We start from the raw sequence: 72,089 nt of genomic DNA on the forward strand, positions 1-72,089 counted from the left end.
AAAAATAAATAAAATCGACAGACCCTTAGCCATGCTAATGAAGAGAAGAAGAGAGAGAACCCAAATTAATAGCATACGGGATGAAAAAGGCAATATCACAACAGACACTTCAGAAATACAGAAGATAATCAGAAATTACTTTGAATCCTTATACTCCAATAAAATAGAAGATAGTGAAGGCATCGATAAATTTCTTAAGTCATATGATCTGCCCAGATTGAGTCAGGAAGATATAGACAGCCTAAACAGACCAATAACAATAGAGGAAATAGAAGAAACCATCAAAAGACTACCAACTAAGAAAAGCCCAGGACCGGACGGGTATACAGCAGAGTTTTACAAAACCTTTAAAGAGGAACTAACACCAATACTTTTCAAGCTATTTCAGGAAATAGAAAAAGAGGGAGAACTTCCAAAAACCTTCTACGAGGCCAACATCACCCTGATACCTAAACCAGACAGAGACACTTCAAAGAAAGAAAACTACAGACCAATATCTCTAATGAACCTAGATGCAAAAATCCTCAATAAAATTCTGGCGAATCGGATTCAAAAACATATCAAAAAAATTATACACCATGATCAAGTAGGATTCATCCCTGCGATGCAAGGCTGGTTCAATATACGGAAATCAATTAAAAAAAGCAGGAAGTGTGAATCAGGTGGTATAGCGATACCAGACTTCAAACTATACTACAGAGCAATAGTAACAAAAACAGCATGGTACTGGTACCAAAACAGGCGAGTGGACCAATGGTACAGAATAGAAGACACAGTAACCAATCCATAAAACTACAACTATCTTATATTTGATAAAGGGGCTAAAAGCATGCAATGGAGGAAGGATAGCATCTTCAACAAATGGTGCTGGGAAAACTGGAAATCCATTTGCATCAAAATGAAACTGAATCCCTTTCTCTCGCCATGCACAAAAGTTAACTCAAAATGGATCAAGGAGCTCGATATTAAATCAGAGACATTAAATCTGATAGAAGAAAAAGTCGGCTATGATCTACATACTGTGGGGTCGGGCTCCAAATTCCTCAAAAGGACACCCATAGCGCAAGAGTTAACAACTAGAATCAACAAATGGGACTTACTCAAACTAAAAAGTTTTCTCTCAACAAAAGAAACAATAAGAGAGATAAACAGGGAGCCTACATCCTGGGAACAAATCTTTACTCCACACACTTCAGATAGAGCCCTAATATCCAGAGTATACAAAGAACTCAAAAAATTAGATAATAAGATAACAAATAACCCAATCAACAAATGGGCCAAGGACCTGAACAGACACTTCTCAGAGGAGGACATACAATCAATCAACAAGTACATGAAAAAATGCTCAACATTGCTAGCAGTCAGAGAAATGCAAATCAAAACCACCCTAAGATACCATCTCACTCCAGTAAGATTGGCAGCCATTAAGAAGTCCAACAACAACAAGTGCTGGCGAGGATGCGGGGAAATGGGTAAACTTGTTCATTGTTGGTGGGACTGCAAAATGGTGCAGCCAATTTGGAAAGCAGTATGGAGATTTCTTGGAAAGCTGGGAATGGAACCACCATTTGACCCAGCTATTCCCCTTCTCGGTCTATTCCCTAAAGACCTAACAAGAGCATGCTACAGGGACACTGCTACATCGATGTTCATAGCAGCACAATTCACGATAGCAAGATTGTGGAACCAACCTAGAAGCCTTTCAATAGATGAATGGATTAAAAAATGTGGCATTTATACACAATGGAGTATTACTCTGCAATAAGAAATGACAAAATCATAGAATTTGGAGGGAAATGGATGGCATTAGAGCAGATTATGCTAAGTAAAGCTAGCCAATCCTTAAAAAACAAATGCCAAGTGTCTCCTTTGATATAAGGGGAGTAACCAAGGACAGGGTAGAGAAGAAGAGCTTGAGAAGAAGATTAACATTAAACAGGGATGATAGGCGGGAGGGAAAGTGAGAGTTAAGGGAAATTGCATGGAATTGGAAGGTGAGCCTCAGGGTTATACACAATTACATATAAGAGGAAAGGAGGGGTAGGAGAAAAATTATATAAGTGGAAGAAACGATTTATAGTAGAGGGGGTGGAGAGAGAGAAAGGGAGGGGAGGGGAGGGGAGGGAAGGGGGGATAGTGAAGAATGGGATAGACAGCAGAATGCATCAGTCACTAGAAAGGCAATTTATAAATCAATGGTAATGTAACTGATGTGACACAGCAATCTGTATACGGGGTAAAAATGGGAGTTCATAACCCACTTGAATCAATCTGTGAAATATGGTATATTAAGAACTATGTAATGTTTTGAACAACCAACAATAAAATAAAATAAAAAAAACATGGTATATTACATTTTATCCTTGATCCTGAGATACAGTGGGTCCATGTGAAATTTAATAATGGTATCTGTCTTAATCTTGATATGCAGAAAACTTGATTTTCCCCCTCTTCCCATTCATTGTTTACTTATACTTACTAGCAAATTATAAAGTGTATCTTTAAATATACAACATTTATGTTATTTATAATAATTTTTTATTGAGGACATATTTGTATATACCTGTTTGTGTACTTATATAATAATACCTTTCTGTATCATTCTAGATATAAAAAAATAAATTCACTATTTTCAATAGCTAGCTTTTATTTAAAAATTTCCACCAGTTTTTAAGAATTTTTGTAAATGTCCTTTGCTCTCAGGGCCATAGAATATATCTATTCTATACTTTGTTTTCTTTAAAAACAATGGGAATGTTCCTCTACATTATTTCTATAATTTTCAATAATAAACATATGATAGAAATAGCATCATATTTCTGAAAGATTGTGGTAAAAGCAAATCTGAGATTTCTAAGTCAACAAAAGTTCAGTAAGCCTAAGTCTTAAAATTCAAGATAAAATTTCATCTGTCATAAAATTTCTTTTGATTCTAAATTTGAATGCATGAGTTCCAAAGCTTTATCTTTTTTTCTCTATTCCAAATTAATGTGGGAGTTCCAAAGGGCTTTGTTATGGTTTGGTTATGAGGTGTCCCTCAAAGTTTCATGTTTGAGATAATGGAGGAATTGTTCAGAGATAAAATGATTCAAAGATGAAAGCGGCATCCTAATCAGAGGATTAATCCATTTGATGGATTAATTATTTGAAAGAACTACTGTACTGGATAGTGTCTGTAAGCAGGTAGGTTGTGGCTGGAGAAAGTAGATCACAGGGAATGTGTCTTTGTGTATTCTTGTCTCTAGTGAGTGGAACACTTTCTCTCTCTTTCTCTCTCCCTGCTTCCTGTCCATCATGAACTGGGCAGATTTCCTCTGCCATGCCCTTCCACCACGATGTTTTTCTTTGCCATCGAGTGACCTTCTCAAATTGTGAGCCCAAATAAATTTTCCTCCTCAGTGTTGTTCTTGTCAGATCTTTTGTAACAGTTGTGACAAATGAATTTCTTAAGAAGATTGGATGCATACTCAGTCTGGCAGTGGTCCTTGGTTCTATTCTAACTACTAATAGACCAATGGTATAAAATAGAGGACACAGAGACTAATCCACAAAGCTACAACTATCTTATATTTGATAAAGGGGCTATAAGCATGCAATGGAGGAAGGATAGCATCTTCAACAAATGGTGTTGGGAAAACTGGAAATCCATATGCAACAAAATGAAACTGAATCCCTTTCTCTCGCCATGCACAAAAGTTAACTCAAAATGGATCAAGGAGCTTGATATCAAATCAGAAACTCTGCGTCTGATAGAAGAAAAAGTTGGCTCCGATCTACAGATTGTGGGGTCGGGCTCCAAATTCCTTAATAGGACACCCATAGCACAAGAGTTAACAACTAGAATCAATAAATGGGACTTAATTAAACTTAAAAGTTTTTTCTCAGCAAAAGAAACAATAAGAGAGGTAAATAGGGAGCCTACATCCTGGGAACAAATTTTTACTCCTCACACCTCAGATAGAGCCCTAATATCCAGAGTATACAAAGAACTCAAAAAATTAGACAATAAGATAACAAATAACCCAATCAACAAATGGGCCAAGGACCTGAACAGACACTTCTCAGAGGAGGATATACAATCAATCAACAAGTACATGAAAAAATGCTCTCCATCTCTAGCAGTCAGAGAAATGCAAATCAAAACCACACTAAGATACCATCTCACCCCAGTAAGATTGGCAGCCACTATGAAGTCAAACAACAAGTGCTGGCGAGGATGTGGAGAAAAGGGTACACTTGTACATTGCTGGTGGGACTGCAAATTGGTGCGGCCAATTTGGAAAGCAGTTTGGAGATTCCTGGGAAAGCTGGGAATGGAACCACCATTTGACCCAGCTATTGCCCTTCTCGGACTATTCCCTGAAGACCTTAAAAAAGCATGCTACAGGGATACTGCCACATCGATGTTCATAGCAGCACAATTCACAATAGCTAGACTGTGGAACCAACCCAGATGCCCTTCAATAGATGAATGGATAAAAAAAAAATGTGGCATCTATACACAATGGAGTACTATGCAGCAATAAAAAATGACAAAATCATAGAATTTTCAGGGAAATGGATGGCACTAGAGCAGATTATGCTTAGTGAAGCTAGCCAATCCCTAAAAAACAAATACCAAATGTCTTCTTTGATATAATGAGAGCAACTATGAACAGAGTAGGGAGGAAGAGCAGGAAGAAAAGAATAACTTTAAACAGAGACATGAGGTGGGAGGGAAAGGGAGAGAAAAGGGAAATTGCATGGAAATGGAGGGAGACCCTCATTGCTATACAAAATTACATATAAGAGGTTGTGAGGGGAATGGGAAAATAAACAAGGAGAGAAATGAACTACAGTAGATGGGGCAGAGAGAGAAGTTGGGAGGGGAGGGGAGGGGGGATAGTAGGGGATAGGAAAGGTAGCAGAATACAACAATTACGAATAGGGCATTATGTAAAATTGTGGATGTGTAACCGACGTGATTCTGCAATCTGCATTTGGGGTAAAATTGGGGGTTCATAACCCACTTCAATCTAATGTATGAAATATGATATGTCAAGAGCTTTGTAATGTTGTGAACAACCAATAAAAAAAAAAATAAAAGTGAACAACTGATATCTGGCAAGTCTGAAATTTGCAGGGAAGACTGGCCAGGTAAAAACTCAGGCAAGGGTTGATATTACATTAAAAATCTCACATTAAAAATTTGTAAATCAGGCCATCAGGCTAAAAACACAGAAAAAAAAAAAAAAAGATCTTGTCTTCTTTTCTGATGGGTGGCAATGGGTTTGAACCCAAAGGTGTTTTACCACTGAACTACATACCAATTTATTTTTAGGTTTTATTTATTTGTTTTATTTTATTTTAATTTTAAGACAGAGTCTCACTAAGTTGCTGAGGTGGACCTGGAATTTGTTATCCCTGCCCCAGCCTCCTAATTTGCTGGCATTATAGGGAATGCCATTCCACCTGGCTTGATGTTGTAGTTTTGTAGCAGAATTTCTTCTCCATTAGGGAATCAACATTTTATTCTCAAGGACTTCAGCAGATTGGATATGACTTATTTGTATTATCAAGAGTAATCTCCTTAAACTTCAGATGTTAATCACATCTAGGAAACATCCTTACAGCAGTACCTATACCAATATTTTATCAAACAATTGGATACCACAGGTTGGCGAAGTAGACATTAAAAAAAATGTAACTGTTACACTGAAAAGCAATTTTGAAATTGATTCTGCACATTTTAGCAGAAACTGAATTTTTCACCGATGATGTACTTTGAGTTTTTGTTTTGTTTTGGTTTGATTTGATTTTTCCGAGGCAGGTACTGGCTATGTCGCACAGCTTGACCATGAACTCTTGGGCTCAAGTCATCCTCCTGACTAAGTCACCCCGGCAGCTGGACTATAAGAACAACAACACACTAATCTATAGTTTGTTTTGTTTTTTTGGTTTGTTTGGGATTGTTGTTTGTTTTTGTGGTACTGAGGATAGAAGAATCCATGGCCTTGCACATACTGGAGAAGTGCTCTACCACTGAACTATACCCCACACCCAATATACCAGCTTCTTAATTCTTGTCAGCTGTATGATTTTGCTGCCTTAGTTTTGCTGACATAGTTGTCCATGATTCCTTTTTCAAAGTAAACTTAGAGTGCTAATGTGGCAGGATCTCTGGGCACTTCTAGTATGTGTTTTTGCTTTTAGGTAAGATGTATTGGGCATCTGACCTCTGTGCCCAGTACCTCCTTTAAATTGTTGAAGAGTGGTTGCTGGACTGGATTTATGCTGTAGAGGGCACCACTCTTATCTTCCTGTGTTAATTTCTCTTAACACAGTTTGCAGAGTCAATGGGATCAAGCACAATGCATTCAGTTCACCATTTTCTTGACCTTTGTACCTGTCAACTTTCCTAGTACCTAGCACACTGGGATTTTCAGCTCAAATGGCAATGAGTTGTCTTCTCCTGAGGACCCCTAGGTACAGATAGAGGTCAGAAATATGGTTTGTTACATTCACATATGTGCAACCAAGAAATGTTGTAGTATGGGACTGAGGAGAGTTTGTATGTAGGTGAAGGGTTGAGAAATTTTGTGTAGGAAGCTAAGAGCTGTGTACTTACTCAATTTGTTCTAGACTACATTCTGGGGTGGAACTCTGAGGAATCACACTATAATTCCAGACTCAAATATGATCATTTCTTTAAAAAAAAAAAGAGAGAGAAAGAGAGAGAGAGAGAGAGAGAGAGAGAGAGAGAGAGAGAGAGTCTGAATTTTAATATTTTTTTTTAGTTATCGCGCTACCGCTTGAGCCACATCCCCAGCCCCTGATCTATTTCTTATTATAAAAATGTACTTGCCAAGCAAAAGGATAGAACATATTTCACTGAACAATGATTTATGATTTCTAAATGTTTGAAACATGGTACTTGGGCCTTATCTATGGTGATTTGCATATTTAACAACAGAATGAAGCCTCTCAACATTGCTTGCTGCATTATCCCTAAACTCTACACATGTTATATAGTACAGATTCATCTAAGTTTTAAAGAAATAAAAAATTAAAAAAAACTATGTTAGAAATTTAGTCCATACTTCTTTTGTTAGGCTGCCTAAACCTTTATATGCCTCTTGGTTTTCAATTGTAAAGGGTAAGAACTTGAATTTGATAATAAGTTATGTTCCTTAAAATTTAATTGTAAGATGTTCTTATTAATATCCACTGAAATATATTTAACAACAAAAAATAAGGTGGGAAAAGAGGTAAAAAAATTATATCTAAACGTTAAAGTGATCAAATTCAACACCAGAGCATCAGTCTGTCTAGTAACAGGTGTTTAATCCTTTAAAAACCCAAGAAAGAAATGTTAATTTCTCTCATTTTGCAGATAAAGATACAAAGTAAGAGAAGACAAATTGACTCACAGAATCCTTACTGGAAGAGTAAAGGTCAGTTTTTCCATCATAACTTGGTTCTTCTGGGGACCCACATTGTGCATGCTTTTTGCAAAATTCTTGGGACTGGAGGTTGTCCTGATTTGGGATTTTTCCAAGGGATGTGAGCAAGTCTAACCATAAAATTAATTTATATCTTATACAAATAATCTAATGGTAATTTTTGCACCTTTTTAATGCATCTGCATTTTGATAGTGATCCCTCATAAGATTAGACATAGATCAATGTATGGATAAAGGAAATTAACAGGCATTTCACAAAAGGAAAAAACATGAATGGTCAAAATATATGAAAAATTATTCAACGTCTCTAGCAATTACAGAAATGCACATTAAAACTATACTGAAATTCCATTTCACTACACTCAGAATGGCAATTATCAAGAATACGAGTAAGCTTGACTGGCATGTATGAGGCACTGGGTTTGATTCTCAGCACCATACAAAAATAAATAAGCAAATAAAAATACAATAAAATTAAAAAAGAATACAAGTAAAAATAAATGTTGGCAAGGATGTAGAGAAAAAGGTTCATTTATACATTGCTAGTGGGACTGCAAATTGGTGAAATCACTATGTAAACCAGTATGGAGATTTCTGAGAAAACTTGGAATGGAACCACCATTTGACCTGGTTATTCCACTCTCCAGTTTATATCCAAAGGACTTTAAATCAACATACTACAGTGACACAGCCAAATCAATGTTTATAGTAGCTCAATTCACAATAGCCAAGCATGGAACCAACCTACGTGCCCTTTAATAGTTGAATGGGTAAAGAAAATGTAGAATATACACACAATGGAATATTACTCAGCTGTAAAGAAGAGTGTAATTGTGGCATTAGCAGGTAAATGGATGGAACTGGAGAATATCATGCTAAGTGAAATAAGCCAGTCTCAAAAAATTAAAAGCTGAATTTTCTCTCTGATATGTGGATGCTAACCTACAAGGGAGGGTAGGGAGAGGAAGAATAGAATTTCATTGGATTAAACAAAAGGGAATGAAGGGAAGTGGGTAGGGATGGGAAATGGGAATAGGAAAGATGGTAAAAATGAATCAGACATAATTATTTCTTATCTTTATATGTGAATTCATGACCAGTGTAACTTCACATCATGTACAATCCCTAGAATTGGATTCTAATTCCAATAAGTTATATTCTATGCACATATGTCAGATACACTCTATACACTTTACTGTCATGTATATCTAAAAAGAACAAATAAATAAATGTGAACCAAAAAACAAATACATGCTTATTGTTTATTTTAAAAAAAGATCAGATATAGAATTTTCTACTTGTACTTTCATGTTCATGTTTAAAATTTCAAATTTTAGAACATTTTAGATTTTTGGGTTTTCAAATTAGGGATGTTCAATCCTTACTAGATATCTATAATCATCAGCTTATATTTTTGTGCAATACAATGTCTATTTTTTTCAAGATAGTTTTTGTATTTAATAGTTTAAGACCAGAAAAGATTTTACAGTCTACAAAGTAACATCTAGTTTTATCAAAGTACCCAGGTTTAATTTTTCTAGGTCTTATCTTTTCTTTATCTTTTTAGATTTTTCATTTTTTTGCTAAAATTATCAAAATATGACTTGAGTTCTAGCAATGCTTAATGTCACTAATTGCATACGTTGTAGTACATAGTAATCATGAACAGTTCTGAATTATTAATTCATTTTAATTTCTCAAAAAACTTTGTATATACATCTAAAATATTGTTATACTGATGAATTTGTAACATAAAGTTTCCAAACCAGGTGTACACTTGATTTTTAGCAGAGTAGAAGAATAGTAGATGTATGTAAATATAAATGAAAATTTCAAGTTCAAAGTACCTCTGCATAAAATGATTAGATATTTCAGTCAAATACTAAGTACAGTCATTTGCTGCATGATGACATTTCAGTCAATGGGGAGCCACATATTTGAAGGTGGTCCCATGAGATTTTTTTGACTCATACTGTCATCACCATCTCAGTGTTAAAAATACTCTCTATAATTCTTGTACTAAGATTCATATCTTTAAGCAACACATTACGGTACTAAATTTTTACTATAAGCCTTGTTCTTAAAATGAAAATATGCACAAAATAACATCAAGTTTATGGAATTTCAGTAGAAAATATTTCAGTTTCTGGAATAGTTTGAATATTCAATAAAAATAAGGCTCTTGCATTGATAACTAAACATGTTTTGATATTTATAGCTGTTGAGATTTTTCAGGTAAATACTGTTGCAAGTTATTTTATACCAGATAACATCCCGTTTTGTTGTCATCTGTTATGGTTTGTATATGAGATATTCCTACAAATCTCCTGTGTTAATGCAGAAATATATAGAGGTGAAATGACTGGATTTTGAGGGCTGTATCCAATCAGTCCATCCTACTCTGAACAGGTGGCCTGGATGGTAACTGAAGGCAGGTAGGGCATGGCAGAAGGAGGTGGGTCACTGGGAGTGTGTCCTGGAAAGGTGCATGTTCCATGTGACACCTTACCTCCTCTCTTTCTGCTTCCTGATACCCCATGAGCTGAGCAGTTATCCTCTTTTGGGCTCTTCTCCCATGATGTTCTACTTCTCCTTGGGCCCAAACCAAAGTAGTTGATCATCTATGGACAGAGATCTCTGATACCATGAGTTCTAAATTAAGTTTCTCCTCTAAGTTGTTCCTTTTAGGAATTTTGGCCACAGCGATGAAACACTGGCTCTCAGAACTCCTCGATTTTCTTCGCAAAGCTTTCTGATTTCATGTATATCTGCTATATATTATAAAACATCCTCCTGTCTCTTTATGATTTAGACCTAATTGAACACTTTGTTACATGTTTCATTAGGAGTGTGTGTGTGTGTGTGTGTGTGTACATGTGTGTATGCAAAATCATATCCCAGATAATGTATTTCAGTTTATAGTCAAAATACTAATGTAAAAAATATAATTCAAAGGAAAGAATATTTGATAGGGAACAGAATCTGCTAAGAAAATTTTCTTTTCTTCAATTTATCAATATCTCTTAGCAGAGCTTTATTTCCATTAGTTAATTGGGTGAATAGATTATCTGAATATTTTTTAAATAAGACATTTTACTTTAAAAAAATGATACTTAGAGGCTTTTCCTCATTCTCTCTTTGAATTTTTTTCAATGTCAAAATCAAACTGTGGGACCAAATTTTATTATCAGTTTTACTCCTTTATGTAATTCCATGATATTCTGGTAGCAATAAAAGGCACTTGATACATACTTCTGATCCTTTCAATCTCTTCTCTTATTCAGTTTACCAGTTTCTCAGTAGGTTGCTTCTGCTGCATTATTTACCTTAAAATAAAATAGATATGGTAGTGATTATGACTGGGATGGACAATGAATGTGGAAATTTGTAAGAAGTTCACAATAATCCTTTCTTGTGTTGGGACTCTAAACTTATTTTTGTGACATATTGACTTCTTTGCCAAATTAAATAGAACAATGATAAATAGAATGACATATTGCTATAGACACATACACTGAAATATTATTACTTTTTTGGTAAAAGTAATTTCACATGAGTGAAAAAGGCATGTTTCTTCAATAAACTTAAAGTAACTTAGTTAGCAACTCATAATAATTTTATTTAAAGTAACCCTTAGGAAACTATGAATAAACTCAGGTAATATTATCAGATTTTTTACTTTTTACCATGGAAATGTTATCTGCTTTGAAACTTGATTCTCTATTTTATATCCTAAAGCAGCATTGCTTCCCCCACCACACAACTTTGCTTCTTGGTGTAGAGAAAAATCTCTCCCAGGACCTCCCAATGGCCTTCCCAAAGTTTTACATTATGTACACCTGTTATACATTTACAAATTTTTTCTTGTCTGTTTAGCACTTAGAATAAATTGAATGCCTAGTCAGATATTGCATAAAGGACTTTTTTCTTTAAAGTTAGGGTTTAGTTTCCTGATCAAAATCTCTATTTACCACATTTAGAAATCAGTGAAGTCTTTAAGATCATTGGCCAAAACAACTATACATATGAATATTACTCTAGTTGGTAAATATTTTTTTCTCCATATGGACTAACAATTTTAAAACCATTATACTCAGATTCTGGAACTGAATGAATTAATATATGGTGGGTGATGAGAACTGGGTTTTATCATTATTGGAGTTAGAGATTATAGATAAGCAAGGAAGGGAAGTCTAGAACCTTCCATATGTTAATGGTTTAACAGTTGGAAACAAGGTGTGGGCTAATGTTTAACTTGATATAGACACAGATGGAAGTATATAACTTGATATAGACACAGATGGAAGTATATTTACCTATTTGCAAATATATGTTTACATACATAAGTATGCTCACATGTATATCTTTTTTCTGTAACTTGAAAGTTCCTACCATACTCTTGCAACATAAACATGTCTATTACCTGATAATTGTTTCTAATATCATTCTTTAATAAAAAAATAACTATGATTCCTGAAGAAATGTCTGATTCTAATATTGAAGTAGGAAGTATATGAGACTAGCACATCTTCTAAATCCTAAAAGAAGAAAGCACATAAATGTTCAACAAAACATATAATAGTGGCTAGGTGGAGTAGTGTATGACTATAATCCCTGTGACTTGGGAGTATGAGACAAAAGGATTGAAAGTTCAAGACCAGCCTCAGAGACTTAGCAAGGTCCTAAGCAATTTAGTGAGAGCCTGTCTCAAAAAACAAAAACAAAAACAAAAAGGCTGGGGATGGAGCCCAGTGGTAAAGCATTCCTGGGTTAAATCTCCAATACCATATATACATTCATGTGTGTGTGTGTGTGTGTGTGTGTGTGTGTGTGTGTAGATAATGTTGGCATGTCAGAGACATAAGAGCCAGCAATAAAGCTAGAATGACTTGAGATTTGTTTTGTAATCCAAAGCATAAAATGAATAACATGAAATAATATTGATCAAAGTACATAATTATAAATTAAAAATAAATTGAAAATAAGTAAATCTAATCTGCAGAGAAACTCCAAGTAATATATGTAAACACTATGTCCTCAAAGAGATGAAGAATAAATCTCCACGCTTTGTGAGTGCTCAAACAGAGATTTCATTTCAGTGTAGTATAAAGAAAGGAGCAAAAACTGAAAATACTACTATGGTGAAATCTGGCCTCTGCGATCTCTACTCAGTGATCAAGTTTGACATCAACAGTGATAAATTGTGTTAATCATTTGTACCCTCTATATGAATTGATAAGAATGGTATTTTATGACCTTCTTCAAAAACGCAACCTCAGTCTCCTCTCAAGAAAAGCATCAAATAAATATTAATAGAGGGCCATCCTACAAAATACCAAAACTCAAAACTATCAGGGTTTTTTTAAAAACAGGAAGATTTGAGAAACTGTTACAGCCAAGTGGAGCCTAAGGAAGTATGACAGCTTAATGTAATTTGGAATCCTAGAACAGACAAAGGACATTAGGTAAAAATTCTCTTAGACCATTTTGTGCTGAAGTGAAAGAATACCTGAGCCTGGGTCATTTATAAAAAATAAAACTTTATTTCTGCTAGATGATATGCTGTTGCTGGGTCTTCAGGGATTGAGTGGGTGGGGTGATGCTGTGTCCTTAGATGGCAGAAAGCAGAGAAGTAAGAGAGCTGAACATTGTGTGAAGGTCCTTTTCTTTGGTACTTGCTCTCATTCATCCTAATTACTTTTCAAGAGTCTTATCTCTTTTTGTTTGGAGGGATGGGTTAACAGGGATTGAACTCAGGGGCATTCAACCACTAAGTCACATCCCCAACCCTATTTTGTATTTTATTTAGAGACAGGGTTTCTCTGAATTGTTCAGCACCTCACTGTTGCTGAGGCTGGCTTTGAACTCATGATACTTCCTAGCTGCTGGGATTACAGGCCTGTGCCACAGAGCCCAGCTGGATCTTACCTCTTAATTCCATCACATTGCAACACCTGAATTTGGAGCAGTACTAAGGACATGTAATTCTTCATAAAGTATTACTTTATAATAAAGTGGCAATATTAATCCACTGATTATGACAAATGGACTAGACTAAAGTAAGAAATTTATAACTAAGGATACAGGATGTAGATATATAGGAATTTTCTGTACTATACTTGTAGATTTTTCATAAATCTAAATATATTCTAAAATTAAGTTTTTTTTAAAATATATATATACATGAAAATAAAAAGGAAAATAGTTCCTTTTATAGGATTAGTTCCAAAGGCAAATAGGTTTTGAATTAGAACTCCTATTTCAGCTACTTTCCAACCTGACATTTGTGTTGCATAGAGAACTGCAACTTTTGGAACTTTTAACAAACTGTATATTCTTAAATCAAAGCTTATAATCACCTTCATAAGGAGGAAAACATGAGGGAGAAATTTGTGATTATATTTTTAATCATAAAATTATGATCACATTATTAGAAATCTAATTTTTCATTAATGTTCTTTTCATTTATGGAAGCACATTTTAGCTTATTAGTAATATAATGGCTACACATAATGTCAAGTAATATGCATTTCATTCATATTTAATGGAAAAATCATTTTAATGCAAAATATATGAAGAATTGTATATGCTGATTATATATATTTTAAGTAATAATAATAATATAATAATATGTTTTTAGCTTACCATTAGGATATAAACCTAAAGAGCCATTATTTTTTAAGCATTCCCTTGTGACACTTTTTCTATTCAAATTTTATATTGAACATTCCCTTTGACTTTCTTTTAATTTATATTTATCATGAAACTTATTTCAAATCAAATATTGTTTATTTTTAGAAAGGAAAGTATTAAGTGTGTCTCTCCCTATTCATAGAAAGCTTAATATTGTCAATATATACCAAAGCCTCCCCGGAAACATAAATTAAAGAGAATCTCCAATTGTATTTTTTAAATTTCAAGTTCCTACAAGTTTATAAACCTCGGGATAATTCAGTGGGAAAAACCAAGAGCTCTCAAAGCGATGGGGCTCACCATGGTTGGGCCATGGACTCACACTAGCATATTCCAACAAGAATTTGGTCACTGGGAATCGGATTTGCTCTATTTTCTGTTTCTAAATTCCCTATAACCCACCCCAAGCTCTCAGGAGTAAGCCAAGATACAAATTTTTCTGGTCTGATCCTCAGTTTGTCATAGGCAGCAGGGCATGATGGAGAAAAGAGAAACTTAATCAATCATGACAATGACAGACCAAGTACAGAGAAGAGTTGGTGGTTGGTGTTTCTCAAGGGAGACCCTTTGTCCTAAAGTTCATAGATAACAGTTCAGGCTATGAATGAAAGAACAGGGAGTGGAGACATTGCCCAGTGCCATGATAGTAGCAAAGCTGTATGAAGATCTACCATGTTTTTAAGCAGACGTCCTGTTAGAACTGCTTGAATAAATAACGTTCGTTTAGTTATATTGTTATCTCCCACTCTCCCTGGAGATACCTTAAATATAGAACAAAATCCTGCACACAGATACATGCTAATTTAGGGTAATGAAGTATCATATAGTAAACATTTAATAATTAAATGTTAAATAATCAGTTTTCCAATAGTTTCTATTTCCCAGTGAACAACTATCATTGATTCATTATAATCATAAACTGGGAAATCAAGAAGATCATACTGATCTCTATACATGATTTTGAAAAATAGAAAAGCACTTTTGTCTTTTCAAGTGATTATATCATCAATAGTTGGTATTCAAACTTAACCATTCATAGACTGACAGTGAATCCAAACTTGACAAGTTTGTGGCATTAACACTAGGGTTATGTTACTTAAAATCTAAGAGACAATTTAGAGAAGCTATATCTGTTAGAAACATCTTCTTTAGGGAAAATTACCTGGCCACTGTCACTTAGTTATAGGCCACATTACACAATGTCACAGATTAGGCAATGCATACTGAACAGATATGTGTTGGTTTATGGTTCTGGAGGCTGGGAAGTCCAAGATTGAGGGGCTGGCATCTGGAGAGGGCCTTCTTGGATGTCATCATACTGCAGAGAGGTGAAGACAGAGAGAAAATGTGGGAAAATCCATGCTCTTATGAGGAATTAACTTTCACAATGATGGACTTAATCCATGAGGTCTCATGGCCTAGTCACTTATGTCTGTATCATCTCTAACATTGCTTCATTGGGGATTAACTTTCCAATTCATGAACTCTGTTGGTGCAAGGCACACCTACATTTTCATACATTGTTTTATTATTTCTTGTACAAATAAGAGGAACTGGCAAGTGAGCACATAATTTTAATACCTTGTGATAGGTACTATGGCGGAGGTGTGCATGGAATGCTTTCCACATACAAGAGGAGGGCCAGGTTTGTGGATACTGGTATCAGAGAAGATTCAAAGAGGAAGCAATGTTTGAATTGAGACTTGGAGACATTGATTAAAATTAGAAAGATAAAGCAGAAAAAAATTAAGTAAAAACAAAGAGATAATCCTCATCTGTTAGGTTCCCTGGATCAAGACTTAAATACAAAATAAATAAATAAATAAGGAAACAGATAAGGCTGCACAAGTATGTCAAGGTCTGATTAAAGAAGAACATAGGTACCATTTTTTTGGAGAGCAGCCTTATCCCAAATACACCAAAGACTAAAGTTCTAAGGAGAGTTATAATGGTTAAAATTATAAACTAGTTGTGTCAGTGTGAAGTCAGAATAAAGATGGCTTTATGCATCTTCTAAATATACAATTTTGAATCATGTTCATGTCACAACAAATGAACACATATAAAATTTCATTGCTCAGTAATCCTTTTCATGAAATATATTTTTCCTCCAAAGATCTCTTCTAGTTTATTGCAATGAGCTAAAATTAATTGAACTGGAATGATAATCTATGACATTTATATATTCTGAAAGCATCCATTGTTAACAGAAATCTAACTATAAATTAAAATGGGAGGCTGATTAGTGAAATCCAGGAGTAGACAAAGGTTAATATACAAAGAGTATGTTAACCATTCAAAATTAATACAGGGAGTGGTGTTGGAAAGATAGAGACTGGGAATAATTTAGTAAAGTGGAAATCTTAAAGGCAATTTAAATTCATAATATTAGTAAGTGACATAAGAATGCATGTATTTCCTGTCTTTTACATTTTTAAGCAAGAAATTGCCATTTTCAGTTATGTGTAGTTTTATAGCAAATCATCCCCAAATTAGTGGCATAAAGAGCTGAGATATTCCTCAGAACTCTGCAGGTTGGTAAACTCCATTCCACATGGTGTTGTGGTATCATGGATACAACTTCCTTCACTGGGAATGCAGCTGAGTATAGCAGATGAGTTCACTCATGGTGGGTGAGCCGCAGTGGGTAGCTCTCCAGAGGATTCAATTTGAAGCATTCTCTTTCCATACATATGAGCCTGAGAATAATCTTCAGTAGTCTTTGCATGGAGGTCATTTTCCAAAGAATGAAAGCTTCTGTGGCCTGGAATTATATAGTACTATGTTTACTTCATTCTGTTTGTCCAAGAAAATCACAGGGTAAACCAAAATTCAGGGAGAAGAAACATATTTGATCTCTTAGAGGGACTGAAAGCAATGATATATATGCAAATAATCTATAATATTGCTCTTTCAAAATTATGAGAAAATAGAAAAAAAAACATTGGATAGATACTGATGAAGTCAACCTGAAAAACTAAAGAATATGAGGTTTAAAAAAGCAAATGCCTCTATCACTTTTTCCAAAATTTATAAATGTGACTAATTGGATATTTTCTGAGAAAGTTTATTTAAGTATGATCCAGAACAGAGAGTCTCACAGATTTCTGAAGTTCTTTTGTGGTAATGCTAATTGATACAGGGGTTCATTAAATACATAAGCATCAAATACATGACTTAAACAGCAAATATACACATTTCTAGCATTCACACCTATCTCTCCCTTTTTTAAAATCAGGAATGTCACCCATAAGAGACAAAGAAGACACATTAAAAGAGGTTAATGCCAATTATAAATTTACAGCTTATTACACACTGCTGAAACTAATACAGATACAACATCATTTAAGGTTGGAAAGTGTGGCTAAAGAAATTAATCTGCTCTGCATGAAACTGGGTTTATTTAATCAATGTTGCTTCCACTAGAAAAGTGGATTAGTTTTTCTTCAAGACAGAGTTAAAAGTTTTGCAGCTAATTTATTTTAATAAGCATTCTTACTGACGGCTCCAAAAAAAAGTGAGGGTGGGGGTGCTAAACTGTAATGAAGCACCAAGAAGGAAAGCATGACTTAATTATTTTTCTAGGGTGGATAATGAATAAATTAGCCACACTGCGGGCTTGCCATTTGTATAAAATTTATGACTTTTTCTTTAAGAACCATATTATGACAAAGTCAATTTTTCTCCTGACTGCAAGCTGATTGATGGGGCTGTGTCTGGTGGTGAAAGACTTCCTCTTCATCATTGCTTTGGCAATGTTGATACTGTAAAGTGAGTTTGAAGTTTTCCTGAGTTCATTCTCTCCCACATAATTACAAATGACAATTTTGTTAACTCTTTTTCACAAGCTGTCTAATCACGTGAACTCCAAAATGAATAACTTGTATGTGACTAAATAACGTTTATGTGACTAAATATATAGACCCATATGATTTTCAGACTAATTCTTCTTACATTTCTTGGAAGATGACAGCGCCATGTTGGAAATCTGGTACACCCTGGGCTTGGGATAAGTGCCCCTCGTAGGGAGTTACTTTTTTTATGTGACATATAACAAGTCAAGTATCCAGGTTGGAGAGAGAGATTTATCTCTTTTTACTTATTTATCACGTTCCTGTCTCATAAATTTAAAAATACATATGCAATAAATATACATAATATATTCATATATATATATATGTATGTATGTATATGCATATATATAAATGTGTGTGTATGTGTGTATAGTGGTTTTCTTTAAGAGACTTAACTTTGCTTTCTGCTTCTACTTGAGAAATCAGCGTCTAAATTGTGTGGAAAGTAAGTACAGCATAACATTGAAATAGCAAGACAAACACGAAAACAATCAGCTTTACAAAATGCAGCACCAAACTTTTTTTCTTTTTTAAGTATTAAAATGTCTTGATTGATGTTTTAGCTATTTTGCTGCTGTGGCTAAAAGACCCAACCGGAACAATTATAGATGAGGAAAAGTTTATTGAGTGGTTCACGATTTCAGAGATTTCAATTCCTTGACAGTAGACTCCATTCCTCAGGGATTGCGGTGAGGCGGGACATCATGGCAGAAGAGTGTGGCAGAGGGAAGCGCTCACATGGTGATCAGAAACAGAGAGAGAGAGACTCCACTTTCCACACACAAAATATATACCCCAAATCCCCACCCTCAAATCTGACCTCCTCCAGCCACACCCTACTACTTCAGTTACAACTCAGTTAATCCCAATCAGAGGATTAATTCACTGATTGGGTTAAGACTCTCACAAACCAATCATTTCTCCTCTGAACTTTCTTGTATTGTCTCACACATGGGGGACACCTCACATCCAAACCATAACAGTTGTTAACTATCAGGAAAGTCTAGGGAAGAAGATACTCAGTTACCCTTGTCATTCTTGCTGTTTTGTTTGTTTGTTTTGGTATTGGGGATTGAAACAAGGGGCATTTTACTATGGAGCTATGACCTTAATCTTTTCTTTCTTTCTTTTTTTTTTTTTTTTATCTTTCCTTCCTCAGCCTCCAGATATTGCTGTAATCACAGGTGTGCACCACCATGCCAGACTCATTTCTGTTATTTGAAAACAGGCTTCTAAGTATCCATTGTTAGTTTAATACTTTTAGTCTTTTGGAGAGGACCTCAATACTTATCCCTTTAGAAAGGGGGACACTAAATGCTTATCTCTTTAGAAGGGAATCTTCCTAAACTCATATTTTCTCCCAAAGTCACATCAATTGTGGTTGTGAATCAGGCACTAACTCTTGTTAAAACTGTTTTACATGATATTCTTTTGGTTAAATTTAACAAATAGCCTTTAAAACTAAAAACATCCTTTAAAAATCCTTTAAAAATAAAAAAAAAATGATATCTGAACAGATTTTTATGAGAAAAATTACAAACTGATATTCATAAAATTTTCATTTGGAGGTCAATATATTTAATCTATATTTTGCATGCATAATCTATAATTATCTTGTTACACACATCCATAAAATATAAACCATTTGTAGGTTTTTGGAATGCTAAAGAAATTGTATATATACAGATAATTTTAAATATGTATATATATACACACACAGACCAACTACATACAGTCACACAAAAAATACATCTGTGTTTTGAAAATATATCTGTGTTCTTCATTTACATCGATTTTCATTTTAAGTTTTAGATTAATAGTAAAATCCAATATCCCTGCTTTCCTTGAATAATATTAGCAAAGAAGACTACATTTACCTGATAATTTTGCCTTACCTGTAATATTTTTTCAAGTCTCATAGAAATGTAATATCCCTCTAACAATAGTCATCTCTGATGATACAGGCAGTTTACATTAAAAAGGACTATGATAATTCAGACTAAGTGGCCACTTTTAGACCTGGATCTACTATTGAGAACTAGACTAAACTTGATAATGTCACCAGTTTCTCAAATGAACTCAAGACTTTGATTTCAGTCTTTATGAACAGCCCCATATGAACATTTGTGCTATGTTATACTATTTGCTATGTCTTTATCTTGAGAGATAAAGGAATATTTCCTAATTCTCTAATAGCAACCTGTCCTATTTATCCCAGGGATGTGAAATGCTATTAAGTTTCAGGTTGGCTCAGTGTTGCTTTAGTGGATTAGACAGTTCCTGTGGTAGACATTTTCCTCTCTGAATTTTCTCTCAGACATGATTCCTTCTTTAAAGCAAATTGCTCCAACTGTTAGGGTCACACTTGGTTTCCTTGCTCTTAGATTATTTGTTGTCTGTTTATTTTCTAAGGAAGCTACTTTTCTATCCTGAGAAAACAAAAAAAAAAAAAAAGGAAGAAGAAGAGGAAGAGGAGGAGAAGGAAGAGGAGGAAGAGGAAGAGAAGGAGAAGGAGGAAGAGGAGGAGGGGGGAAGATGAGAAAAGAAAAGAAAGAAACAGAAAAATTAAAAAAAAAACATACTTACATTTAAAAAAGATTGATTTAAAAATGTTTAGGGGCAAGTTTATTGAATGAAGAAAATGAACCATTTAATATAGGCAAATAATCTTCTATTTGATAATAAACTAAATCTGTACATGCAAATAAGATTGAAAATATTAGGAAAAACTGACAACCTGATGGATAAATAAAAGGATACGAGTTTGAATGTACTAATGCAACAGAGTGCAACATGAAAATGCAATATGCAAATATTAAGAAGTTCAAAACAGTGAGATTAGAATACAAAGCCAAGCATGGGGCCCATCTCAGTGCAGTGTCCTCTGTCATGGCAGAAGTTGCATTCTCTGAGACAGGCTCTGAAAAAACCTATATTTTAACCTGTATTTTAACATTTTATTAGTTAGTTAGAAAAACTATATGTAAAAGAACATTAACACAGTGGCTAAAGTATTATTATTCAGACCTTAATTCTGGTAGATAATAGCATGTAAAAAATAGTAAGTACAATTGTTTTCTATCCCAAAACCTCTCATGGAGACCATTTTGTTCTATTTAGCACTGGGGTATTTTTTTTTTTCCCCACAACCTTTCTCCATAGCCTCAATCTATTTCTGCCTTTTCTTTCATGGGACAGATACCTTTTCTTATCTATATTCTTTCACATGGAGAAAATCCTTTGGCTTCAGTGATGAGTATAAAAAGACTTAAATAACTTTGGCTACCTCTAGGAAAATGAGAGTCCTTTTAGTGCTTAAATTAGAAAGCTATGCTTTTTATATCTCAAAATCACCCACAAAAATTGATTTTTTTAAAGCTTCTTGCATTGAAATTAAAAGTATAAGTCATTTTTTTTACTCTTGTAGGAAAAAAAATTTCTTCTAATTTATACTAGAGAACTAGTTCACAAAATGTTTAAAATTTACACATTTGAAATTCTAACTCATTTTCTTGAAAGAAGAAAAAAATCCAATAATAAATAAAATTCATACTTAAAGAACAAAGAATACAATTTTTATTTTAAATTCCTACAAACTGTTATAAGAAATGCTATGGAGTTGCTTTTATGAATATACTTATTTTAAAACTCAAATTCCTAAACTTTCTACTCACATTTGAAATATTTCATTTAATATTTGAGAAAACATGTGGCCTTTGGATTTTCTGATTTTGCTTATTTCATTTAATAAAATTACATATTTTTCTAAAAAAAAATATTTTGCAAGGGGCCACATCTTAGTCATTAAAATGTGTTCTTTTCTAAGACTTGCCTTTTTAAAAACATCAACTGAATCTTAAGGATTAATAGAAGAAAATTTATCTTTTTTTTTTTTTTAAACTGTGGTGGTGGATTTTAAGAACAATATCTATAAATATATTTCCAATTTAAAATAAAATATTTTCCAATAAAAATAATTTTAAAGTTTAATGATAATTTTCCTTAAAAAAATATATTCATAAAATGCCACCTTGGTGTAATTTTTATTTTATTACAATATCTACTTGCAGAAAAGTTGTAAGAATCGTAAAAAAAAAATCTTGTAAATTTTAAGTTGTTTTACATAACATAATGATTATAATCAGGAAATACAACAGTGATAAAATATATTTATCTGTTTCACAGCTCATATTTTACTTTTTAGTTGTCTTTTTTATAGGTTTTTAATTTATTTTTTATTTTTTAATTTGCCCTAACTAGTTATGTCTAACATTAGAATGCATTTTGACACATTGTACACTAATGGAGCACAACTTCTCATTCTTCTGGCAGTACATGCTACAGAGTTATACTAGTAATGTAATCATTCCTACATATAGGGTAACAATGTCTCATTCTGCCATGTTTCCCACCCCACACCCCATCCTCTCCCTGCACTCCCCTCTGCCCAATCCAGAGTTCCTTCATTCTACCCTACCCCCTTCCATTATGGATCAGCATGCACTTATCTGAGAAAACATCTGGCCTTTGGATTTTCCAATTTTGCTTATTTAACTTAGCATGATATTCTCCAGCTTCATCCACTTACTGGCAAATGCCACAATTTCATTCTTCTTTAAAGCTAAGTAATATTCAATTGTATATGTATATGTGTATATATATCACATTTTCTTTATCCATTCATCTATTGAAGGGCACCTAGGTTGGTTCCTAGCTCCTATAAACATTGATGAATTGAGCTCCTATAAACATTGATGAGGCTGCTTCACTGTAGTATGCTGATTTTAAGTCCTTTGGGTGTAAACCAAGGAGTGGGTTAGCTGGGTCCAAATGGTGGTTCCATTCCAAGTTTTCTGAGGAATCTCCATATTTCTTTCCAGAATGGTTGGACCAATTTTCAGTCCCACCAGCAATGATGAGTATATCTTTTTCTGCACATCCTCACCAACAGTATTACTACTTATATTCTTGATAATCACCATTCTGAATGGAATGAGATGAAATCTTGGAGTAGTTTTGATTTGTATTTCTCTAATTGTTAGAGATAATGAACATTTTTTTTCATATATTTGCTGATTGATTGTCTTTCTTATTCTGTGAAATGTCTGTTTGGTTCCTTAGCCCATTAATTGATTGGGATTTTTTTTTTTTTGGTGTTAAGTTTTTTGAGTTCTTTATATATCCTGGAGATTAATGCTCTATCTGATGTGCGTGGGTAAAGATTTTCTCCCATTCTGTAGGTTCTCTCTTCATGTTATTGATCATTTCTTCTGCAGAGAAGAAACTTTTTAATTTAAGTCCATCCCATTCATTGATTCTTGATTTTATTTCTTTGTGCTTTAGGAATCTTGTTAAGGAATTCGGGCCCTAAGCCAATATGATGAAGATATGGGTTGTTCTAATAATGTCATTTTAAAGATTTTGTTTGTTTATAAGATCCAATCCAGGATCAGATATTGCATTTGATATTCACATTTGTTTTTTTTCTAAAACAATTCCCTGCCTTTTTAAAAAAAAAAATCTTCCTTAAACTTGACTTTTTAAAATGGTGCAAGCCCTTTATTTACAGAATGCCATTATTCTGAGTTTGGGTGATACTTCCTTATGAATGGATTCAGGTTACATATTTTTGGCAGGAATAGTATAGATGTCAATATCACACTGGGGATGATGTTACATTGATTTATATCAGTGTTGGTAATAGTAACTTTGATCATGGAGTTAAGGTGGAAATGATTAGACTTCTGTACTGTAGAATTAACATTTTTTTCCTTTGTAATCAAGAGGAATACTGTAGGCTACATAAATAATCTGTTATTGCTCTCTCACACAATTACTAGTTTAAGCTTCCATTAATGAATTGCAAATTATAACATTCACTAAATGTTTTTATTTGATTTTTTTTCATAAGAAAGAAGTTTTATGTGTTTCATTTATGTAACCTGTTGGAACTGTGCCTTCTTTGGCCTGCATATAAAAAGGACTCTAGAAAGATTCAGGGAGTGGGGCTGCTGCTGTCTCCAAAAAAAAAAAAAAAGCATGTCTAGTATCCAACACCCCCCTCAAGATCTCCCTCCCCCCAAAAGAGGTTTTTATTTTCTTTTATTGAAAAAATATGCATAAATCAGTTTTATATACCACTAATCCAAAAAGAGAACATTTATATGATAATTAAATAATGAGAGTCCTTTACCAAGCATTTGCTTAAAATTTTACCATCTTAATTTAATAAATAACATTTTTTAAAAACTATTTTTAAGTATAAATTTTTTGTGTATCAGATTAAGAAGTTTATAGCCAATTGCAACTGTGAAAAAAAGGAGGAAGAAGAAAAAGGAGAAGTAAAGGAGGAGGGAGGAGGAATGAGATGAAGGAGAGGCAGAAAAGGGCCAAGGCCAAGGACAAGAGAAGGCAACAAAATAAAGAGGATGAGAATGGAGGCAAGGGAGAGAAAGGCAAAGAAGCAGGATAAAAAATGGTCAAAGATGCCCACTAGTTTTAAGTGGTTAAAATTAAAGCTAACATTAAATTATATCACTACAATGTCTTGTCCAATTAGTAATTTTTAATATTTTTCTAGGGAGAGCTAAAAAAAGAAAATGATTTTTTTTTTTTTTTTTTTGCTCATCTTTGAGAAGGCTACCTCTGTCTCCCTTTACCACGTGAAGACACAGAGGGTAAATCAGGGTTGGTTAAAGATGGTTTAGTTTCTTTTTCTTCCTTCCTTCCTTCCTTCCTTCCTTCCTTCCTTCCTTCCTTCCTTCCTTCCTTTCCTTCTTTCTCTTTTTTCTTTTTTTTTTTTGGGGGGGGGTCACGTAGAAAACTCTTCCTATGTCAAATATTTGCAATGATTGACAATTATTTTTAAGAACACAAAAATTAAGAGCATGTTGGGTAAAGACTCAAGCTGAGTTTGTCAGCATTTTAGTGTACGATTAAGGGTTGTGTGAAATGTGACTTATTAAATAAATTAAGCATTCTCTTACTATCTGTGCTCAATTGAAGTGACTTTTCAAAAGGGAATAAGTCAGGGAGTAGTTTCACAGTACTGAGCAAGACAATAGGTCATCTATTGAGCCTTCTATTTTCTTTTTTGAAAATAATACCACTTACAATCTTTTAAACTAGAACAGGGAATTGAGTAACATTAAAATAATAGTTTCTATGTATGACTCCAAACTTGGGAGTCTCCTGTCTCAGCCTCCAAACAAGCTGGAATTACAGGTTGGTGTCACCGGAGCCAGCATTAATTGTGTATTCCAAGAGCCAGAGGGAAAGCCACTGAATTTTTATGCCTCTTTTTTATTTAGGAACCATCCCCTCAATTTTTCTTCTCTGTTTTCTACCCTTGATGGTTAATTGGGATACTATGTTACTGATAGTGAAATGGGGGCAAATTGACCATAGACAATTACATACATGAATTAATTCCAGACACAGAAAAGCCTGGAAGAAGAGGGAGAATGAAGAGGATGAGGAAGAGAACTGTTTGCCTTCCTTGCTCTACCCTACCCTCACCCCCAGTAATGTCACCACTCCTGTCTGGGGAGTGAATTCTTCTTTCAGTAGGATAGTCAGAGGTGCTATGACAAGCCTCTAAGGCAGGAATGAGTATGGGATAGAAGCATTGAATAGAGCAATTTCTTTAACAATGAATGATATATAATATTATTTAGTTGTTGGTATTTTTGTTGTTGTTTTTGTTTGTTTTGTTTTGATTTTTTGATACTGAGGGTTGAACACAGCGGTGCTTTACCACTGAACCACAAGTCCACATGCCCCGTCCTTTTTACTTTTTTATTTAGAGACCCTAAATTTCTGAGGCTATTCTTGAATTTGTGATCCTCCTGCCTCAGTTTCCAGTTGCTGGGATTACAGGTTTGTGCCATTGGGCTCCACTCAATTTGTTTTAGTCATATTGTAGGGAATACTTTTAGGTCTAATCTAACAAAAATATTTGAAATAAGAATTATGTGAATATTTGAATTAGTTTAAAATTATAAGCTTTTCATTTAATAACAATTTTAATCATTACATTTGCATTAATAAATTATTAAAAATTTCCTGGTATTCAATTTTTTTTTCAATCATTCACAGCTTAAAATTCTGTTGTCAAAATAAAGATTATACTCTAATTATTTAAGTAGTCTATCACTTCTCAAAAGTAATCTGAAATATCCCACTTCCCAAAGTCTTGAAAATATTCTCTCATTTATGGTTCATATGTGTGTGTGTGTGTGTGTGTGTGTGTGTGTGTGTGTGTGTGTATTGAGCCTGAAAACACTATTTCATAAAACTTTCTTATACAGCTTTCAAATTTTTATTTCACTCCATTAACTACTGCCTGGAAATGATTGACAGGTATGAGTTGTGGTGGTATCTTCCTCTATGCCCCCAGGCAGAGCTGAAGGGAACTTCAGGTGCCTGTGGGACACACAGAATAAGTTTGGGGAATCTCCTAATCTCTCTGTCTTTACTAGCACTACTTTGCTGTTGTTTCAGGAATGCCAATCAGTCTAGCAACCACATTGTTCTGTTATCTCTTGCAGTCAAACCCTCCTCACAACATGAAAACTCGTAATCTGTGTTCTAACTATAACATTTTTTATTTGTTCAAAATGTTATATGGAATGATATTTTATATAGATTTATTTAACTGGCATTTTTACTCAGCATATTACTTTCAAAAATGGTCTTATGTCTTATTTGACCTGGATCTACTGACTTCTTAAGTAAGATCTTTGGGAGTATTGCAGCCAACTAGATGAGCATATTGGCAACATATTTCAAAGTAATTAGACTTTTGATATATTGCTTCCTTTTTTGACCCATGCACTAATTGAGCAGAAATTTACAAAAACTTTTCTTTACTCTAGGATAATAAACCATGGAGTCTGTCTCTGATTGATTCCTGACTCTAATGCCTGCAGTACTCTGACATAAGAGAGATTGCTTAATGTCACTTTGGATCTTAGTTCCTTCCTTAAAAAATGAGGATAATAATTTCCTTACATTCATAGTTTTATTTTCTATTTTAACTTAGCATGGCAAATAGTGCTTCTTTTTGTTTATAATCATAGGAAACCAGAATATCAATCACTCTAGCAACCCCATTGTTCTGTTATCCCTTTTCAATCTGTACTTTCCTCACAACAAACATGAGAACTACTCAACTGTGTTCTAACTATAAAATTTTGTATTTTTTCACAATATTATGTGGAATAATACTTTATATAGATTTACTTGACTGGCATTTTAACTTAACATATTACTTTCAAATTTCGAACAGGTCCCTCTGTGTCTTTATTCCTTTTTAAAAATAAATTTGTGTATTCCATTTTATGGATATACCACAATTTTTTATGCCTTAACTTATTGAAGCACATTTTAATGGTTTCAGGTAATTATAAGTGAATGTACTTCCACAGATTTCTGTGGGAATACAAGTTTTCATTTCTCCAGAGTAAATATCTGGAGTGGGATTAATTGGTCATATGATATATTCATATTTATTAGAACCGCCAAGCTGTTTTCTCATGAAACTATGCTATTTTCACTCATCTCAACAAGGAATGCTTTTCCTTCTTGCCTTTCATTCTGGCTGGCACTACATATTGTTAGTGACTTTTAAAAAAGCTTTTCTATTAGGGAGAGTGATATCTCATAATTGCTTCAACTTTTATTGATCATGTGGTTAATGATGCTGAATATCTTTTTATGCAGTTATTCACTGTCCACATGTTCTATTCAAAGTATCTGTTCAAGTTTATAGCTTATTTTTAGATTGTTTAATTTTTTGTGATTTAGCTTTTTTTAAATTAAAAAACTTTATTTTTAAACATTTTTTATTTGTTCTTCTTAGATATACATGACAGAAGAGTGTATTTTGACATATTATACATACATGGTGTATAACTTATTCTAATTAGGATTCCATTTTTGTTACTGTACATGATGTGGAGTTTCACTCACAGTGTATTCAGATATGAACATAGGAAAGTTATGTTCAATTTATTCCACTGTCTTTCCAATTCATATCGCTTCTACCTTCCTTTTATTTCCCTTTGTCTAAGCCACTAACTTCTGTTTTCCTATCTGCCCCCTTGTTGTGTGCTAGCTAACCTTTGTTTTGGGGGGTTGGTTTATTTTACTTAACACGAGAGTCTCCAGATCTATCTATTTACTGGAAAAGTCATAAAGTCATTCTTCCTTTATGGCTGAGTAATATTCCACTGTGTATATAAACCACATTTTCTTTATCCATTCATCCATTGAAAGGCACCCAGGTTGGTTCCATAGCTCAGCTATTGTGAATTGAGGTGCTATAAGCATTGATGTGGTTGTGTCACTGTAATATGCTGATTTTTAACTCCTTTGGATATATACTGAAGACTGGGATAACTGGGTCAAATGGTGGTTCCATGTTGGGAGCTATGTGTGAACTATGGGCAATGTTCAAGCTACTAAGGCTAGGAAGCCGCTCCTTTGGAAACGCCTGGGTGAAATTTCCCTGTTCAAGAAAGGCCAGATCATGCTGGCCCCCTGACCTAGCTCACAGCTCCAAGTTCAAACACAGCTGCTGGAGATGGCTGTAACTTGCCAAGCACAAACAACCTGTTTATCTCCACTTTCATCCTGTGCCCCCCCAAATATCCCTATGGATCTCCTTTGGTCTGTACAGATATAAATAAAGATAGTGAGGGCTTTTTCTTTGTTAGAAGTAGGACCCATCAAGTTGGCTCAATCTGTCATGACCCTGCTTCTAAAATAATTCTGGCTTTCTGCGTGTATTTCACAGTACTACCTCCATAGCTTTTATTTTGCAGCCATCCCACATCTCCAATGGTTACCCACTCCCTCATCCACTCGGAATGTGGGCGACCATTCCATTTCTAATATTTTGAGGAATCTCCATACTGCTTTCCATACTGGTTGCACCAATTTGCAGTCCCATCAGCAATGTATGAGTGGATCTTTTTCCCCACATTTTTACCACCATTTACTGTTACATGTAGTCTTAATAATTGCCATTTTGATTAAAGTGAGATGGAATCTCAGTATAGTTTTTTTTGGGGGGGGGAGGGTTGGTAGTTGTAGATGGACAGAATGCCTTTATTTTATTTTTTATTTTTTTATTTTTATGTGGTGCTGATGATTGAACTTAGTGCCTCATGCATGCTAGGCAAGTGATCTGCCACTGAGTTACAGCCCCAGCCCTCAGTGCAGTTTTAATTTGCATTTCTCTAATTGCTAGACATGTTGAACTTTTTTTCATATATTTTTTGACTATTTGTAATTCTTCTTCTGTGAAGAATCTGTTCAGTTCTTTTGCCCATATATTGATTGGGTTATTTGTTTTTATTGTTGTTAACTTTTTTAAAAAATTCTTTATATATCCTGAAGATCAGTGCTCTGAGGTACAAAAACTTTCTCCCATTCTGTAAGCTCTCTCACTCTTGATTGATTTTTTTTGAGCAGTTTAAGGTTTAAATAAAATAAAGATAAAAGAAAAAGAATTATTTTATCTTTCCTATCTCAGCCCCTTCATTCACATCCCACCTCCTCACGGACAGCCCAAATCATAATGGCATAGTTATTATAACCCATGAACCTACATTGACATATCATTCTCACATCCAACAGTTCCATTAAGATTCATTATTTATGTTATACATTCCATGAGGTTTTGTTGTTGTTGTTGTTGTTATGGTAATTATTTCTCCCTTGAGGGTTTACTTTTTAGTTTTTAATTTATTTATTCTAATTCATTCCATGAGTTTTAAACATTATATTTTTAACACATAATGATGAGTACCCACTGTTTTGTATCTTACTGAAAAAGTTTTACTACTCTAAAAATCCTGTGTTTTCCCTATCCATCCCTTTTTTCATACTAACTTCTGATACACACTAATCTTTTTCTGACTATACAGTTTTGCCTTTTCCAGAACATAATAAATTTGGAAACATACAATTATAGCTTTTAAAGATTGAACTTTTTTATTCAGTAATATCTATTTAAGTTTCCTCAATGTTTTTTCATGGTTTGATTATTATTTATTCTTATATTTAAATAATATTCCACTGAGAAAAATCAATTTACTTTGTGAACAATTCTTATAGTGTTCAGATTTCTCTCCTATGTTGATTAATAACTTTTAGAGTTTAAAATTTTGTAGTTAATCCTATAATTTATTTAGACTTATTTTTTTTAAAGATTGTAACAATTAGGTTCAGGTTTATTATTTTGCATATCAATTTAATTGTTTCCACATTATTCATTGAAAACTATCCTTACATTTTTGTCAAAAGATTATTTGACCATATTTTTGTGGGTCTATTTCTGTACTATTAGTTCAACTTAATTGATCTATTTATCATTCTTTAATAAATATTTAACTGTCTTGATAAATGCTGTTTCATTATACATCATAAAAATCAACAAAAAGAAAATATAAAATTTTATATATGCTAGATCTTTTCCTTTTCCAAATAAATTTAGAATATACTTCACACTACAAAAGTCCTGCTAGGTATTTTGTTCAAATTAAATAAAATTTATACATCAATAGAAATTCAATTAACAGTTTTATTGTGTTGAGCCTTACAATTCATGAATATAGTATATTGTCTATTTATTCCATTCTTTTAAAAATTATGTTATTGCTTTTTTAACTTTCTAAAATTCACTTTTTACGTTTTTAAAATTTATATCTAATCATTTAATTTTTGGATATATTGTAATTACTATTATTTATCATTGCAAGTTTCCAATAGTTTATTGCCAGAATATAAAAACAAAATTGATTTTTGTATGTTGAATCTGATATTAAAACATGACTAACCAACTTATAAGTTCTGAAAATGTGCTTTTTTTTCTTTTTGATTATTTGGAAATTTTTAGGTACACAATCATATCATCTGTATATAGGAACACTTATTTTTTCTAAGTTATATAACTTCTGTTTATTTTTCTTGCCTTACTACACAGATTAGGACTTTCAGTATGTTAAATAAAATTGATAAAAGTAAAGATCCTTATATTATTCTAGATTTTCTACAGAAATCACTCATTCTTTGTTGAGAATGGCATTACTTTTTAAGTTATTGTGTAGCTACCCTTTATTAAATTGACAAAGTTCTCCTGTGTTTCTAGCTTACTGAGTTTACTTGTTTTTATCATGAATACCTATTGAATTTATCAAATGCTTTTTATCCATCAACTGATATGGTCTTGTGATTTTTTTTCTTTTCTAGTGTGTTAGGTTCTTTAATTTTTTTTATTATGAATTGCACTGAGTTTTTGATATTGAAATACCTTGCCAATCCTTGGTTAAATCTCACTTGTCTATGGTATGTTATTACTTTTATATATTGCTGAATTCAGCTTTATGATATTTTGTTAAAACTTCCATGTCTATATTTTCTTCTGTTCTATAGTTTGTATGCATGCATGTGTATCTCTGTGTATGTTATTTTGTCTGTTTTATATAGTAGGGTAAAACTGACTTCTTAAAACAGGTTGAAAAGTGCTGTTTCCTCCTCTATTTTCTGGAATATATTAAATAAAATGAATATTGCATTTTTTTAACACGTTTGGGAGAACTCACCAGTAAGTATTGGGCCATCAGATTTATCTTTCTTGTTTGGAAGATTCTTAGGAATTCAGTCTTAATAGAGATACTCCATGTATTCTGTCCAGGTTTTAGTCACATTTAGAGAAACAGACAGCATGGAGTATACTTTCTCCCATGGATCTGGAATCAAATTCAGCACATTAAAGAATAAAGTGCTAATACATGAAAATCTCCTAGAATAGTTTCTGAAATATAGTACTAAAAATAAAAGTAATCATGAGCAATTATTACCATTATCCACCACTGAATTCAAGATTAAAATAGAGCTCTCTGCCTTCATGGTGCTTATAGGTTAAAGAAAAACCTAGACGTTTTTAAAGATAAAAATATTTAGTTATCATTATTAGAATTAATACAAATGGAGAGGAGAAAATGATTGGTTAGTCAGAATATTATTTTTGAAGAAATTTTTTTATGTATATGCATTTATTCATGTGCATTCATTCACGTGCTAGGGCAATTGCTGAGGATCATAACATGTATTTTGGTTATTCAAAGGACTATCTCCTCAGTTTGTCATGCCTGCATTTTGGAATTGTAAAGCAAGTTACAATTCAGTTGCATTTTATGACTCACTACTGTTTTATCATATACCAACTAAATTAATGGTTTTATGTTAATGTCCACTGTTTGCCAATATACTACTTTTTCATTCAGCCTCTTAGCACTTTTTTTAGGGAGAGCGGGGTAACAGGGATTAAACTGACAGACACTTGATTACTAAATCACATCCCCAGCCCTATTTTTGTATTTTATTTAGAGACAAGATCTCACTGAGTTGCTTAGCACCTCATCTTTGCTGAGGCTTTCTTTGAACTCATGATCCTCCTGTCTCAGCCTCCAGAGCTTACAGGCATGCACCACTGCGCCTGGCTGAGTCTCATCTTTTGTCATTCTTTTGATCCATGGCGAGACAAGTTTCTGGATTGCAGCCAGTCCACTGGTGTTAACACAGTGACTACTGCTTCTCAGAGTGTTGAGCTGGCCCTGTGTGGAAGAAGGCTAACAGTGAGGTCTCAGAACAGCTGCTCTGTGGTGACCTGAGAAGGAAGGGCTCCATGTAAGTTGAGCAAAAGGAATGCTGCTAGAACAATATAAGAGAAACTCCAGATCATATCTTTATAACTGGACAGACACAGCAGTGGGCAGGTGGCCTATTAGGTGTCAGTAAACCTATAGCACTCTATTGACATGTGCCTTTTGAAATAGTAATATGCTACGAGTCCAAAGAGAAGACACACATATATTCATGGTACAAACTAATACAGCTTTTCAGTGTGCAAAAGCACAGGACAGAGGCTTTATGTAGAGTTAATGTATTCTAATACTCATTTAGAAAGATGGATTAAAAAAATGACTAACTCTGTTGAAGTCACATTTCCTAGAGGAAACCTCATTTCCATTCACTCAAGACCTTTGATCATTTTCCCATAAGTTATACATACCTGAATTTTACATAAAATTAATTTTGCAACTCAAAATTCACTACTTAAGGAAGACTTTCTTGAATGACTAAGAGTCGTATATTTTGTTTTCATAATTTTCTTTACTTTTTATTAACTTGTATACCACATCTATTTTGATAAGCTTATATAGATCCCATGCCTTACAATGTCTAACATGTAGTAGTTGTTTATCAAACACTTAATGAATAAATAGTATAATTAATCATAAATATTGATTGAGCATTTTTGGAACATTGAACACCCAACACAAGGATGAATGTTACTTCCTCTAACCTGGACCTGGAGTCAACTTATAGTGTATTAAGAAATAAAATGCTAACATGAAAATAGCTTAGAATAATGCCTGAAAATAGATTATGACTTGTGCTCTACAGTTGTTTATAGTCTAATATGAAAAGACATGCATGTAAGGAAATAACTAAGCACACTTGTGTTCTGCCTTTGCTATCATCTAAATGCATGAATTGTCTGTGAAAAGGTTGCTAACAGGACAGTGGACACCCATCTATGTTGTATGAATGAAAGAGAATGACAAGAAAGACATCACAAAAACAACTGTTGTCAAATTGAGGCATGAAGGATGATTTCCCATATGGTCTGCTCGTAAATATGCTTTTCTATGTATTTGGTATATGTGTGTAAATATATATTTGTGTATATATATATATATATATATATATATATATATTATTCATAAATATAAAATTGCATATATGCTATATGATTATATATGCACAACAGCATTATAGTAATGAATATCTATAGGTATATTAATGTAAAAAAAAATATATATATATACACACATACACACACACACATAATTTTAACCTATTCCTGCTACACACACACACATTAGTGTCACAAATCAACTGTAACATCCTCAATATATATATAATGAGAGATGTCATGACAAAATAAATGTCCAATGTGTCATTCTCAAGCACAAAAAGTTGTATTTTTAATCTTGTCCAGATTGGATGGATAGATAGAACTGGAAGTAATATAAAACATGATTTTAATTTTGATATCAAATTTCCTCTTTTCTAGTAGGACTATATTGTTCTTCTTGATCATGATGTTTCATGATACTGTTGTATATGACAGAACTACTTTCGTTACTTGTGTTTCTACTTTTTTTTTCTTCTAAGGCTCTTATTAATATTTTCACATAGTTTCCTGTCTTTAATATAATTATTTAAATGCCATTTTAAAAACTTTAATTAAATTTTAATTAAATTTGGGTTTGAATCCTAATTTAGCTATAATATAACAATTATTTTTACTTCTTACAACAGAGATCTATTACAGTGAAGTCTATAACTGAGAAAGTTCAGGTGAAAGCAATCTATGATCCTGTGAATAATATTATTGTATTATCTTTAATGTTTGTAAATCTCCTTTGTAAGATAACAGGGATCTAAACTTTTAATCCTCTCCCAGAGGAAACAAAGTATCACAGTATATTATTTATAGTGATTATTTAGAGAAATAACCTTGGTATTAACAGAATCTATTTTATATTAGGCTTAAATTGTTGATCAGTGCCTCATGACCTTTTTCACTATTTTGGTGTCATAGTTTCTCAACTATAATCTGTCAGTTCTTTTACTCTACTTCCATACTCTTGCATAATAATTAAATTTATTCAACCACTTTTCAAGCAAAGTATTCTGCACACCAACTGAGAATTTTTTTTTTTTTTTGCATATGTGTCTCACAGAAATGGAGTGATGAGCACTGTAATTGGAAACACAGCAGATCTTCAATGGATTTAACCACTGTTCATTCTGTGCAAGAAACTCAGTCATTATTATAGGTAAATAAGAGAAACCTGAGTCCCAAAATTTCAATATTTCTTTTTATATTGCTAACAGAAGAATTTAATCTTTGAGGTTAAAAAAAAAGGTCTAGTTTTTAAGAGCAGACAGTCCTGAGGCATTCCTCTTTTACTTCATTAAGTCTGAATAAATTGCAATGTCTTCAAGTACAACTGTGGGAAGGCATTTTTGCTACTGGCCTGATGGCACCCACAGGTGCAGGATACTGCAGACACATTTAGATGTGCTGTAGCACTGCACCTGTGCTGACAGAAAGAGAATTGGCAGAGCCTTGAAGAGACAGTGAAAGTTCTGTCCCACTATGTGGACTTGCTACTTTTCCCTTTTATTCCTGCTCCAGTTGATGATTTATATAATTTCTGTATGATTAACACTTTTTTTCTTCTATTTTACTGCAAAAGAATTTTGTTTTGCTTTGTTTTGTTTTTTAAATAAGCCTGTTAACTCTCTTTGGGACTTAGATTATAAAAGTAGTATGCTAAATGTACCTCTTTTACACTGGAAAGTAATCTTAGATTTCATTTCAAAAATCTTGGTTTTTTTTCTTAGTCAGTAATGGTGTCCCAGTGGTTTCTTAACCAAATCTTACAAACAATACAGAAAAAAATCTAATATGGCAAATGAATACTTCAACATATATTCTCTTTAAACCCTTGATATTCAAATAAATTATCATCACATTGACATTTACTTTATAATAATCTATCAGTTGTTAAGTATTGGAAATACAGCCAGAGAGAAGACTATTTCTCAGTTTTCTCTGAAAAGCCTAGAAATTCACATAGTTGAAATCCTGTCATGATTTGATTGTTCAAAATAGTTTCCTTAGTTTGAAAACACTGGTGTCTTTTTAGAGATTATCACTTCAAACCATTTGTAGGCTCTTAAATCAACTTTTAGTGGGCAAGATATAAACAACTTAAATATAACATGAAAAATAGCTTTGAATAAAGAGATGTTTTTATATGCTTGTCTATACAAATCACTTACATTTCCTTGGTACTGTCCTATCTAAAACATCTTTATCAAAATAAAAAATAATTTTTTGCACAATTTTGTAAAGGAATTTTCTCTATATTGATTTGAAGTCCTATTGGTCTAGATGTCTATTTAATACCAAGCCTAAAGTATTCTTTCAGTTTGAAATTTTTAAAGAAAACATAGGTAATCAAGAGGCATATGTATACATAATTTGAAATTCAAAATGTATAAAAATTTTAATAATTAGTTCAAATTACTAAATATATGAAATAAGCACATATATGGAATTTTTTGAGGTACTGAGGCTTGAACCCAGGAGCACTCAACCACTAAGCCACATCCCCAGCCCTTTTCTGTATTTTATTTAGAGACAGGCTCTTGCTAAGTTGCCTATGGTCTTGCTAAATTGCTGAGGCTGGTTTTGAACTCATGATCCTCCTACCTCAGCCTGCAGAGCTGCTGGTATTACAGGCATGCATCACTGCTCTGTACCTATATGGAATTTTAGTATTAGGTTCCAAATCCACTTAAAAGAAACTCAGTAAAATCTTTATTCATATGAATTATGTACCTCCTTATCCTAGCCTGATGTATTTCTTTTTATTGCACTGCCTACTATCCTGCTTATTCTACTCTGTACCTCATGCTTTGCTCTTTTTACTCTCTTTTTTATTAGAGGGAATTGTATGTAGTAGCAAAGAAGGTCTAGTTTCTTAACAATAGTCATTGAAGGTTCATATCACACAGAAGACCATGCCTTTTTATTTTTTTATATTTTCACTTAAGGCTATATCACATCTTCAGTCACACCCCATATAAAACACATACATATTAAATTATACATACTCAGTGATACTGATTTTTGCAAATATTTTGAAAAGCATTCAATTATCTTGAAGACAAGAGTCGATGATAATCATAAAAGGAACTTTCTTTTTATTGTACAAGACATTTAATTTATGGAGAATAGAAATACTAAGACTCACAACTACCTTGCATTCACAACTGGACATTAAATGATATATCCTTTTAAAGCTATACAATTGGGTCTGCTTTACACAAACTGCCAATATTCAATAATATTCAGAATATCAGCTTGCTGTATCACATGTTGTTTTAATCATAGGCCTTAATTCCATTATGAAGACTTTGCTTTTCCTTCTTGTTTGAAACCATACAGTTGATTTATTATCAGTGTGTTCCTCTGATATAGAAACAAAAGACAGATTTTGCTGTATATAACTCCCCTGCTGACCATTCTCCATGACAGAGACCTGTGTCACCTTTCTTATTTCAATATAGGAGCTTTTCTGAATACATGTTGTAAATTCTGGCAGTTGTGATGAATTATCCAAATTCGAGATGACATGAGGAAAGTCATAAGGAGCTTCTTGGTTCCTGATTTGTTCAAACTGTTGGCACAGATGTATATTTGTGTGTATGTACAAACACATATTAACTTTACATATATATGTATGTGTATGTATAAATATATATGATCTAAATATAAATATATGCATATATGTATGATTTTACTCTTATATTTAGAATGATTCTAAAGAAGTCAGTTAAGTTTTGTTACCTGGTCTTAGAAGTTATATAGTATTTTCAATATTTTTAATACTCATTTAAGAATTCCTAAATTTCAAAATCCCTAGATGGCATGTTTTAAACTCTCTTCTCTGATGAGGGTCCTCACCTTTTGGATCTTTGAGGATTGTTGATTGTTTTGTTATAATCATATCTGCTTTCGACCCAGTCTGATTCTCAAGTTTTCATATGCTTAAGAATCACTTAAGACTTACTTGCCTCAGATTCCCAGGCTACATCTTCAAGAAATTCAGCCTCAGTTCATCTTAGTTGGAGATCAGACCATGAGGCCTGAGGATTAGACTGTAGGCTCCTTAAGGGAAGGAACAGGCCTTATCAGTTTGTGTGTTCGTAGTCCTTGGCATACACCATGCTTAGCATATAATAGACACAATAACCGCTTGTTGAAATGAATTAAGAAAATTAATTAGAAAATGTAGCTCTAGGTTATTTGTTAATCTTACCTGCTGGCAATCTTTATTATCCCAGTTTTAATTATCAAACTTTTGAGACTAGGAATGGATTAAAATATGATATCAGAAAATACACACTTTTTGTGTACGCATATGAATTCACCAGACCTCTTTCGCACATCCTTCTAAACTCTAGGCTCTATGCTAGATGTTGTATCAAATTGGGAGAGGTTAGAATTCGTTAATTAGTGGAAAAGTATACTAGTAGCTGTAAAATGAACTCATGGTGCATAACAGACATGTAAGCAAGATTTACAAAGCCTTGATAAATAAAGGCTGAGTGTGGCAAAAGGATCACTCAAAATTTAAACCTCAAGAATCAGTATACCCTTATATTGTCAATAATAATACAAATCATTCTCAAAATCTATTCTTCAAAAGAGTCAAAGAGTCGATGGTATTAGAAATTCTCAGTGTACTATGTTTCCTTATTTAACTTGAAAGCAACAAAAGAGACTCTATACCACTGTCTCATCTTCATAACTTTCTCTTCTACTTATTGTCAGAAAGCAAATGTATCATACAAATCGTGCATCTGATTTTATCTTCCCCTAACTTTTCCTGTCAGAATTCATGCTTTCTTTTTTTTTTTAACCTAAGTTGACATCAGCTTGTCTATCCTTAACACCAGGCTTCATTTGATTAACTTCTCAGCAACAAATTCCCGTCCCCACCACTAAGACTTCCCCCTTTAAAATCACTTTAATGTCTGTTTTTGTTAAAATTGAATTATTTTTCCTACTAATTACTGCTGCTCCCCCATGTACCTTCTCTCTCCAGTGCTGTAGTAGCCTCTGCAACATCTTAACAATAGTCATGTTTCTAAAGGTTTTTCTGGCTGACATTTACAACCCTAATTCCTACTTTCCAGTTTTCACTGTGGCTAGTTTTGTGGAAGCTCGTCATCTGCCTCCCGTGGTGGAAGTAAAAAGAGTAAATCCTCTATTCTCATCTTCTGACAGTTAAGGGACAGACTTGTGACCTCTGCCTAGTCACCTGCACTTCTCTTCCACTGGAGTCTTTAAGTCTTGATTGATTGATACAAAGATAAAAAGAGAATAAGGTACCTGTCAATGCCACAGCCTGCTGGCCAGATTATGTGCTGAGCAGGAACAGCCTGTAGATTTTCTTTTGTTCCTGTTTATTTAACTTTTGTGAGAACTGCTCCAAAAGTTTTAGCTTTGAACAGCTAATAGTGTCTTCTGTTATCTGCAACCAAGACCTAGACTGAGTTGATTTCTAATTAGTGGGAATAAGAATCAAAACCTTCTGGAATGTTAGGTATTTCTTGATAAAGTACATAATCTCGTGGAAATTTAGCAACATATTTTTATTATGGAAAAAATGCAGACATTGTTTTAGTGGTAAGTTGTTATTTTTAATGATTACATATTATATGTAAACCATGGCATAAATAGTTAAAAATATAAACATATATTGATACGGTAGGTCTAAATATACACACAAACTCAGCATTTGCTTAGACCAAATAATCTATATTTTAAAAACTTGCATCATCAGTTTAAATGGTATTTTATTTTGATTACCACACAGTTGTTTGGCCTATTTGCTGCATTCAGTATTAACATTTCCCATTCCTTTAAGTTGTGTTTTTGTGTGCCCTCAGACCAATCCATCCATTTAAATGATAATGTTACTGTCTAGGTTATACTCAGAGACCAATTTTCCCATAAAAAGTCATTGCATTTGACAAGGCTGATTTGGGGTCCAATGAAATAATTATCCATAATCTTTAGAAATTTCATAAGTTATTAAATACTAACCAGTCCATTCAGGAATATAGTTTATTTCCTTAAAGTGGGACAGTGCAATAATTTTCTTACCATTGGGTCTCCTCATATTATTGTACTCTGAGCATCATGCATAGATTTTTGTGAAACATAACTTAATAGAATTTAGTCAGCTGTAAAACTTTATCTAAGTTTCCAAGAGTCCACATGCATTTGCATTATAAGTTCTTTTATCTTCTTATCTGAGATAATTACACCAAAGACAGAGGGGAAATTTTATAGGCCCTCTCTTAATAATTTCTGTGAGATGACCACTTGTATGCTTTTAGTTTTCCTTTTTTTTTTTTTCATTGATACTTTACTTTCTGATTCCACATACTAGCCATGGAGCTTCTTAAATTTGTAGTCTTTTAAACTGCTTTTAAGGAGCAAAGCAAATTGGGGCCTAAAATTATTGCACATGTTGAAAAGAGAAAATTATAGCAGTTATTCTCCTATTCTCTTATCTAACACAATGTCAACTTCGAAAAAAATAGTATTTATAGTGTTTCTGGCAGAAAAGTTGATACACAGTAGCTACTCATCAAAGGTTTATCCCTTTTTGCTAGTTTATATTAAGGAAAGCAAAAACAAAAAATAATAATAAAATGTGTTTGTGATTTGAAACTATTCACAAATAATAACATTAAAATTAAAATATCTGAGATAAAATCAAATAATCACATGTACACTACATGAGACAGTTCTTTTTTGTTGTGCCAAAATTTATATATTCATCTTTATTCTTCTTTGATACTTCAATGTTCTAAGATTTTTGAAGAATACAGGTATATTTCTGTATGAGAAGAGTAGAATTGAGTCTCTAAGGAGTGCCTATTTACATCTGATAATTTAAGGAATAAGATTAAACAAGCATTTTTCTACTCCTTTATATCATTCTTGTCAAGACTAACGAAATTATCTGTACCTATAATGCTTGAATGATATACTTATTGAACCAAATAATTGTATGAAAATTTAAAAAAATGCCTGAGAATATTTCAAATAGTATTTTCAAAAAGAACTAAATTAAAGGAAGATGATTTTTTTCCCTAATATTTTCTGGCAAGAATTTAGAAATATAAGATAATTAAGTATCTGAAGAATTGCAGATTATGTAGTGATGTGCAGCATTGTAAGGCACTCTGAATAATGTTTACTTGCTAATGACAGAGGAGTAGTAGGCTTCCATTTACCATCTCTGTCTTTAAACAAACAAGGGCATTCTAGAGTATATAATGTGGAATAATCTCTCTTTTTTTTCAGTTTGCATATTATGAGTATCATTTTTTAACAAAAACTTGGGCTAGGTTCTATGGATGTAAAGACAAGTAGGACTTGATCACTGTTCTCAAGAACTTAAAAATATACAGGGACAAGAAAATAAATTAGCTAGAACAAGTAAAATGGAATATCTGAGAGCTACAGGACTTATGTGTACAAGAGTGAAGAGATTGGAGGAAAGTCTAAGTGAGCGAGCAAGGAAGTTTTCATTTCCAGACAGCCATACCTGATAAAACCTTTAATAAAAGAGTAGAGAAGGAAATTAAGTATATTTGAGCATGATGGAAAATCAAGAGTGGAGTCCCAGAGCTGGGAGACACTCCTGAGAGAAAAGGGAGAGGACAGAATGAAGAGGAATGGAGTGAGGGAGAAGGAACTCTTCATTTAGAAACGAAGCCTGTGGGACTGCAGTGTATTCCAAGGAGTCATTTGTCTTGTGTGGGAGATGGAGCCTTCTCAGATATAGAGGAAGGGGTACTATGATAAAGTCTATATTTTAGGAGGTAACTCTGAGGTGAGTGATTTTTAAAAATGCCAGATAATTTTAAAGAATTGGTATTTTGAGATTAAAAGTCAAATGAAGAGAAACTATTTGGTCACTAGAGAAAATTACTTTTATATGCTGAATGGCTATTGTGACGTAAATGATATCTGTCTAGTAAAAAACACATGAGAGATCCCTTATCTTGATTAATATGCTGGTAAACTATGAATAATACTCTTACCGAGATGGTACTAAATTTAAATGATGTAATTCTATAACATTATTTTGCATTTATCAGAGGTTACCTTCCTTAGGGGTTGCACACATTTAGAATAGTCATAACATCATTCTGATTTAGAAAATAAATGTGAGAAGATGAAAATATTATATCCTTAGAAGCAAATGCTGTCATTATGGGGAAGATAGAAAAGTGAGTTTAAGAATAATTATTAGTGAGTAGCAAAAGTGTAGCAAATTTTCTCCTTGCCCTATGTGTCTTGTGCCACCTTTTATACACATAGCTCTCTAAGTCACTTTCCAGACAGCAGAGCACATTAAATGCATTCACGATTTGTAATTTAAAACTACAGTTGTGCGAAATTGCAGTTTAAGCTTGTATGGATCCATACCCATTGAGTTTGAATTAAGATTTACAAATATGTATTAGGTTTGATAGGACAGTCATTGAATAAAATATACAATTTGTGGTGCTGAAATGCAGCAAAAATATGAGAATTTAAAATATGTATGAAATATTTCTCAACGATATGCTGATTAGATCTTAGGCACTGCATATGACACATTTTAGTAATCAGTTGGGGTATATATTCTGAATACCATGATTATACATTTTTTAATTTAAAAATAAATTGGAGAAACTTATTCGAGAAGTCATTATTTCAGAAAAACATCATGTCCTACAAAACTCATTCATAGTCAAGAGACAAGTAAAACAAATCAACCTTTTAAATTCTTGGTTTTAAGCAGATATATCTAAAAATCTAAGGTTAAAGCAACACATCTTTGCCATAGCTCTATGTCTCTTCAGGCAAAAATATGCCTCTGGAATTATTCTAACAGTCATATATAAGTAATGCGATCAAAGAGCAAGGTTAAGCAAAGGCACACCATCTATTGTTGTGTCCAAGAATGCCAGAATCAAATTATTCTATCATGGGAAGATTAAATAAACGAATCCAACTGCACAGTGTGGGAATTTACTTAGCAACATTGCTTCTCAATCCTGGTTGCCATTAGCAGAGACACACATACACCATCATCCCAAGACCATCTCACTTAGCAGGTCGATTTTATAATTATTCTCAGTGTTACTTTTGTATGTGAGATATCCTGCAAAGATCATGTGTGAGACAATAGAAAAAGGTATAGAGGAGAAATAATTGGGTTATGAGAGCTTTTAGTCAATCAGTGAATTAATCCCCTGATAGGGACAAACCGAGTGGTAACTAAAGTGGTAGGGGTGTGGCTGGTATAGGTGGAATTTGGGGATGTGCCTTTGGGGTATATGTTTTGTATCTAGCAAGTCAGTCTCTCTCTATTTCCAAATCATCATGGTGCTGCTTTCCTCTGCCACATTCTTCAGCCATGATGTTCAAACACAGAGAAATGGAGCCAGCTTTATATGGACTGAGACCTCTGAAATCATGAATTCTCAAATAAACTTTTTCTCCCCTAAAATTTTCCTGGTGAAATCTTTTAGTAACCATAGCAATAAAGTTTACTAAAAGATCTAGATCAGTGTAATGTATGTATGTCATGATTGAAAATCACTGCTCCTCCACAAAATATTAAACAAGATGAAGCATGTTGTTTCCCAGTTTGAGGATATTTCTGATTCTGGTAAGCATTTTAATATTAAGATATGATCTGAGGGGCTGGGGTTGTGGCTCAGTGGTAGAGTGCCCGCCTAGCACATGCAGGGCCCTGGGTTCGATCCTCTGCACCACATAAAAATAAATAGAGGTATTGTATCCAACTACAACTAAAAAATAAATATTAGAAAAAGATATGATCTGCATTCCTAATTTTTATTTATTGAAATAACATCAGCACTTTACACTTCTGAAAAAGTACTTCCCGGTTTTTTTATATCCTGATAAACTGTAGTTTATATAGCAGAAGGGCTATTTAAATGAGCTTTTATCACCATCAATGATAGCTAATATTTATCATTGATTTGTTGTGAAGCTGACACTAATTTAGCAATCACCCATCTGCTTGAAACACAATATTTTTTTATCTTTTCCTAAATTTTAGAAGGTAGGTATTATTAATATGGTCCCCATTTTAAATCTAAGAAAATTGAAATAGGGCAGAATTTTATAACATGCCTCAAATTGCATTATGGGAAAGTGCTAAAAGTGGGGTTCCACATAAGTATTTATGTTCTCAACTATTAAACCCTAAAAGTCAGGTGTTCAATACAGATCAGCTGAGTTAGCCAAATTGCACCTACCCATCATTTTGCTATTTATAGAAAGCTGTTATTTCTTTCCAACATTTTAACATGCTGAGCACTTTTATTTATTTATTTTACATAACCCTATTATTCACTAGGGTTTACTTGTCACTAGAAAATCTAGACAAGCTTGGCCTAATTACTGGTTTTGACTTGCCAATAGCATTGCATATGAAAATTAAAATCATATCTAATAAACTTGAATAATTGTTGGGGCCTTATGCTTTCTAGTTCCAATTCTTTCCCACACCCAAATTATAATTAAGACTTTATTTTACCCTGAATGTAAAACTTCTCTATTTTGTAGGTTTTAGCACATATAGCAAGACACAGATCCATTCATCCACTCATGAGTCTTATGAATTCTGTATAGATTATTAAGGATTCTTGAAAGAAAGTTAAGTTTACGCCAACTAGAACAAAGCCTAGTGAATCTTACAGGACCTCCTTTCATGCCACCTCTTTTCATTTCCAAAGAGAGTCTCAAAACCTAAGCTCCTATATCCATCAAACAACTTAACAGGAACAAACAAATGGTCTGTGATAAACAGGATCTCCTTGTTACGAATACAAATGGAGTTATAAATATTACCTTCTTTTTCCGTTAATTAGATATCAAATTATTTTTGTATCTCTCACTGTTCTAATCATAATTTTCTGAATATCTTTCAATTAACTGTCTAATTTGTTCTTTAATCAGCCTTCTAGTCTTTCATTAATATGTGCTTCTCAAAAACTTCCAAACGAGAAATTCATTGGATCTTTTTTTTTTTTTTTTTAAATCTCCTGTGACTGTTTCAATGACTAAAGCAAAAGAGGAAAACCCATTGGCCCTATTGGTGGTTAATGGAAAAGAAATAAGGGTTTTCTATGTTCCTTATTACAATGTTTATACCTTCAATACATTCCAAATACTCTTAAGTGTTCAGTCTAGCACAGATTTTTAGCAAAATATAAGCCAAAGTAACACAATAGATATGGTGATCAGAACATATGATCCAACCATCTCTGTTAAATCTAGCCTTTGAGTGATTTAGGGCTCAGTCTGTAGCAGCTCCTATTTTTTACCAACACTTTTGTCCCAAATAATTCTTATTGAAACCCGTGACATTAAATCTGCTTACATTTTTATACTATGAATGATAGTACAGTCCTTTCATTTGAGTTCCAGACTATTGCATCCAAATACCTGTATCAGGATTTTTTAGGTGGAATATTAAAATTAGGTAATGAGAAAAGTTTAAACAAGGAACAATGTGAAAGTTCTGAGTAGGGGAATAAGGACACCACAAGGAATGGAGCAAGACATTAGAATAGGCTTGAAGTAGAAAGGGTGGAAGCTTACTGGAATCTGGAGAGAGTCTGCACAGAGAGGACCGCTGCACAGGAACCCGGGCCTTAATTCAAGGGGAGCAGTCCACCTGTAGGAAGCTGCAGAAAGGGAACTGAAGGAAAACACACTGTGATTCACTGTCCACCTTCCAAACTTTCCCCAGGGCTCTGCATTACCTGAACTCTACTAGAAGTGGGGAAAGAAGAAGATTTGAAGAGATTATCCTCAAAATCAGCCTCCTTGGGGGCTCAAAGCAGAATGGAGAAGGGTGAGTGTGAATTGGTTTCATATATATGGAATGAGGGTGTTCCAGGGAACAAATATGGAAGAGCCACAAGAAGAAAGCAATGAGACTACTAAGCAATTCAACATATCTGCAACAAAAAACTCAGAATTCAACATATATGAAGAGAAGTAGAAGTCAGTTCACAAATTTTTTTAAACCAAATTAAGAGAATTGGTTTTAAAATTTTAAAACAGAGTAGTTTCACACTAATATTTATGCCACAGACTGCATGCTAGCTGTTAATTGGACACTGAGTTAGAAAGAAGGCAGGACTTAAGGCTGAAAGACCTGTTGATAAGTTGGCAGAGAGGTGTCCAGGACACATATCAGAGTGGTGAGAGACTAGAAATAAAAGACAGATTGGTGGAGATTTAAAAGGTAAATTAATAAGATACTGTTTAGATGCTGGATGTGAATGAAAGGGAGAAGACAGGATGATGTAGAGATTTCTGAAATGTTTTTCCATAGAGGAGGGCAATCTCAGTCCCAGTGGCCAAAAAGAGACTAGGAAAGATTAGGGAAGAAAATGAATGAAACTTTGCATATATTTTATCAAAATAAATTGAAGTTGCCTGTCGAGTATTTTTGTTTATTTGTTTTGTTTTGTTTTTTTAATTAGAAATGCTTACAAGACAGACAGATATGTGGATCAGGAGCTCAGAAGAGAGAACAATAATATAGATGTATCTTGTGTACTTATTGGCATATTAACAATTATTAAAGATAGGGCATGAGTGAGGAAATAGTTGACATAGCAGAGAATTGAATTTAGATATGATTGGGCTGATACATTTCTTCTTTCAATACAACCAGCTAATAGCAAGGCTAAGAATTAATTGGGGGAAAAAACAACAACAACATAAAAACACATTTTAGTTCAAGAGCAAAAGATAGTTTCTCAAATCCATCCCTGTCATTTTAATCTTAACTGTCTCCCATGGATACTCCCCTATTGTTGTTGCTTCTTGTAATGCTTGATGGAGTAAAAATCTATTGAGCATATTGTAGAGAAAATATTATTGCAATTGTATTGAAACAAAAATTTAGAAGCTCAACTGAATTTTGAGTTTTAAAATTGGGAGTTTTTGAGGTCACTTAGTAGTCCCAGAAGTTTCTCATTTTAGATAAGGTAGCAAAGAATCATATAGTCATGCCAAGGTGTGAGTTACTCAGAAATACATTCGGAAAAATGAGGAATGATTAATGTACACATGGCTTAATCAAGCATCTTCAAATAAAACAATATAGAAGAGTATCATATAAATAAAGGCTAATGAGGATGAGGGGAGAAGGAAGAAATGAAACAATAGAAAAGATATACAATAGACTAAATTCTAATTAATATCACACTGATGATACCAGTCCTAAAGATCAACCTCTAATGCTCCCAGGAAACTCCATGAAATAGAAACATGTTTCTATTTAAAACCGAAATATAGGAAGCTGTGAAAAACATGGATGCTGAAATCACTAACATTTCATAAAAGACAGAAAAACAAAACCAAAAAACCTCACTGCCTTAATGGAAACTGAACCAAACCTTTAGAGAAGCAGATGTTTCCCTTTAGCAAACTTTCAAAGCAGCAGGAACTCGCATTCAGTCAGGAAACTGGCAGAGAGGCTGGAGCCCTTTCTAAGTGGCTATGAGAGTTGAGAGGACGTCCTTGAAGGCCTGCACTCTGGTGAAAATGGAAGTGGAGGCTTTGGCAGACTGTGCTTTCGGCGGCCTGCCAGAGATTTTGAAAAGTATGACAGCTAATACGGCTGCCCAGATAGTTCTTTGGCTGCACCTCTGGTTGGAAGACATGATTCTGAAAGAACTCCACACAGGAATTCCATTTGGCAAGGCCTTGCTTTTTGGCAAGGATATGGAAAGTCTTTTTGAATAAGCATTGAAGAATAAATTATGTCTGCCTCAGGATAAAACTTCTGGGGGCTAGGGAAAGAATTAGGAAGCAGATTATACAGAGGCAGAAAGTTTGTAGACTGGCAAGAGACACTAGAAATTTGCAATGAATAAAAATGACCCCACTGCACGGAAAAAAAAAATCAACTGGAAAGTTTTTCAAAAGGTCCAGAAGAAAAAAGGAGCTGGTAGACTGGCTACTCAATCATTGCTGTGGAGGAGGGAACCAAATAATTAAGATCATATGTGAGCCAGATATGAAAATATGCACACTTAATTCAGGAAAGCATTTATCTAGAATATTAAAAATGCTTTGAATTTTGTGAAATGTATTTAAAATGTGGAGACCTGGCACCACTCAATTTATCATGAGTTCATAGAATGCTGACCTAAATTTGCAGGCCTGGGCTTCTCTGTTACCTGCTATCTCAGAACTCTTAGGGGGCCTGGTTATATTTGTCTCATTAATACCAAGTCTGACAGGTGACACACAGTGTGGGGCTGTGGGCGCTGATGTCCGCACGGCTCCTAGCAATGTCCCTGTGCATCCCCAGCATGTGAAATACCATTAGGTCTTCAGTTGCATCAGTTCACATGAGGCCTCTGACGTAAAAAAGCAGCTAGTGTTCGCCATTTACCACTGATTGATAACAAAAGGTCACATTGACCCTTTAGTTCTTTCTCTTTTAAAATTTGCAGTCATGACCACTTGAGTCTTGTGGAAAAAGTTATTTCCCCTAGGGGACCAAGTAAAATATAGTATGTTCATTTTAATTTGAATTTCAGATTGAGGATGATTTTTGCTTGTATAGTAAGTATTATTTAATTGGATATTTTATATTTTGTTTGCTAAACTAGGCAGCAAATTTTAGGGATGGTTTTTATGATGGAGGAAGATACCTTGTTGACTTTCTTTTGCAATACCAGTGATTTTGCTCTCTAACAACAAATTTTGCTTTCTAAAATATTGAGAGTCAAGTTCATGTGTAAACCTTTATCTGGCCTGTGGTCTTATTTGTTCTTGGAAAAAAAAATGGGTTTTTACAACTGGACTTCCAGTCAGGGTGCTAAAGAGATGGCCAAAAGATATGCTTAATGGAGATGAGAAGAAAAAGGAGAGAGGGAAGGGCAGAAGAAGGAGGGAGCATACATTTCTGATTATTATATTTATGAGTTTGAATATCAGCTCTGCCAATTACATACTCATGTAACCTCGGCTAATTATGTATTAAATAAAATAAAACATGACATTTAATGAGGATGGTGTTTGACAGATAATGGGTGTTAAAAAAATGTGTCCTATTGATAATTTTACAGTGATGGATTCTGGAAAGTTGAGGCTTAAATCCAAACCTTCTTGCTGCAAGAGCAATGCTCAAAATACTAATGTTTTTAACTGGTGTCAGGAAAGAAACATTTGATTGTAATGCAATGAAAGAATCAAGGAACAAAATGTAATTATAATTTAAAAATTAAATACACTGCTGCTGTTCTGCCTTTTTAGAAAATGCTTAATCAAAAGGCAATTTTACCCAGTTACTTGAGGATATTTGACTTCCATGGATAATTGCCTAATGTAAACTCAGAGGACACATATTTACAGTCAGCAGTTTTGAGAAACACTACCAGAGTGTATTAAAGTCTTGTGAAATCCATCCTCTTCAAGTTTAGTGTAGAATGTGTGAAGATTACTTGTCTCAGAAGATTAAGTGTAGGAGGTTATTGATTAGAATATTTGACCATAACAGTGCAATAAAGCATTTTCAGATGGGGTTATTATGAGTTGCTGAAAAATGTATTTTAAGCATTTAAAATATATTGTGTTTGTATCTAAAAATATTTTCTGAGTAAATGTATCTATTTTGCACATTATTCCTACTAGTTTAGGGACACCTTAAACACAGGCTCTAATGTTATTTGAGGTCTAGGAGTAAGGCCTTTACAAATGTGTAATGGACCCATTACAGTCCTAACAAATTGAGAAAAACATAAGGGTTGGGGATGTAGTCCAAGGGTTAAGTGTTTTCCTAGCACATGTGCAGAAGGCACTGGGTACAATCCCCAGTACAGCAAATAAATAAATAAATACATTGAAGAAAATATAACTTAATGAGATAAATCATTAAAAGAGCAATACAACAACATTAGTTTCCAACAAACAGAGTGAAAATACATAGTAGTAAAAATACATAGTAAAGATATTCACTAACTAGGCTAACATTATGGGAGTGTCCCTTCATTTCCTCAAAAATTTAGACATGATATTTCCAAAACCTCTAAAAAATAAACAATAATTTATATTATTACTTCACTGACAAAAATTTATAATATAAATAAAAGACTAAATATATTGAATAGTTAAATTAGAGGAAAAGTAGGCAGAGTCATCGATTTGTATTTGTATGTCCATTTTAATAAGTATCAAATTTTTTCAATGAGTCATCTTGTTATAGCTAAAATAGAGAGTTGCAAGAGTAAAGAGCATTGTATTTGCTCAATGGTGCTGTAGCAAAATGATTGAGATATTCCTTTTTTAAGGAGGAAAGGATTTGTTTTGAGTCATTTTCACTTGTTTCAGTCTGTGGTTGCCTTGGTTTGTGGCAGGACAACATACCTCATGTCTGGAAGCACTTGGTAGAACAAAGCTATTCATCTCATGGTGGTGGGAAACTGGACAGAGGAAAAGGAAGAGTGGGGTTCCTATCTCCCCTTCAAGGACAAACCCAATGACCTAACTCCTTTCCACTAGGTCCTGCTTCCTAAAGGCTCTACCACCTCCCATAATGCCACAGGCTGGCAACTGAGCCATGAGCACACAGCCCTTTGGGGAGTATTAAAGATCCAAATATAACAAGTTTACATTTCTTGCATAGTTAACATATTTTTTTCTAAAATATAAAATTGGGGATAAAAGTTATATATATATAGATAGATAGATAGATAGATATATAGATAGATAGATAGATAGATAGATACACACACACTATTGTCTAGTCTGTATAATAAGCATAATATCCACTCCTTAGGATGAAAGAGATTTGTATACAGTGTTCTTGGCATAGGTCTGCTCTGTCCATTCAGACTTATTGGATTGACTTTGTGTGTGTGTGTGTGTGTGTGTGTGTGTGTGTGTGTGTGTGTGAGAGAGAGAGAGAGAGAGAGAGAGAGAGAGAGAGAGAGAGAGAGAGAGATACTGGGGATCAGACCCAGGGCCTCATACATGCTAGACTAGCACTCTGCCACTAAGTTGTATCCCCAGCCCTGGCTTGGATTTTATTATCATGTTAAACAAGTCAGCTTCCTAGACTGAATATATGTGAAGAAGGATTAGTGTTGTTATAAAAAAAAAGAAAGAAAAGAAAATCAGAAAAGGTAGATGATAGTCATAAGTGAAAGTTATTATTGAGTTTCATACTAATTATTTACTTAATGAATTTGTTTCAAACCAAACATTTATTTAAGAAAGCCAAGTTTAAAACAAACAAACAAACAAAATAAAACCACATAAATGGGGAAATTTATTAATTGAAACAGCCTAATGTTTTGGGAAGTCTGTGGAATACAGAGGAAATGCCATTAGAGCTTACTAGGCTGCATTCTGTCTCTCTGAGACAGGATTTATCAGAAGCTTACTAAACCTATGTGAGTTACATTAGCCTAAGCCTTCCTACATATAGTCATATTTTGTGTGAACTCAAAATCAGAAATTAGTGTCCAAGCTACAAGACAGGGTCCATTCTTCCCAATTCAACCTCCTAAAAATATGGGCCTTGAAATTATGTACTGCTATTCTAGACTTTGCTAAGCCAATGCCTCTAATGTTATTTTGGTACAGTCCAATACGCTAACTCCTAGGCACATTGGTTATTGAAATTTACATACAATGAAATTAAATACAATGGAAAAATTACATCTTCATTTGCAATAACAACATTTTCAGGACTCAAAGGCTAAATATTCTATCTGACAGCACAGAGACTCTTTAAGGGGCCTGAGATCAGGTTCCTTTATATTCTCCTTTTAGTAGGAAAAAAAGGCTCCATGACTGAGGCCTGACACTCCTCTCTTCTGGGTCACTCTCACTTTCCTAAAGAGTGAACTCTGGGTAAAACTGATATGATTTAAAAAGCAAAACAACAACAACAACAAAATAAACTTTTTTACATTGCCTGAATCAAAACTCAGAGAGCAAATGACTTTAGAGAGATAAGAGTAGATACGCATGTTATGAGAGCAGTAGAACGTTCTGTTGATTTATTAACTTAGTCTATTTATTTAGATTATTTTCTTTGTAATTCACCAAACACAAAATGTATATAATAATGGAGTGGAATTTGATACTAGTGGTGTTTGAGAAGAAATAAGGTTTATTACAAAAAGAGAAGGAAGTTAAAAAACACTAGGATATAAAATGGTAGTTGGAAAAGAGAAACAGCAACTACTTTACAATTTTGAAAAAGGCAGGCTGTTTGGTTAATAATAACAAGTAGGAGAAAAGCAGATTTTCAACAAAAGTGCTTTATGTGGATAAAATCTACTGAGCTAAGTGCACCTCAAATCCCCTCAGCATAAAAGCTCAAAGAGCAAACATTTTAATGCTAACTCTTCAAGTGTGTACAATACTTTCCTTCATGCACAAGCCAAGCACAATTGTAATAATTTAGCTCCTGTCAATCTCCTTCACCTATTGCATCATTATGCATAGGATAGCAAGGTGAGATCCAGGAAAATTGGGTTGGGAACAGGGAGCTGATTCTGTAAAAATGCACACTGAAATGCAGATGCTTGATGAATATTATCTCAAGGTCAAACTCTGCCAAAAAGTGTGGTTTTGCAGGATTATTTTTCTTCTTTCTTTTGAGATCAGGAAGCAGAAGTATAGGAAAAATTAAATGATTGAATGGGGATACCAGGATGTGCTCAATATATATATCAGTGCCATGTGACAATCAATACTTTCCGATGTATGGAATTACTTAAAGCTTGTAAATTTCAAAATGACACGATGTTTTGGAAGTTGGATTTGGTTTCAACAGTGATTTACAAAAACAAATCATCATAGCATGAGGAATACCACATCATAAAATTAATAAATAAAAATATTTGAAGTAGTGATTTTGAGTACTATGTTAATGAGTGAAAATGGAATGAGGGATTAAGAAGGATGGTAATTGGTATTTTTGAGAGGATGGAAAGGGAAGATTTCTCTATATGAGATCTGAAAGGATCTGAAGAGAACAAGAAGAGCAAGTTGTGAGGCTCACCTTGGAGACCCATGTTCCAGAGAACAAAGTTCAACTTTAGCAGAATTGAAACAGCCTAATATTTTGGGAAGTTTGTGAAGTATCAATGTAACCAGAATGGATGATTCAAATCACGTATGGAAAAGAGTTCAAGAAAGTAACATCACGGGAAGGCACACAAGAAAGTGACACAAGAGTCTTCATAGTAGAATGTATTTTAAAAGTACATAATTAGAAACTGATCATTTCTCAGTATTGTCACTGTTCCCACACTAGGTCAAGACATTGCCCTCAGTTGTTAAATTATTTCAACAACCATTTAACTTCTTAGAATTTCCTGCTTTAAAGTGTCTTCATCTAAATTTGCATTCATCTACCAGATTCATCCTTTACCCCCGCTCCCCCTCAAAAAAAAAAAAAAAAAAAGTTCTAATCAAGGCACAAAGTGCTTAAGGCCTAAATTCAGAATAACAAAGTTCTTATGCTGGTGTTCTCATCTTAGTCAGCATGTCTGTGGCTACCTCCCCTCCTTCCTCATTGTTGAGTTCCTCTGTTGTCATTCTGGTCCAAGTCCATTACCTTTGTTGGCTGCTGCTCCCCAAAAATTCCAAGTGTGGGCCCTTCTCAAGGTCATGGTGCTCAGCATTGGAAAGCATTTATCAGATATCCCAAATGGCAGTCTCCCAGTTCATTCATATCTTTGCTCTCATTTTACTTCTTAGAGAGAATTACTCTTACTGAACTACTACCCTTCCTGTCAGTTTCTAGACACTTGCCCCACTGTACTTTTCTTTACAGAATTTATTAAGACACATCACAGTTAATAAGAATTTTGTTTTGTTTTGTTTTATTAATTTATTTATCTTCCTATACCAGAAGAGAATTTCTCTGGGAGTAAGGCTTTTAAAATTATTTTCTGCCTACTTGTACAACCTAGAACTGCTTTCTAGAATGCCAAAATTACCCAGTATTTTTTTTCCTGTTTTAGTAAATGAATGAGGAAATGGAGAGAGTACCAACACAACTTGCTGATGAATTGGCAGTCCATTGTGAAAAGCAGGCATCAAGGATGACCCAGAGGTTTTATCCATAAAAATGGTTTCAGAGTGGTTATGTAAGTCAAGATGGAGAGCATGAGAAAGGAGAAGTTTGGAGGAAAAATCAGGAATAGTGTTTGGAAATGTTAATTTTCATTGAGTAGTTTAACCTACCAAGGGCAACTAAAGCCAAGGAGTTAATGATAAGAACTTTATCTTGAAGGTGGTTTGAAGTAGGTTTTGTAGTACAACACCTAACTGTGTAACTGTTTTGACAAAACATATTTGATCACAGAACATTATAACAGGGGTAGTAATGTGGGGTACACTGGAACATTCAAAGGAGTACATAGGTTACAAGCATATGGAAAACAACACTTAGGTCCCTCCACATTCTACATTTGCTAGAGAAGTTCAACTTTACTGAGACAAAGTATTTAGAAATTGTAAGTAATAAGTTTTGCATGGTTTCAAGGTTTTTGAAAGCCAGGAACTTCAACCTCCTTATTTAGCAGAAAGTTGAGCAAAAAAAGTGACATCATTCATCCTGATCACAATGTTGGCTGGTGGTGGAACCAGGTTCAAGTTACTTGCTTAGTTTATAATCTGGGTTATGCTTTTCTCTGTCATGCTCCAGCAATGTATATCTATGGTGAAACAACTATCATGGCATGAAAGAAGTTCCAGGTCTCTAAACAAGTATGTGATGGTGCATGCCAATAGTTCCATGCATTGGGAAGCTGAGATCAGAGGATTATTTGAGCCTGGGTGATTGAGAACAGCTTGGGCAACGTAGGGAGACTGTGTCTCACAAAATGAGCAGAGGGAGTGCAGCACAAGGCATATTGGTGATCTGGAGACAGCTTACACCAGTTCATAGAGTTAATTGTTAAATTTTCAGGAGTTTGGTAGTTGGTTGTTGAACACACACATAATTAAAACTTAAACCATGTAAACTTAAAACTACATAAACAACATATATTAAGAGACCAATGTAGCAAGTACTAAAAAAAAAAAAAAAAAAAAAAAAAAACCTCATTATTTTCAAGTTTTATAGCACTTTACTGTTTTCTACATTTTTGATGTCTTTTGTATCTTTCTGGTATTAATATTATAGTGTGATACTGTATCATTCTTCCCAACTCATTATTAAATGACATGTATGTAAATGGCCTGATATCCAACAAAATGAAAGTATTTACACTATAAAAATGATGAAATGCTACAAATTGACTATCCTCTCCCATGGCTCCTACTACTGATGATTAGAGTTGTTTATTAAACATACCAGTATACCCTTGCCTGAAAATGAATTATAAATTCTACCTTTTCTGACATCTTAGGTAAATTATTTAATTCCTATGTAAATGTAACCTAAAATTAGGTATAATAATAACACCCTCATTCTGTAATTGTAGTGATTGAATGAAATAATATATATGAATATTCACAAAAGAGTATTCTACACAAAGAACTGCCAGTAGCCCACACAGCATATTTGTACAAGTTAGAAAGAACTGACGTGTTCTCAAGATATTTCTGTTTGTCATATTATTATAATATTTTGATTCTTATTAAAGTAAAATACAATTTTCATGTACCCCATAATTATCATAATATTCACATAGTGCTCTTTGGGAAAAATAATGCAGACATTGTATGTTTAAGCCAGTTATGAAGTAATTTTCCTTAACATATGAAGTCTCCGTGTAAATGTTCAGTCACTTGTGCTGTGTTTTCAAGGTCTATTTTGTTATCTTCTTTTCCATTTGTTTTCGTTTCTTTGTTTTGAAATGGGAAGATATCAAAGACATACAAGAATAGCAAGGAGTGCCTCGTGTGTGTTTGATGGTGGGGAAGCTGTTTTCTGTAGAGTAATTTCTATGAAAACTCCAGGAAAATCCTGTACCTGGGACCCACAGCTTCCTAAAAATAGTCCATTAATGATTGTTCTTCTCCTAGAAAACACATGAAGTGGATAGAGTATGCCTATTGTTCTTGCATCAAACGTGTTACATTTCTGGGAGCCTTGCACAAAATTGGCTGCATCTCGTTCATGTGAGGAGGAAAAGAATATTTCAGCTCTTATGGATCAATTTTGCTAACATATTATGGATCAATTTTGCTAACATATCTTAATAAGTTTTCTGTGGTATGATGTTTGTAAGGGAATTCAGGCAATAACTAGTACATCAGTGTGCCAAATAAGGTAAATAAAAGTTAACGTTCAGTGGCATTTATTAGCTTTAAAGTGAATTATAATGGTTCTCTATCTCTGAGTATTCTTTCATGTTTGTAAGTTCTTCCCTGCATAAGGTGGGCAAATGCTTTGTGGACCATTCTGCTACAAAGAGAGTGCTACCCTACAAGGGTGATCAGATAGCTATATACCAACAATCCTGTTTCTTTCAATATTATTCACAATAACCAAGATATGGGAACAATCTAAATGTACACTGATAAGTCAATAGACACAGAAAATGTGGTGTTTACTTATATGTATATGTATATACACACACAAGTTGAACATTTCTTATTCAAAATGCTTTGGACCAGAGTGTTTTAGATTTCATGTATTTTCATATTTTGTAATATTTGCATATACATAATGAGATATCTAGGGGATAGTGTCCAAGTCTAAACACAGAATTATTTTGTTTTATATATATCTTATACACATGGCCTAAAGGTAATTTTATACAGTACTTTTCATAGACTGGGCATGAAACAAATTTTGTGGTATAAAAACTTGCATTTGTGGTGTCATCTTGGCACTCTAAAAATTTGGGATTTTGGAGAATGTTGGATTTCAGATTATGGATACACACATGCACACAAACACACACTGAAAATATTTTTATGCCTTAAAAGGAAGAATATTCTGCCATTTACTACAAGATGGATGAACCTAGAGTATTACATTAAGGGAGATAACTGAAATGCAAAAATACAAATGCTTATATGTAGAATCTAAGATTGTTAAATTCTTAGAAACAAAGTTAAATGGCAGTTACTAGGGGCTTGGAGAGATATGGAAGTTAGTGGTTAGAGGGTTCAAAGCTTTAGTTAAAGAAGATGAATATCTGAATATCTAGTGTATAACAATGTGAATTATAGTACACTCTAGTATTGTGTACTTAAAATTTTTAAAAATGTTGATCTTCAGCATTCTTACCACAAAAGATTGAAAGAAAAAGAATAAATACAGTTATGAATATGTTAGTGAATATTTTACCGTGTATAAATTTATCAACTAATCAAATTGAATATCTTAAATATATATGTTTTAATTGGAAAATTTTAAAAATAAAATAAACAAAAGCAACAATGACTTTTAAAAAGAGAAAATAAAGGTTTGAAAATGTGGCAAAAAAATAATGTTTCCTGAAATAGTTTGTGCATGAAAGTATAAAGAACAAAACTAATTCTGATTTTTAAGGAAAATCTAATGCAAAATTGCTATAATGAAAGTGGAGAGGAAAATATAAGCAGTAATTTTCTCATCATTCATAAAGCAAAAATAAAGGTACTCTGATAGTAAAATGTTCACTTTAACAAACATTACTACAACTTTAATACTATTTGTAATTTTTATTTGTATCATAGATCATGTAGTAACCCCTCTGGTCTATAACTTATTTTGTCTAATCTTTTGCCATTTCCTATGTTTTTTGTAAGTTCATTTTACTATTTACATGCCATATGTAATGTTAATATATTTTACTTAAAATTACTCATTTAAGATTTTAATTTTTGTTAGTCTGTCTTGCAATATATAAAGACAGAAATATTAAAATGATGTTTAACAGAAATTAGTGATTGTTACTTCTGTGTAGTGAACTTTATAGTTATTTTTTTCATTATTTTTCTCTGTTAATTTTTCATTTTTCATTCTTTTTATCTGTTTAATTTAAATCCAATAAAATTTGTGAGAGAATTCAAAAATTATTTTACTGTATACATATTATGTATACATAATATATGCATATATCTATCTTTCAACAAAGATTCATATATGTATACTTGGAAATAGTGTCACTTGTGTCAAACATCAAAATCAAAAGGAGCCTGGCATCCTGGCACAGGTCTATAATCCTAGCAGCTTGGGAGGCTGAGGCAAGAGGATGGAAAGTTCAAAGTCAGCCTCAGCCAAAGCGCTATGCAACTCCCAGACCCTGTCTCTAAATAAAATACAAAAGAGGGCTGGGGATGTGGCTCAGTGGTTGAGTGCCCCTGAGTTCAATCCCCAGTATGCCACTCCTGACACCAAAGGGGAGAAAAAATCAAAAGAAATACAGGGAAAGTGAATCATTTGATTCAATTAAGTTTCTTATTTGAATTTCATCTTAGTGCTCTCAGAAGCAATGTGGGATATAAGCACAAGTTTCAGAATGGAGGCTTTTCTGGAACAGCAGAATTAAGGTGATTGTAAAAACGTAGTAATGCTCTAATTGACATGAGTGGTGGTTTGTTGTATTTTATAGCCTATGTACTTATATTCACAATCTGCATACATAGGATGTTTATAATAATAAAGAAGATGAAAAGACTCAAGTGATAATCATGGATTTTAAAGGCTGTAAAGTCAGGACACTTTCACAGCCTATATATAGCTAACTTGCACCCTTACACACTTGGCAGATGCTGTCTTTTGCTCTGGGTTAAACTGGGGATGTAATCCCTTGGGGCTGGAAGTTTATTGTAAAGAATCATCTTTAGACTCCTTTTGCAAGGAAAAAAAAATCTATCTGCCAGTTGTTGGAACTAAATGAAAAGAATATTATAATAACTGTGAATAAATAATCATATAATTTACATCTTTTCCAAAAAAGCAAAATTAAAGCATTTGAAAACATGGTTTCTGTTAAATAAGAATGGCTTTTTGAAATTAGTGTATTCAGTTTCAGTAGTACATGTTATTTCTTCCTTCTTTGAGAAGTGTCCTTGAGCATAAAGTATCTGTAAACTGTTGCACATATGGGGTGAATTTTTAGAGAGAAAATCACTAGCACCTGGATTGAAGTAACATTCAGAATGTCTTTTGTGTGTTTCCAGCTGGCAACACAAAATTCTCTATCTGCTCATAGAGAATTTATGCTAAGTTAAAGTGCTTTTTCTTTATTTAGACTGTCCTATCTCCCTATCTCTTTTCTCACCTTTTTTTTAAATACTTCTTTAATCATACTAATATTGATTTTACTCCAAGATGTACAATGAGTTCTGCTGGTATATTGTTTTAATTTTCTGTTTTAATTTACAATATTTACTAAGCCTCATGCTATATACTGGAAAGCCTTACTAATATTCTTTCCAAGTGATATGTTGAATGACACTACACTGTTATACATAAAAAGTAATGAACAAAGCTGAGTTTCTTTTAACATTTTATAATCTAAATGATAAATGTCTTCTAGAATCCACTTTTCAAAATTTGAATCCCAAAATATTCTGGGTTCTCTTTATAAATTACATGGAAAATAATTAATTCAATGTTGTTGGTTTTTTTTCCTTTTTCATCCAGAATTTATTCTCAGAAAAGTAAAATAAGGTGGTGAATTTTTAGAATGCAGAATAGATGAGAATAAAATCTAAGTTTCCAAAGCCATAAACACATTTCCATTCTTAGAATTACTAGTATTGATCACATTTATTTTAAATTTTCTTCACTGGGCTCTAAAAGTGTAGCATTTTTGTTTCTTTCTTTTCTTTTTTTTTTTTTTTGTGTGTGTGTGTGTCTTCCAAAAGAGAAAAAGAATGATTTTATGTTTAGACAGATTTTCTCTTAATTCTAATTCATAATTGTTTAATTATTTTACCACCATCATTACTGCCAACATTCTAAAATATGTTCCAACATCTTAGGCTTAATAGGCACATTAAGGATTTGTGTTTTCATAATTATTAAAAATAGTTGCATGAGGATACATTTGATAGACATAATTTCTTCAATAGCTTGAATAAATTAAGAAAAATGAAATCCCCTTCTGGTTGTGTGATCACCTGAATTAAATGGAACCTAAAGAACCAGAGGGAATAGCAACAGGGAAGGGCAGGAAATAAGGAACTGATTCTCTTCTCCCTTCTCAAATGTTCACATTAATAAAAACTTGCATGAAGACGAAGGAAGGCACCAAGCCGTCAGCATTCCAACTGTAAAAGGCCAGGTAATTCCAACATGTGATTCTAAAACACAGGCAGAAGGAGAAGATCACAGCACATCCTCAGAGTGTGTCTTTTTTGTCTGCAAAAACCCATGAGCTCCCCTGATCTCTATCCTCATTTACGACCACCTTGTCTTACAAACACTGCAATCCACTGGTTAAAGTCAAAGAGTGCCCAGGCAGAAACTTTCTTCTTCAGACGCAGCACTGAAAATTTTCTCTTTTCTCCTTGTTTAAAACTTTGAAGGGCTTTCTTCCCTTTGCTTGTCTTTCCTGGTCTTTCTAGCTGTCAGAAGATGATATTTTATAATTTAGGAGGAGTTGTAAGGTACATAACGTCTTAGGTTAGGCAGTATATATTCCAAGCACATGATATTCAATTTATGGCAATTATTCCAATCACTTAACATATAAATTATCCAGTAATTACAAACTTAATGCAGATTTGTTTCAGCATAACTCATCATATAATATTTGGAATTCATTGTAAAGAAACATCTTTAGACTCCTTTGCAAGGAAAAATATCTATCTACCATTTGTTGGGGGGGGGGGAGAAAGAAAGAAAAGAAAAGAAAAAAAAAAACAAAATTTGATAGCATTCTTTTCTGTCTCTACATAAAAGAGAACTTTCTTTGCCCCATAGCGATTCCTGCCCATTAGAAGTATTTGCCAGATGACATAAGATCTTCTCCACTGGCAGATCCAGTGGCTATTTGGAAAGCTTCAACACCACCTGCAGCTGCACCTGCTGTGAGATTTCACTTGTAGATTCCTTAGTGAGTACAAAATCTATTGCTTAGATTAGTAAAATGAGCCTAATCCTAGAAGCAATTTTCTAACATAGTTAAGGATTTTCCCTGGGTAGGAATGGACTATACAGATATGCTTTCTCTTGTAAATTTATATGAACTAATGGCTGCATAAACTACAAATAAATTGCGCATTGGATATAATTTTCTTCATTAACTAACATTATTATACTAAAACTGCCTAGGTCGGAATTCACTATAGAGTTAGTCCTTGTATAAGTAGCAAGTATAAACAAAAAAAAAAAGAAAAGAAAAGAAAGAAAGAGAAAAAAGAAAGGAAAGTATCTCTGAAATTCTTTGCTTTTTCTATCTAGTAATTCCACTTGCTACTTGCAGAAACTTTTAAATGTATTTTGCCTCGTGTTTTCTAATTTTGTTAGAAATTTATTTTATCATAAATTTCATTTTTAGTTTTATTTTTCTCAAAACACAGGTAACCTGTGGCTTTTCAATCTAGAAGATTTGTGAAGTTGATTTGTGCCATGTCTTTGAAGACACTGCTCCAGATAATCCTCAAATAGCTTCTGATCCCAACTACTACCATTTTTCCTTATTTATAACTGCCTCAGATCATGCTGGCTTGAGCATCCTGACATCTGGAGGATCTCCAAATGTACTGAGCAAGCCCCTGACCCTTGGGCAAATGGTCTTCCTTGGTCTACAGATTCATTCCTCAGGTATTTGCATAGCTGGCTCATTCACTTCACTTAAATGTGCATTCTAATATCATCTAAGTAGAGCCTACCCTAAACACCCTACCAGATACAAAAGCACCTCCCTCCTTATAACCCTTCTCTGTTTTATTAGCTTTGTCCATTATTCCTGTTTCTCACCACCTGAATAGTTAAAGTTCCACAAAGACCAGGACTCTGAATATTATGTCGCACAGTAAAGCACCTTGTACATAGTAGATGTTCCATAAATATCTACTTGGATGAATCATACATAAGATGCTGGTATAGCTTTGAAGACCATTTTTTTTTGTTGTTGTTTTCAAAAAGTCTCCATTAGTGATGGTTTACTTTTTAAAAAAAAAATCAATTCATTTATTTGTTCTACTTTGTTATACATGGCAGCAGAATGCATTTCAATTCACAGTACACAAATGCAGCACAGTTTTTCATTTCTCTGGTATAGAGTCACACCATTCTTGTTCTTCATACATGTATTTAGGGTAATGATGTCCGTCTCATTTTCTACTGCCATGCCCTCTTCCTTTACCCTCTCTCCCCTTTGCCCTATCTAAAGTTCTTCCATTCCTTCCATGTTCCTCACCCCCATCCCCATTATGGATCAGCATCCACTTATCAGATAAAACATTTAGCCCTTGGTTTGGGAGGATTGTCTTATTTCACTTAGTATAATATTCTGCAACTCCATCCATTTACCTGCAAATGCCATGATTTTATTCTCTTTTAATGCTGAGTAATATTCCATTGTGTATATACACCCAGTTTCTTAATCCATTCATCTATTAAGGGCATCTAGGTTGGTTTCAGAATTTAGCTATTGTGAATTGTGGTGCTATAAACATTGTTGTGGCTGCATCACTGTAGTATGCTGATTTTAAGTCCTTTGGATATAAAGTGGAGAGTGGAATAACCAGGTCAACTAGTGGTTCCATTCCAAGTTTTCTAAGGAAGATCCATACTGCTTTCCAGATTGGTTGCACCAATTTGCAGTCCTACCACCACAGAGTGTGCCTTTTTCCTCATAACACTTATTGTTGTTTGTATTCTTAATATCTGCCATTCTGACTGAAGTGAGATGAAATCTTAGAGTAGTTTTGATTTGCACTTTTCTAATTGCTAGAGATGATGAACATATTTTCATATATTTGTTAATCGATTGTATATCATCTTCTGAGAAGTGTCTGTTCAGTTCCTTAGCCCATTTGTTCATTGAATAATTTTTTTTTTAGGGTGTTAAGTTTTTTTGAGTTCTTTATATATCCTGGAGATTAGTGCTCTATCTGATGTGCGTGTGGTAAAAATTCGCTCCCACTCTATAGGCTTTCTATTTACTTCACTGTTTCTTTTGCTGAGAAAAAGCTTTTTAGTTTGATTCCATACCATTTATTGATTCTTGGTTTTGTTTCTTGAGCTTTAGGAGCCTTGTTAAGGAAGTTAAGTTTTGTGCATAGTGAAAGACAGAAACTTAATTTCATTTTGTTGCATATGGATTTCCAGTTTTCATGGCACCATTTGTTGAAGAGGCTATCTTTTCTCTAAGTTATGTTTTTGTCAACTTTGTCTAGTCTGATAGAACTGTATTCATATGGGTTTGTTTCTGTGTCCTCTATTCTGTATCATAGGTCAACAAGTCTATTTTGGTGCCAATACCATGTGTTCTTTTAGTTACTGTAGCTTTGTAGTATAGTTTAAGGTCTGGTATTGTGATGCCACCTGCTTCACACTTCTTGTTAAGGATTGCTTTGGCTATTCTGGGTCCAGATGAATTTCATGACTGCTTGTTCTATTTCTATGAGGAATGTCATTGGGATTGATTGGAATTGCATTAAATCTATATAATGCTTTTGGTAGTATGGTCATTTTGACAATATTAATTTTGCCTATCCAAGAGCAGGGAAGAACTTTCCATCTTCTAAGGTCTTTTTAAATTTGTTTCTTTAGCATTCTATAGTTTCATTGTAGAGGTCTTTCACCTCTTTTGTTGATTCCCAAGTATTTTATTTTATAGAGGTTATTGTGAATGGGGTAGTTTTTCTAATTTCTCTTTCAGAGGATGTACAGAAATGCATTTGATTTATCGGTGTTGATTTTATATTCTACTACTTTGCTGAATTCATTTATTAGTTCTAGAAGTATTCTGGTGGAACTTTTTGGATCTTTTAGTTATATAATCATATTATCAGCAAATATGGCTAACTTGAGTTCTTTTTTTTCTATGTGTATTCCTTTAATTTCTTTTGTCTCTCTAATTGCTCTGTCTAGTGTTTCAAGGACTGTTAAATAGAAATGGAGGAAGAGGACATCACTGTCTTGTTCCAGTTTTTAGAGGGAATACTTTCAATTTTTCTCCATTTAGAATGGTGTCAGCCTGTGGATTAGCATAGATAGCTTTTACAATATTGAGATAGGTTCCTGTTATCCTTATTTTTTTTTAGTGTTTTAAACATGCAGGGGTCCTGTGTTATGTCGAATGCCTTTTCTGCATCTATTGAGATGATCAAATGATTCTTATCTTTAAGTCTATTGATGTGATGAATTATATTTATTGATTTCTATATGATGAACCAACCTTGTATCCCTGAGATGAACACTACTTGATCATGGTGCACTAGCTTTTTGATTTGTTTTTGTATTGAATTTGCCAGAATTTTATTGAGAATTTTTGTATCTATGTTCATTACAGATATTGGTTGAAATTTTCTTTCACTGATGAGACTTTGTTTGATCTAATAGAGTGAGTTTGGAAGTGTTTCCTTTTACTCTATTTTCATGGAATAATTTAAAAAGTGTTGGTATTAGTTTTTCTTTGATGTTCTTGTAGAACTCATCTGTGAATCCGTGTGGTCCTGAACTTTCCTTGGTTGGTAGGCTTTTGATGCTGTCTTCAATTTCATTGCTTGAAATTGATCTGTTTAGCTTGTGTATATTGACCTGATTCAGTTTGGGTGCATCACGTGATTCTAGAAATTTGTTGATGTCTTTGATATTTTCTATTTTATTGGAGTACAAATTTTCAAAATGGTTTCTAATTATCTTTTGTATTTCTGTAGTGTCAGTCATAATATTTCCTTTTTCATCACAGATTTTAGTAATTTGAGTTTTCACTTTCTTTCTCTTTGTTAACATAACTAAGGGTATATCAATTTATTTATTTTTTTCAAATATATCAATTTTATTATTTTTTCATTTTTTCAATTTTTTTCTTTTGCTTCAATTTATTTGATTTTAGCTCTTATTTTAATTATTTTCTGTCTCATACTACTTTTGGTATTGATTTGTTCTTCTTTTTCTAGGGCTTTGAGACATAATGTTAGGTTATTTATTTGTTGACTTTTTTTTCTTTTAAGAAATGAATTTCATGCAATGAACTTTTCTCTTAGTACTGCTTTCATAGTGTCCCAGAAATTTTGATATGTTATATCCTTGTTCTCATTTACCTCTGCCAATTTTTTAATCTCCTTTCTCATGTCTTCTATAATTCTTTGTTCATTCAATAGCATATTATTTAGTCTCCAGGTGTTGGAGTATATTCAATTATTTATTTTATCATTGATTTCTAATTATATTCCATTATGATTTCATAGAATGCAGGGTAGCATCTCTAATAATAATAATAATAATAATAATAATAATTATTATTATTATTTTGTATTTGCTAAGAGTTGTTTTGTGGCATAATATATGGTTTATTTTAGAGAAGTATCTATGTGCTGCTGAGATGAAAGTGTATTTACTCATGGAAGGATGAAGTATTCTATATATATCTGTTATGTCTAAAATATTGATTGTATTATTGAGTTCTATAGTTTCTTTGTTTAGCTTTTGTTTGGAAGATCTATTCAGTAGTGAAGGAGGTGTGTTAAAGTCAGTTATTTTGTTGTAGTCTATTTGACTCTTGAAATTGAGTAGAGTTTTTTTGAGGAATGTATATGTTCCATGGTTTAGGTCATATGTATTTATAATTGTTATGTCTTGTTGATGTATGGTTCCCTTAAGCAGAACGAAATGACCTTCTTTATCCCATTTTTACTAACTTTGGCTTGAAGTCTACTTTATTTGATATGAGTATGGAAACCCCTGCTTGTTTATGCATTCCATGTGAGTGGTGTGTTTTTTCACAACCTTCTTCAGTCATGGATGTCTTTTCCTATTAGTCTCTTGTAAGTAGCATATTGTTGGGTCTTTTTTTTTTTTTAAATCCAATCTGCCAGTCTATGTCTTTTGATTGATGAGTTTAGGTCATTAACATTCAGGATAATTATTGAGACATAGTTTGTATTCCCAGTCATTTTTTTTTTTTTTTTTTTTTAATTTTACTTGATTTCTCCTTTGATTGGTTTTCATTTGACGTAATACCTCCTTTTGCTGATTTTCATTGTTATTTTTCATTTCCTTCTAATGGAATATTTTGACAAGGATGATCTGTACCACATGGGTTCTCGTTGTATATTCTGTTCACTTTTGCTTATCATGAAAGGTTTTTAGTTCATCATCAAATCTGAAGTTTTATTTTGCTGGATATAAGATTCTTGGTTGGCATCCATTTTCTTTCAGAGTTGTTCCAAGATCTTCTAGCTTTGAGGGTCTTTGATAAATCTGAAGAGATCCTAATTCTTTTCCCCCTGTAGGTAATTTGATTCCTTTCTCTTATGGATTTTAAAATTCTCTCCTTGTTCTGTATATTAGGCATTCTCATTATAATATGTCTTGGTGTAGAGATGTTGTGATTTTGTATATTTGGTGTTCTGTAGCCTCTTGTACTTGATTTTCCAATTTCTTCTTTAGGTTTGGAAATTTTTCTGATATAATTTTGTTGAATATATTGTTCATTCCTTTTGTTTGCAACTCTATGGCTTCCTGTATCCCAATAATTCTTAAATTTGGTCTTTTCATACTATCCCCTAATTCTTGGATAATCTGGTAATGGCTTCATACCATCTTCACTGTGTAGTCAACTTTATTTTCAAGATTATGCATTTTGGGGCTGGAGATGTGGCTCAAGTGGTAGTGCACTCACCTGGCATGCACCGGGTGCTAGGTTCAATCCTCAGCACCACATAAAAATAAAAAATAAAGTTGTTGTGTCCTTCGAAAACAACTAAAAAATAAATATTAAAAAATTCTCTTTCTCTCTCTCTCTAAAAAAAAGTTTATGCATTTTGTCTTCACTGTCTGAGGTTCTGTCTTCTAAGTGGTCTAAGATGTTGGTGATGCTTTCTCTATAGTTTTTAATTTGGTTTATTGTTTCCTTAATTTCAAGGATTTCTGTGTGTGTGTATTTTTTTAAAGAACTTCTACTTCTTATTGAAGTAATCTTTGCTTCCTGTATTTGCTTATGTAGCTCTTTATTGATATGATCTTTTGCTGCTTGTGTTTTCTCTCTTATATCATCCTTTAATTCCCAAAACATTTTAATTAGGTAAATCCTGAACTCTTTTTTTTTATGTTTCTTTTTCTATGCTGGCCATAGATTCTAATAATGTAATATCTTAGTTTGTTTGGGGCACTTTCTTCTCTTGTTTTTTCATGTTGTTTGTGTGTCTTTCCTTTTGGCAGTGCAGATCTCAGGTGTTACAGTTTTTACTCTATGGACTTTCAGTGGAGATCAATATTAACAGATCTCAATACAAACCATTTATAGCCTTCAACCAAATAGCTCCTATTAAGACGTTTACAGTTTTGTCACAATAGTCAGAAATGGTGAGATCAATTATTATCTACAATATAAACAGTAAGTTTACAAAAGTGTCTACAGTTTCTAATGGTGGACAGAGAATGGGGGCGTTATAGGAGGAGATGTTATGGATGTCGGTGAGGATATACAATTATTAGATCTTAGGAAGCATAAAAGAGGAATCAAAAGAAATTTGCTAGTAGCAGAATGAAAGAGAGCAAGATTTGAGGGAGACAAGTAATGGGGAAGACAACAGAGAAAGTACAAAAAAACAGACAAAAATCATAAAAATTCAGAAAAAAATGTAAAAATAAAAGAATATACAACACAACCATAATATACCATTCAGACATCCCAGTATTCACTGTCTTAACACATGAAAAGTACTTAGTTTCCCAAATGTTGGGGATATGAGGACAGTGAGAGAAAGAGAGAGAAAGAGAGAGAGAGAAGAGAGAGAGAGAGAGAGAGAGAGAGAGAGAGAGAGAGAGAGAGAGAAGAAAGAAAAGAAAGAAAAATATAGAAGGAAAATTCAAGGATTGTTTTTGTTGAAGTTCAGTTTCTTTCCTGCTTTCCTTCTCATCCAGTAGTGGGGTTGTCTGTTGTTTGTTGGTATCCCCACCCTAATGATGGTGAAGGTTATTAGGGTGGGAGAGTTGGTCTTAGAGGCAGAACTCCTAAAGATGAGATATAGCACATGCCATTCCCAATGGGAGACTGCTCCCCAAGGATCTCCTTTGGGGCCTGCTTATGTGATGTGGGTACCTGGACTTATCTCCTTATATCGTCTGTAGACCTCACAATTCCTGGTCTCTAATTTAGTCTCTAAACTCTATCTCACTCACACCCCCCTCACCCTTTCTACTTCCCAATCCAGAACCTCTCTCTTTAGAGATCTTGTGGGCTGCACTCTGTGGCCTGTGCACCTGTCACGGAGAGCTCTTTTGTATCAGGTAAGTCAGGACCAGGCTTTGCGAGCTACATACCGGCTGTGAGCTGCAAGCACTGTGCCAGGTTAGTGGCTGTGGGGACAAGGGGAAAGTTGAGGGTGTATATATCCCTTGATATAACTTCTAGGCTACAGCCAGTGTCCAAGCTATGAGTTGCCTCAAATAAAGACAGCAATAGTAGTAACAAGGATAACCCAAGATGGTGACAGAGGTGTCCCAAGATCAAGATGGCCTCTTTCAGAGATAGGGCAACAGGGTGGTCCAAGTGATGGCATTGGGTGGTGTGTTTGGAGATGCAGCTCAGTGGCAAGCAGTGCTGTGTCAAGCAGCTGGCTCCAGACCATCTGATGTCCACAGGTGCAGGCTACCACATGTAAGGGACTATGGCAGTGGTTGCAGTGTCCCCAAATGGAGGTGACCAGAGGAACCCCATGTGGATAGATGGAGTCCACATGGGAGTGGCAGCTGGGGGTCCATCAGGTAAGTGGCTGGGGATCCAGTGGGGGTGCTGATGCAGGGGGTCCTATGTAGAGGCTGAAGCAGGGCAACATTTGCAGGCACAGCATCCAGGATTCCTACATGGGAGCAGCCATCAAGGGCCCTCTAATAACTCACAGAGAAACAGTATTTCCACTGCTTGAATCCCAGGTCACGGCATGACAAGGAATACAGCCTCCCTCTAGCTAACTATCTTGGATCCCCCTGTGATGGTTTTCAAAGATTAAAAGACTAATGTTGACTTTTCTCTCATATTGATATTAACATTTTCAAGACATATCTAAAGCAGAAACTAAACTTTTACTTGAGGACAGTGTAATAGTTTGAAATTATGGTAGAATGAGAAGACATGTTTGGTAAGGTGCACAGTCACTTTATTGTTCATGGTTATATATATCCAATATAAGATGGGTCTTTGCCGCCAGTATTAGGAACTTCTTGAGAATATCAGATGAGTCCCAAAATGAGAAGTTTTAAGAGAGATGAGAAAATCTCAGAGTCATTTAAACTCAACTGAATGCATTTCCCTCTCTTTCTTTTAAACGAGCATTGCTCTATGTGATTTAAGAATGCTTTCAAATTAAGGTGAAAATTGTGCTGTAATTGTCAACTAACTGGAAGAGTCTGCTACTACACATGATGTCAGAAAACTTTGTTTCTGAACAACAAATCAAATTTCTGTCAACAAAATGCTCATCAATTTTTTTTTCTTAAAAACAAATAGGCAGGGATCATCTTTATAGATGATCATCTTTATAGAAATTGCATCAAGCTTAAAACCAGTGATGTTATTTTTGGTGGGATTTTCAGAGCATAATTGGCAAAGAGCTTTTTTATTTATTTGGTAATCTCAGACGAACTTTTACAAGAGTTTTTTCTAGTACAATATTCTTTGTCAGAAGAGTTGATTTACTAAAATAATTTGGTGTCCTATATCATTTTTAATTGCTATCCTATAGTTTGGAGAAAAAAAGAAATACCACCATATGAAAAACTACACTACTATAATCCTAATGTTTTTGTTGTAGTTCCCAGAAAACAAACTATAAATTCAATAATGTAGCCAAATTTAATATTTTATACCTTATTAACAGAAAAAAATTTCCATCAATATACAATGACACAGGATCAAAAAAAGACATGTATGAAACAAATGGGATGTAATAAAATGTCTTTGTGATACTGAATACATACATATGCTAATGCATAATTTTCTGGTCTGAGTGTATAGGTTGAACAATTGTCCTTATTTTCAAATTCAATAAAACTAGATAAAGCACTGTTTTAAGGTATTTTTGGTGCCATTTTTATGCTTTGACTTCCCATGAGCATATGCAAATTGCTTTCTCTAAACAGTGTTATATATATAGGATTTTTTTAAAAAAAATAGCAACAGTTTCATTCATAGTTTAGCTACACTATATATCTTTTTAAATTTTATGCAGAATTACTATAAACTTCACCTGCCTGTGCCATAATATAAGTTGCTTCCAGAATTTTATTCTTTCTTGAAAAGAAAATAATTTATAAGAATGAGTAGCAAGATAACAGGAAACAGTTGTTAAACAGTTGTTTAGTGGATTGGCAAAAAAAAAAAATTAAAATAGATAAGAACATAAATCCAAATGAGGAAGTAGAATCAAGTTAAAACAAATGTATAAATCTAGTTTTTGTATGTAGAATCAAGTTAACATTTTATTCAAAATTAGGTTATCATCATCAAAGAAAAAGTCATTTCCCTGTCTGGGCGCAGTTACACACACCTGTAATCCTAGGGGCTTAGGAGGCTGAGTCAAGAGGATCTCAAGTTCAAAGTCAGCCTCAGCAAAAGCGAGGTGTTCATCAACTCAGTGATACCCTGTCTCTAAATAAAATATACATTAGAGCTGTAGATGTGGCTCAGTGTTTGAGTGACTCTGAGTTCAATCCCTGGTACCTGCCTCCTCTCAAAAAAGAATAATTTCCCTAAATGAACACTATAAATACTATAGACCGAGTATAACATTCTATATTAATTTGTTTATTCATTCAAAAGCATTATTAAGTGTTCCCTCAGTGCTACTCATAAGGATGCTATCTGTTAAGAAATTGTCCTTTAGGTACAAAAATATGTTAGGCATGATTAAGGTACTGCATTGACTGCAAAGAGAGCATTTAATGTTTTAGCTGAAAGTAACCTAAGATTAAGCTTATAAGATATCAGCAATCCATTTTTCTCACATAATAAGCTTAATTGTTATAAGCAATTGTTAGTGCAAGTTTAGTGACCCAATAATACCATGATCAGAAAAAAAAAATCTGGTATTTTTCTGAACTTTTCTTCATGGTAGCAAGAGTACTGAGAACTTTTGTCAACTTTTCCTTTTTCATGGCAGGATAAATAATGGAAGAGTAGAAATCAGTAGGAAACCAAAACTTATTCAGCCACCCCAGTAAATCATCCATTTATGTCATGCATGAATGTCAACAGACTCTAGATGTAGGTAGGCTGGAAAAGTGCATCACTTTTCCATTGTTCTAAGTATTGGTAACAAAGGAAAAAACAAATCACAAGGGGAGTTATAGGAATGTCCATGGGGGACAATTTGTAAGTTAGTTCTGAAGGAAGAGTAGGAATTAACTTCTTGTGTAAAGTGTAAAAATAACTTGGAAAAAAAATAATTTTCCTGCAAAGACATAAATGCACCTATCACAGAGATCAGATTTATTATTAGAATCAGAATAGTTTGACTGCCAAAAAATCACATAAGGAGCAGCATAACAAGGGTCAACAGAGGAAAACTCTTAAGAGCTAAAATAAAAATTTATACATTCTGAAAGTTGCAAGAATCCTTTCAAGATTTTGGTAAGAGACTGAACTTGATCAGTTTGCATGTACAGTGGTCTTCATGGCAGTGATTTGAAGAATGGTTTGAATATTAGAAAAACAAACCAGAAAAAGAAAAGCCAATCAAGAGTCAGTGCAAAAATCACAGCAAGAAATACATTGTACACCAAGAAAATGGTAATAGAAATAGAGAGAAAGCAAAAATCTCCAAAAAATTCTAAAAACTGAGAAATTCAATTTTTATTACATTTAAGTTCTAAGACCTATCCCCACAATCACTTAGTCTTCAATGAACCTAATGAATTACTTCTATCAAATTTTTCTCCTCAATCTCAAATATTTTAGTTTTTGCCCTCTATTTTTTCATTTGCTTTAACTTCTGTGACATATAATTTGCCAATATCCTCATATACCATTTTCTGTTTTCTGTTTTTTTTCCCCCCCAATGTTCATGACTGGTAAGATCCCTACACAAAGCCAGCAAATTTCCTTCTTAATGCTCAAATTTGGTTTCTATAAACTAGTTTAAAACACAAAATTATACAAATGTATTTCTATGAATCTCAATTGTTCCTTCAACACTGTCTTAAATCATGATTATTCATATTAGACTCTTGGTTACTATGCTTTCTGGTCTTCAGGATAGCTTTTGTTGTTGTTG

The 72,089-nt window shown here is 33.6% G+C and overlaps 1 long non-coding RNA gene across 1 annotated transcript; it reads right to left on the minus strand.

The window, feature by feature from the left end:
• Positions 1-13,915: 13,915 nt before the first annotated feature.
• On the minus strand, positions 13,916-47,279 carry LOC308656672. Its single transcript, XR_014023769.1, has 5 exons — positions 47,171-47,279; positions 45,357-45,456; positions 39,042-39,196; positions 31,600-31,746; positions 13,916-16,899 (listed from the first exon to the last, which is right to left on the minus strand). It is a non-coding gene; the product is annotated as an uncharacterized lncRNA (long non-coding RNA).
• Between the last annotated feature and the right edge of the window lie 24,810 nt (positions 47,280-72,089).

The sequence above is a fragment of the Spermophilus citellus genome (genome assembly GCF_964194105.1).
Source record: "Spermophilus citellus genome assembly, chromosome: 9".
Classification (NCBI taxonomy): domain Eukaryota; kingdom Metazoa; phylum Chordata; class Mammalia; order Rodentia; family Sciuridae; genus Spermophilus; species Spermophilus citellus.